This window comes from Nipponia nippon, unplaced genomic scaffold (assembly GCF_047370975.1).
Source record: "Nipponia nippon isolate SJK-2023a ecotype South Korea unplaced genomic scaffold, ASM4737097v1 scaffold_2, whole genome shotgun sequence".
Lineage (NCBI taxonomy): Eukaryota > Metazoa > Chordata > Aves > Pelecaniformes > Threskiornithidae > Nipponia > Nipponia nippon.
Genome location: NW_028262336.1, coordinates 130,302,877 through 130,372,156, shown reverse-complemented (window position 1 = coordinate 130,372,156; position 69,280 = coordinate 130,302,877). Strand labels below are relative to the sequence as shown.

General features: G+C 52.5%; 2 protein-coding genes and 1 non-coding gene across 3 annotated transcripts in view; 1 reads left to right on the top strand and 2 right to left on the bottom strand.

Annotated features, from left to right (window-relative positions):
* The window catches only part of ARRB1 (arrestin beta 1), a 19,631-nt gene extending 10,189 nt beyond the window's left edge, over positions 1 to 9,442 (top strand). The window contains exons 3-16 of the mRNA XM_087757423.1: positions 116 to 176; positions 790 to 834; positions 1,315 to 1,511; positions 2,408 to 2,467; positions 2,575 to 2,642; positions 3,612 to 3,747; positions 3,834 to 3,918; positions 4,008 to 4,080; positions 4,751 to 4,888; positions 5,098 to 5,181; positions 5,600 to 5,623; positions 6,641 to 6,711; positions 7,005 to 7,056; positions 7,860 to 9,442. Coding sequence (XP_087613549.1) covers positions 116 to 176; positions 790 to 834; positions 1,315 to 1,511; positions 2,408 to 2,467; positions 2,575 to 2,642; positions 3,612 to 3,747; positions 3,834 to 3,918; positions 4,008 to 4,080; positions 4,751 to 4,888; positions 5,098 to 5,181; positions 5,600 to 5,623; positions 6,641 to 6,711; positions 7,005 to 7,056; positions 7,860 to 7,971 — 1,206 coding nt within the window. The 3' untranslated portion in view covers positions 7,972 to 9,442. The remainder of the gene's footprint in view (positions 1 to 115; positions 177 to 789; positions 835 to 1,314; positions 1,512 to 2,407; positions 2,468 to 2,574; positions 2,643 to 3,611; positions 3,748 to 3,833; positions 3,919 to 4,007; positions 4,081 to 4,750; positions 4,889 to 5,097; positions 5,182 to 5,599; positions 5,624 to 6,640; positions 6,712 to 7,004; positions 7,057 to 7,859) is intronic.
* Positions 9,443 to 15,245: 5,803 nt separating this feature from the next.
* On the bottom strand, positions 15,246 to 21,567 carry WDR73 (WD repeat domain 73). The gene is made up of 8 exons (XM_087758848.1): positions 21,421 to 21,567; positions 21,259 to 21,326; positions 20,379 to 20,467; positions 19,559 to 19,647; positions 18,575 to 18,642; positions 17,634 to 17,798; positions 16,223 to 16,597; positions 15,246 to 15,652 (listed from the first exon to the last, which is right to left on the bottom strand). The coding sequence occupies exons 1-8, from the start codon at positions 21,483 to 21,485 to the stop codon at positions 15,414 to 15,416; spliced, it is 1,158 nt and encodes a 385-aa protein (XP_087614974.1). The 5' UTR covers positions 21,486 to 21,567; the 3' UTR covers positions 15,246 to 15,413.
* Positions 21,568 to 31,603: 10,036 nt separating this feature from the next.
* On the bottom strand, positions 31,604 to 38,087 carry LOC104022753 (uncharacterized). The gene is made up of 3 exons (XR_015704782.1): positions 36,360 to 38,087; positions 35,031 to 35,108; positions 31,604 to 32,997 (listed from the first exon to the last, which is right to left on the bottom strand). It is a non-coding gene; the product is annotated as an uncharacterized LOC104022753 (transcript).
* Positions 38,088 to 69,280: the final 31,193 nt, after the last annotated feature.

Sequence of the window (69,280 nt, the reverse complement as noted above, 5' to 3'; positions counted from 1 at the left end):
TCGTGGGGACCCTGGGGGTGATGGACCCCAGCGGGTGGTGACCCCAGGACACCCCCGGAGCTCTGCTGGCAGGGATCCGGCCCCAGGAATCCCTGACCCCCGTCCCTCCCCGCAGCTCACCGTCTACCTGGGGAAGAGGGATTTCGTGGATCACATCGACGTGGTGGATCCCGTGGGTACGTGGGGCCGGGAGCTCGGTTTGGGGGGGGGCGCGCCGGGGTGGGCTGGGCTCGCTTGGGCTTGCGTCGGTGGGAGGAAGGGGTTTTGGGGAGCAGGGACCCCCGGGAGATGCCCCGGGGCCGTCCCCATCCGCTGGCTGCGTCCTGAAGGGACAGAGGAGGGAGGCGCCAGAGGAGGCAGAAAACAGCCCATTTGGGATAATATTCACATTTTATTACTCATTTAAGATGCCTGCAGCTTCCGTGGATGAGTTACCCCGGGAGGCAGAGCCCGGATCCCCCCCTCTCTCCTCCTGCAGAGAGGCGGCTTTAAAAATATCCAGAAATTAAAAAATACGTATAAATATCGAGATATATCCATCTCCAGCGGCAGCCGCGTGGCTGGTTGCACGTGCGGAGCTGGGCACCCGGGGTCCCCGGCGCGGCCCCTGCCACGTCTTCGCTTGTCCCCTGTGTGCGGCGGGTGCAGCCTGTCCCCCTCCTGCCACCGTGTCCCCCGCCACCCCTGCTGCCACGTCCCCCTGACCCTGTGGCATGTCCCCCCATCCCTGCTGGCGTGTCCCCCCGTCCCTGCCGGCGTGTCCTCTGACCCTGCGGTGTTCCCTTGCAGACGGAGTGGTGCTGGTGGATCCCGAGTACCTGAAGGAGAGAAAAGGTAACGGCTCCCTGCGGGGTCCCTCGGGCCTGGGGCCGTGGAGGTGGCACCGCCACAAGGGACAGCCAGTGTCCCCGCGTGGCCCTGCCCCAGCATTGGCATCTCTGGGCCCTCGGGTGACGTTTTCCAGCCCCCTTGTCCCCGCGTTGGGTCCCCTGTCCTGCAGAGGATGGGGGTCCTGTGGTGGGCACCCCAAGGCTGGTCCATGGGCTGTGTCCCCATCTCCCCAACCATCGCACCTCCTGGGAGCCACCACCGCTTCCCGGTGCTGGTGAGACTGGGATGAGCCATGATGCCATCATCTCATGATGCCACCACGCCGTGATACCACCATGCCATGATGCAGCCGTGCTGTGATGGCACCATGCCATGATACCATCATGCCATGATACCACCATCCCATGATGTCCCCATGCCGTGATCCCACCACACCATGATGCCACCCTGCCACCAACCTCCACCCCTTGCCACCCTCCCCAGTCTTCGTGACGTTGACCTGCGCCTTCCGCTATGGCCGTGAGGACCTGGACGTGCTGGGGCTGACCTTCCGCAAGGACCTCTTCGTGGCCAACGCCCAGGCCTTCCCCCCGGTCCCCGAGGAGAAGAAGCCCCTGACGCGGCTGCAGGAGCGGCTGATCAAGAAGCTGGGCGAGCACGCCTACCCCTTCACCTTCGAGGTAGGGTGGCAGCGGGTGGCGATGCTCCTGGGTGCTCTTCCCTAGCTGCTGGAGGGGATGGTGTCCCTGCCCGGGGACACTGAGGTCCCCTCTGGCCCCGTAAGGTCGTGCCTGGGGGGGAGATGCTGCCACCCATGGTGAAAACGCAGCTGGATGTTATGGAAAATGCAGTGGGTCTTAAAACTCGGGAGGAAAAGCAGCCACCAGTGGGGAAACTGAGGCACGGGGTGCATGCCGGCACAGGGGGTCCATGCCCTGAGCATGACCAGGGCGGTGACACCGACCTGGGGGGCTCCCTCAAAGCGAAGCAGAGCCGAGGCGGCTCTGTCGGGGAGCGGGGTGGGGGCAGACCCCCCCTTTGTGTCCCCGCACCCCCAATTTCCCCCTCACAGCTTTGGCGATGGCAGCCACCCCCCGCCCCCCCGAGCCACTGGCGACCTGGTGGCGTTTTCCAGGCTTGAGCCCCGCGGGCTCGCAGACGGCCCTGCCCCTCTGTGAAACAATCGTAATTCCTCCAAATCCTCCAGATTAACAAAAAAAACCCCCAAAATCCTGTATTTTTTGTAACCCTTCGGGGTTTGGGTCTGAGGAGGCTGCGCCGCTGCCCAGGACGGGCACAGAGCGGGATTTGGGTTGAAATACAGCCAGGAGGGAAAGGGCAGCGCGCAATTAGGAGACGCAATTAGGGAATCCTTCCTGGCTGGCCCCCGCCGCCGCGGGCACGGGGAAGCGCGGGCAGCGGCGGGAGGAGCGGGGCCGCAGCGGGGGGGAGGCAGTGCCTGGCCCCGCAGCCGAGCGGGCGATGCCGAGCGGGCGATGCCGTGGGTCTCTGGGGCAAAAAGCCGGCTCGGGGACGGGGGTCCCAGCTCCTCTCCTAACCCCGCTTTCCCCTTCAGATCCCCCCCAACCTGCCTTGCTCCGTCACGCTGCAGCCGGGCCCGGAGGACACGGGGAAGGTAAGGTCCCCCCCGTCCTTGTGCCGCCGGCCATTGGTTGGGGTCACCTCTTTGCGGGGTGCAGAGGAGTTTCTCCGCCTCCTTCTCTGCCCCCTCCTGGTTTCCAGGCCTGCGGTGTGGACTATGAAGTCAAAGCTTTCTGTGCGGAGAACCTGGAGGAGAAAATCCACAAGAGGTGAGCAGAGAGGATCCATCCAACCTGGGTGGGAGCAGCATCCTCGGGGTGCTGGCAGGGGCTGCGACCCGGCAGTGGGAAAGGGGCACCCCGGTTTGCTACCCACGGTGGGTGAGATGGGGATGGGATGGAGATGTCCTCCAGGATGGGATTGGGACGGAGGTGGCCCCAGGATGGGGCTGGAATGGAGATGTCCTCCACGATGGGGCTGGGACAGAGATGTTTGCTAGACTGGGGCTGGGGTTGGGATGATGATGTTCTCCAGGATGGAGCTGGGACAGAGATGTCCTCCAGGCTGGGCCTAGGATGGAGATGTCCTGTAGGCTGGGCGTGGGATGGAGATGTCCTCCAGGCTGGGGCTGGGACAGAGATGTTCCCTAGGCTGGGCCTGGGATGGAGATGTCCACCAGGCTGGGCTTGGGACAGAGATGTCCTTCAGGCTGGGTCTGGGATGGAGATGTCCTCTAGACTGGGGCTGGGACAGAGATGTTCCCTGGACTGGGTCTGGGATGGAGATGTCCTCCAAGCTGGGGCTGGGATGAAGATGTTCTCCAGGCTGAGGCTGGGACAGAGATGTCCTCCAGGCTGGGGTTGGGATGGAGATGCTCTCCAGGACAGTGTTCCCCAGGATGGAGCTGGGATGAAGATGCTCTCCAGGGTAGGGACGGGTGAGAGATGATCTAGGGGTTGGGATGGAGACATCTACCACTGCGCTGCAGGCGAGGAGCCCAGCCCTGCCATTATGTGGGGCCACACGGGCAGCTTGGCACGGCCACGGGGCTGCCCCCTCGCAGCCCAGGCGAGCTGGGCATCCAGCCGGGACCTCCCACGACATCCTTCTCCTGACCCAGCAGACCAAAAGAAAAGAGGGATTTGACCCCAAAACGGGCCAAGAAAGAGGGCAGCCTGCGGGCAGAGCGGCCTGCAGGCAGCCGGACGTCTGGGTTCTCCTCTCGCCATCCCCCCCAGGAACTCGGTGCGCTTGGTGATCCGCAAGGTCCAGTACGCGCCGGAGCGACCCGGCCCCCAGCCCATGGCAGAGACCACCCGGCAGTTCCTCATGTCGGACAAACCGCTGCACCTCGAGGCGTCCCTGGACAAGGAGGTGGGCGAGGACTGGGGAGGGGACACCGGCGGGGGGACCCCCGTGAGGACGGGGACATCACCGTCCCCCCAATCTGCTCCCTGCAGATCTACTACCACGGAGAGCCCATCAGCGTCAACGTCCATGTCACCAACAACACCAACAAGACGGTGAAGAAGATCAAAATCTCAGGTGAGGAGTGGGGCTTGCTCCCCCCCGGCCGCCGTCCCCGTCCCCGCGGGGGCCCTCCCTGACCCACGTCTCCCCATCTCTCGCCCCAGTGCGCCAGTACGCCGACATCTGCCTCTTCAACACCGCCCAGTACAAGTGCCCGGTGGCCGTGGAGGACGCCGAGTGAGTACCGGCTGCTCAGGGACATCGCGAGGGGCCCCAGGGACCTCGGAGGAGCCTTGGAGGACTCCTGCCACAGTGCAGCACCTTCAAAGCAGTGGGATGTTGCATTCAGCGAGCAGGTCCTGGTGGGAGGAGCGGGGAGATGGAGACCCTTTTTTTGATGGCACTCTGGGGGGTGTCACCCTCTGCGTCCCCCCAGCTGGAGATGAACTCCAGGCTGGGGCAGGGACAGAGGTGTCTGCTGCATTGGGTCTGGAGTTGGGATGGAGATGTTCAACCATGCTGGGATGGAGAGGTCTGGGCTGGGTGTGGAGCTGGGATGGAGGTGTTCACCATGCTGGGATGGAGATGTTCACCATGCTGGGATGGAGATGTCTGGGCTGGGTGTGGAGCTGGGATGGAGGTGTTCACTAGGCTGGGCTTGAGATGGAGATATCTTCTAGGCTGGGCATGGGACAGAGATGTTCTCCAGGCTGGGGCTGGGATGGAGATGTCTTCTAGGCTGGGTGTGGGATGGAGATGTTCTCCAGGCTTAGCCTGGGACAGAGATGTTGCCTGGGCTGCGGTTGGGATGGGGATGTCCAGGGTGGCCCGTGGGGTTGTTGGAGATGTGGGGGGAGCTGCACAGGGGTGCCACAGGGCTCTGGCTGATGGTGGCTGTTGTCCCCAGCGACATGGTGGCCCCCAGCTCGACGTTCTGCAAAGTCTACACCCTGACCCCCTTCCTCGCCAACAACCGGGAGAAGCGGGGGCTGGCGCTGGACGGCAAGCTCAAGCACGAGGACACCAACCTGGCCTCCAGCACGCTGTGAGCCCCCCCGACCGTCCCCGGGGCTCCTGCTCCCTCCGGCAGCATGGAGGGGCTTGGGGGAGGACCGAGCCCTGGTGGGCATCCAGCTCCTGCACCAGGGGTGATGCTCGGGGTGGAGGAGACCTGGTGGGGGGACCGTCAAGAGAAGGGGGGGGCTGGTCCCCATGGGCATCCCCTCACTGATCCCCACCTGCCCCTTCCGCCAGGTTAAGAGACGGAGCCAACAAGGAGATCCTGGGCATTATCGTCTCCTACAAGGTGAAGGTGAAGCTGGTGGTGTCCCGAGGAGGGTGAGTGTTGGGGGGACCCCCCGTGCTGCACCCCCTCTCTTCCCTTGCTCTGCTCTGGGCTTGGGCCCGGCCTCGGCGCGTCCCCCCCGGCATGCTGCCTGGTTCCCGGGGCGGGGGGGTGGCGAAGCTGCGGCAGAGCCCAGCCCTGGGCAAGGTGGCCCTTTCTGGGGACACCGGCGTGGCCATTGCTGGGGGGGGGGTCATTAGTCCTGACAACAACCCCGCTCCCCCCCTTCTCGGTGCTGCAGCACCTTTTGCAGGATGGGGCCCTGCTTGCAGCCCTCCCGTGCCCCCGATGGGCCCCGTCGCCCCCCAGGCCCCTCCTGGGGCTCGGCAGCATGGGGGGACACGGGGTGGGGGGGGTCACATGTCCCTGGGGAGCGGTGACTAACGTGTTGTCTCCTTTGACCCACGCCAGCCTGCTGGGAGACCTCGCCTCCAGGTAACGCCCGTGCCGCTCCCCCCCCCCCCCGCCCCCAAATTGCCCCCGCGGCACCCCATCGCACCCCCCGGCCCCTCGGTCCCCGGCCCCACGCTCGTCCTCGGGATGCCACCGCCTTTGGGGTCACCTAGCCGGTGAAGGAGGAGGTGAAGGAGGCAGCCCGAAGGAGGCAGCCCGCAGAGACGGGGCCGGGGTGCTGGGGCTGAGGAGTGGTGGGGCTGGGGATGCCAGCAGGGGCCGGGTCCTGCATCCCCCCGTCCCGTGCCAGAGCAGCGGGGCCGGTGCGAGAAGGGCCCGTGGGTGCTGCTGGGGACAGCGAGCAGAGCACGGGGGTGGCTCCTCGGGGCTGAGCATCTCCCGCCCTGGGGAGGAGAGCCTCCGGGGCTTTCCCGGTCTCCATCCTCCCATCGCTCCCCTCCAGCAGGGTCCCACGGCTCCCCGTGCCCGCTGGCCATTCCCGGGGGATGCTGGGGCTGTAGGGGACACACACAACACGCGTTTCCCCCCGCCACGGCACGCTCACGGGTGGGAGAGGCAGAGCTCCGTCCTACCCTGGCCCCGCAGGAGCTCGGGGCCGCGTTCGGGCTGTCCCACCCCGCCATCGCTCTGCCCGCTGAGCGCTGGCAAACTCAGTGCACCGCCTCCATCCCCCCCGCAGCGCCGGGGGCACCCGGACCCTGCTGCCGTTCACACGGTGCTGCCGGCACCTAGCCTAAACCCGGGGGATTTGGCTCCCCAGATGCTGCTAAGCTGCTAAACGGCAGATTTTTGCTGCGCTGATCCCCTCTCTCCAGCCCTCAGGGGGGTTTTGCTGATCCCCAACCATGGGGTCAAGCCCGAGCAGGAGGCGCGATGGCCGCAAAGAGGCTACGCGGAGGATAATACAGGGCTTTGCCTGGCTTTGTGGTCTCCCCGGCAGCTGAAATGTGGGGTGCTGCTCTGCCCCCGCCCCCAATTCGCCCTGTTCTGCCTGCAAAGCGCAGGCAGCCCCGTGCTTTACCCCGGCATCTCTTGCAGCGACGTCGCAGTGGAGCTGCCCTTCACGCTGATGCATCCCAAACCGAAGGAGGAACCGGCACACCGGGACGGTGAGCGGCCGGCCCTGGGGGGGTGGCGGTGGGCAGAGGGGTCAGACCGCTCTCCGCTCCGTGCCGGCGGGGCTGCGCGGTGCCCGATGGAGATGTCGGCTCCCATCGAGCCCACGGTGCCCTGTTTGCTGGGCAGCAAGTCCTGGGGGGCTAAACCATGGGTTTTCCCCCCATCCTCCCGGTGCAGCCAAACCCCGGGGTGGGGGGGGGGTCGCACCCAGCCGGTGGGATGGCGGTGGCCACCCCGGTGTCTGCGGTGACTAACCCTGTGCCATGCTTCCCTCTCTTCCCAGTTCCGGAGAACGAAGCGCCCATAGATACAAACCTGATAGAGCTGGACACAAAGTAAGAGACAAAACGCGGCCCCCGACAGGGTCTGTGTGGGAACACAAAGCGTTGACAGAGTTGCGTTGCACCCCCTAACCCACTGACTCGTGCCATGCTGTGCCGTGCCGTGCCGCGGGGTCGGCGCGCCGTGACTAACCCCGCGCACGTAACCCATAACGCATGCCCTCCCCGTCTCTTCTCTCCTCCCTCGCTATCTCTCTGCATGGCTTTCCAAAAACCAGGAGAAACCGCAGTAAGAAAGCGCCCGCCAGGGTCGGTGTCGGAGGAGGGGGGTCCCCGCGGTGTCCCCGGGGATGGGGGTGCCATGGCCGCGTGGCGCTGATGGGATTAATCGCCAACCCTGTGTTTGTGCTGGAATAGGGGGTTCGGGGAGGTTTTTGCAGTTCTCCACCAACCCAGCCGCTCTCTGCCGGGCTGCGGGCCCCGAGGAGCAGAGCAAACGGTGCGGACAGCCCCGGCGCTGCTGCGGGCTGCCGATGCAGAGCCGCGTCTGCCGCACATCGCTCCTGGGCTGCTCGGCTTGCTCAGCGAGCGCGCACCGGGGCAGCCACCCATTTGGGGGCTCTTTTGGGGGTGCAGAGGGCAAGCATTAATGGTAAAGCTTTGAAAAACGAGGCTGTTTGCTGAAGGATGGGGGTTTCAGAGCCCCCTGAGCTGCTGAAATAGTGCGGTGCAGGTTGGGCATGCGGGAGCAGGCCTGCCTTCGCCGGGACAGCCTTGCGGTGGGTGCCCCCAAAGCCGGGGCTCGCTGCACGCCCCGTCCCCCCCCATAAAGCCCCTCTCCCTTGTCTCCCCGCTAGCGACGACGACATCGTGTTCGAAGACTTCGCCCGCCAGCGACTCAAAGGCATGAAGGACGACAAGGAGGACGAGGAGGAGCGGACAAACTCCCCGCAGCTCAACGACAGATAAGCGAGCCCCCCGCAGCTCGCCGGGCCGGCGTGCGCCAGCAACCCCCGTGCATTAGGCTGCTTCTCTTTTGTATGATGATTAATTTTGTTTTCTACCTGTACCGGGAGCCTATGGATCGCCCGATGGCGACAGCAATTATAACCTTCCAGCTGTGCCGTGTTGTCACTCTTCATCCAGCTGCCAGAGCTGCTGTTTCCCGTGCAGGGCACGGCCGGAGGGGTGCTGGAGGCGGGGGCGCTGCGGGCTGGCAGCACCCCTCGCTGTAGCCCCCTCCTCCCCGTCCAGCCCCTTACCCCTTGCGCTCAGAGCCCTTTCCTATAAGCTGCCTCTTTTATGCATTTTATATAAGTCCAGTCCCAACACCGGTTTGCTACGGGGAGGGGGGGTGCAGCAGAATTTGGGGGGGATCTTTTCTAGGCAGCCTGCTTATGGGAAAGGGCAGCCGCGCACCTCGGACGTCCCCACCTTTCGCCCACCGTCCCCTCCTGTCTGGCCCTGCTGCATGTCTTCCCTCCCCGGGGTGCAGGAGCCTGGCTTTGACCCTCAGCCCCTGCCTGAGCCCCGCTGCTCCCCAGCAAAGGCTCAGCCCGGCACCGGGGTTTGGAGCCAGCGAGATGGGTGGGCATCGCTCTCCTGCTCTCACCCCCAAATCCTCCTAAAGCGGCCAAGCCCGGGGGTTTATTCTTCAGCTGCGTCGGTTTTTACACCGGCGTAGCCTCCCCGGCGGATGCGAGCTCAGAGCTGCCGGGGCCGGGTAAGGCCAGCGGACTCGGAGCCGGCACGCAGGGACGGGGAACGCAGCCCCCGTGGGTCTGTGCCCTCAGCCACGCGACGCTTGCCCTGGGAGAGGCTGCAAACGCCTCTCCTCCGCCACAGCAGGGTCGTGGCCTAACAGCCTTGGGGTGACACCAGGGATGCTCTGGCCCCCCACAAGCTGCAAAGCTCCCCTGGTCGATGTTTTCCCCCCGTCTGTGCCTGCATGGGGTCAAGCACCTATTTGGGGATAGGGGAGAGGAGGGGAACGCAGCATTCGCCACCCTCACCAGTGTTTCACCAGATGCTTGTGCCTCCCGGCTCGGCGGTGCCTGTCCCGGGGCTCCCTTGCTGGGTGCCCGGGGGACCCATCCCTCCCCCCGGACCCCCACCGGGGGCTCGGGTCTCCCGCCACCGACCGAGAGGCCGTCCTCACTATTTATTGTGCCGTTGCGGTCAGCGTTGTCATCGGAGAGCAGCCCGTGGGGACAGCGGTGTCCCCTCTGTCCGGGGCGGTGCAGGGCTGAGCCCCCCGTCATTTTTGGGTAGAGCTGATGGGCAGCGTGGTACTTCTTTTTGTAAAGTGGTTACTTTGTACTGTTCATTGATACCTGCTTCTTTGGTTTCTCCACCATATCTGTGATGTTTCTGTGTTCTGTCAAATAAATTATTCTAGTTTATTAAACTCAGAAAAAAAAACCCAAAAAAAAAACCAGAATCCCAGTGCCTGGACGCTTCTGTTGGCTCAGGATGGGGGAGCTGGCCCGGTCCTGGGGTCTTCTACAAATCATGGTGCTGGGGGGGACGGAGGCTGCAAACTCAGGAGAGCAGCTTTCCTCGTCGCAGCATCTCACGGTCCCGCTGCTCCTGTCCTCAGCTGCGCCTTTCCTCCCGAGCAAATTAATTTATCCGTGCGTTAACATGGAAGTACATCTCCAGCAGCATCCCATCTCCAGCCCCAGTGTTTCCAGCACCCCTGCCTGGTCTCTGGGACTCGATGTCTGCCTCGGCTGCCCCTCCAAAACCCCTTTATCTGGCTGTAGGAGACTTGGGCCAGCGTCTGTCCCTGCTCCCCGCTGTGCCCTGGCTTCCAGGCTCACCCAGACGCAGCGGGTAAATGCCAGCCTGGCTCCTGTCCTCAGCTCGCACCAAATGTCCGCGCGTGTGAACTCTGCAAGCTTCGGGCTATAGGAGAAACTGCACAAATCGGTGCTGAAATGCCACAGGACTCGCACCAAGCTGTCTCTTACACGGGGGGAACACGGGCGAACTGCCTGTCCCGGCACGACCCGCACAGCTCCCACCACCCTCGTCGCTCTCGGCTGCCATCTGAAATCTCGGTCATTTGGGTGAGAAACGACTGACGCAGCTTCAGCCCGCCCTGCCTGGGCTCCCCGCCAGCGGAGACGGGCATCCAGGGCAAGGCATCGCACCAACGTGCCGCTCTCGCGACGGGCTGTACCCTGCCCCCGAATCGCCGGCGTCTCTCCGTCCGCTGGGATGCTGGCTGAGACGACCCAGCGCAGATGGACGCGGCCACCGCGGGGATCCCGCTCCTCCTGCCCCGCTCGCGGCCGCCCCGTCCCTCTCCGTCCCCTCGGTGCAGCACCGACGACAGCCTTCCCCCGGGAGACGCAGGTGTTTCAACAGGATCCGTGCCAAAGAGCCAGGGAGGAGACGAAGGTTTCTGTATCCCGCAGCAGGGACTGGGAATGATTTAGGAAACGAAATGCAAGGCCAGGCGGTGCCCGGCAAACATGGCGTGCTAACAAGATGCGTGTTAACCGAGCGATGTCCAGGCTGCAGCCTGCTGAGGGACCTGCAGCTGACGGTTTAAGAAGTTGTGCCCCAGGCGCTGGCACCGCCGGGCTCGGTACCACAGGAGCTGGTGCCCACCAGCACGAAGGAAGACCGAGCGTCCTAAAGCCCAACCTGCAGCAGCCAGAGAGCCGTAAAAGCTGGGGTCTCGCCCGTGCTGTGCGCTCATACCCGGGGTAGCAGAAGGGAGGAACAACTCCCCGGGACGATGTTGGGAGCTGGGTACCAGGGCTGTGTCGGTCCCCTGTGGGACAGGGCCATTCGGATGGCCCTCGGTGCAGGCGGAGGCGTCCCGGCCTCTTGAGGAGCAGAGGATGCTCCAGCTGCCAGGGGAACGGGCGCACACAGGCCCTGCTAAATCCAGCCCGTGCCGATCTCCCCACAAATACGGCCCAGCAGTTTGAGAAAGCAACGCGAGGTCTCAAAGCAGAAGTCCCCAGTCCTTAAAAAAACCCGGGCACCCTCCAAAAGCTCTGTCGGCAGCAGCGCTGCAAGCATCAGCCCCTTCTCAGCCCTTGGTTTTACACAAAATGGTTGCCTGAAGTTCGCCTCTGCTCTCACACGCTGTTTGGGTGCTCCCGCTCCCGCTGTAGCTCCCCTGGTTGCTGCAGCACACAGCCTCGCGCTGCAGAGCAAAACCCAGGCTGGCACTCGGTTTGAAATTGCGTCTTCCCCGCGGTGAGGCTGAGCCCCCTCGCTTCTCCCCCGAAGGACGCAGCAATGGCTGCCCATCGCCGTCGGTGGTTCAAGTCCGCAGCCCCAGCCCAGCGCTGCGCTGGGTGGGCATCCCAGGAGGGACAGCGAGGAGAATCACAGAGTCACAGAATCGCTTAGGTTGGAAAAGACCCGTAAGATCATCGAGTCCAACCGTTAACCCAGCGCTGCCAAGGCCACCACTAAACCATGTCCCCAAGCACCACATCTCCCCGGCTTTTAAATCCCCCCAGGGACGGGGACTCAGCCCCTGCCCTGGGCAGCCTGGGCCAGGGCCTGACAGCCCTTTGGGGAAGAAGTTTTTCCCAATACCCAACCCAAACCTGCCCTGGCGCAGCTTGAGGCCGTTCCCTCTCGTCCCATCGCTTGTTCCTGGGGAGAAGAGACCGACCCCCCCGGCTCCAGCCTCCTTTCAGGCCGTTGCAGAGAGCGATGAGGGCTCCCCTCAGCCTCCTCTTCTCCAGGCTGAGCCCCCCCAGCTCCCCCAGCCGCTCCTCCCCAGCCTTGGGCTCCAGCCCCTGCCCCAGCCTCGCTGCCCTGCTCTGGCCACGCTCCAGCCCCTCCATGGCCGCCTTGGGGTGAGGGGCCCAGCGCTGAGCACAGCATTCGAGGGGCGGCCTCCCCAGTGCCCAGCACAGGGGGACCATCCCTGCCCTGCTCCTGCTGGCCACACTGTTCCTGATACAAGCCAGGGTGCCACTGGCCCTCTTGGCCACCTGGGCACACTGCTGGCTCATGTTCAGCGGCTGTGGACCAGCACCCCCAGGCCCTTTCCCGCCAGGCAGCTCCTAGCCACTCCTCCCCAAACCAGTCCAGCTGTGCCAATGTCCAACTGGTGCGAATGGGTTCTGGCCAGGGGACCTGGGAGGATTTCTGCCTCAGTGAGGGGCAGCTGGGAGGGCTCCTGGCTTTTCCATCTCTACATCTGCTATTGAGCCTGTTCCTGCCTTTAGATGGGAACACCCACCCAGGCGAGGGTCTGGCCCTGGAGGAGATGGGCTCTGAGGAGGCGAGATGACCACCGCAGCCTTCCCAGCATCCAGGCTTCGTCTTCCTCGCTGTCTCCTTTGCAGGGACGTGGTGGAGGAGCTGGCAAGCAGGAGCAGCAGAGCCAAGCCTGACCCCGTCCCACGTCACGCTGATGCAGGTAGCACGGAGAGGACAGGGAAGCAAATTTGCTTGGCATAAGCAATAGCACAGTTTGTACTCATCTAAACTTCCTTTTTTTGTTTTTCCCAAAATAACTTAAGCCTTCTTGTCCAGCTCGAACCAGATTTGACAGGGGACTGGAGATGTCCAAGATATTAAGTACTTGCAGCTGCCATGGCGAGGGATTATGCGCAGAGGAGGGATCTCCCTTTGAACGTGACGCTGGAGAACTCGCACCGGGTGGTCGGGGCGTTTCTCCCAGAAACGCACCCCTTCAGGCAACGCCCGGACCTCTGATCCGAGTCCGGTTGTGCGACTGTGGGGACCCTGGCTTTGCTGGAGCCAGATTTGCCCTTGGTGGGGAAGGTCGGGATGGCTCCTGCGATGGAGCTGGCTGAAGGACGGTCTCCCCGTCCCCACAGCATCAGCGTGGCAAGGGGCAGCTCGCAGCCGCCTTGGACATGCGCGTGTGCAACCTCTGCTCTCCGTGGGACCACGGAAAGGTCCTCCAGGACCCCTGTCTTCGCTGAGGCAAGCTGGCCACAGAGTTTTCCTCTCTGGTTTAACCCCAGGGCAAGGCATCGCGGCTGGGGAGCTGAGTGGGCTGGACAGGCAGGGCTGGAGAGGTTTCCCAGCAGGGAGCGGATCCAGAATGGTGCTGTGGACGCTGGCCAGAGCAAGCTGTGCTCTGGGTTTCTCCTCCCTTGCCTGGGAGGGGACAAGCCACAGCCCTTCCCCGAGGGGCTGTCCCCCAATTCAGGCCCAGCAATGGGGGGGTTATTTGGCTCACCCCCCCCAGCCCTGGCTCCTCCTGCTCCCGGGGGACGCAGAGCTCACTGCAGCATCAGCTCCCCGCTGCCTGCACACCGCAGCAGGGTGGTCCTGCCCCGGAGCTGCCCTCCGCTGCGCCATGGACACCTCCACCCTCCTCTGTTCAATATCTTCATCGATGATCGGGACGAGGGGATCGAGGGCACCCTCAGCCAGTTTGCAGAGGACACCCAGTCGGGCGGGAGCGTTGATCTGCCGGGGGGCAGGGAGGCTCTGCAGAGGGCCCTGGCCAGGCTGGGTCGATGGGCCCAGGCACTGGGTGAGGGGCAGCAAGGCTCAGGGCCGGGTCCTGCACTGGGGGCACAACAACCCCAGGCACCGCTGCAGGCGTGGGGAGGAGCGGCTGGGAGCTGCCCGGCGGGAAAGGGCCTGGGGGTGCTGGTCGACAGCCGCTGAACACGAGCCAGCAGTGTGCCCAGGTGGCCAAGAGGGCCAGTGGCATCCTGGCTTGTATCAGGAACGGTGTGGCCAGCAGGAGCAGGGCAGGGATGGTCCCCCTGTGCTGGGCACTGGGGAGGCCGCCCCTCGAATGCTGTGCTCAGCGCTGGGCCCCTCACCCCAAGGCGGCCATGGAGGGGCTGGAGCGTGGCCAGAGCAGGGCAGCGAGGCTGGGGCAGGGGCTGGAGCCCAAGGCTGGGGAGGAGCGGCTGGGGGAGCTGGGGGGGCTCAGCCTGGAGAAGAGGAGGCTGAGGGGAGCCCTCATCGCTCTCTGCAACGGCCTGAAAGGAGGCTGGAGCCGGGGGGGTCGGTCTCTTCTCCCCAGGAACAAGCGATGGGACGAGAGGGAACGGCCTCAAGCTGCGCCAGGGCAGGTTTGGGTTGGGTATTGGGAAAAACTTCTTCCCCAAAGGGCTGTCAGGCCCTGGCCCAGGCTGCCCAGGGCAGGGGCTGAGTCCCCATCCCTGGGGGGATTTAAAAGCCGGGGAGATGTGGTGCTTGGGGACATGGTTTAGTGGTGGCCTTGGCAGCGCTGGGTTAACGGTTGGACTCGATCTCAGAGTTCTTTTCCAACCTAAGCAATTCTACAAGGCGAGCAGCACGGAGCTTCCCTGCGTTATCGTTATTGCGTGGACGGGAGCAGGTTTCGGCCTCGGCACCCGCAGGCGAATGGCTGTTGCCATGACAGAGTGCAGCCCGGCGCGCTGCATTCCCAGCACCACGGCTTCCCCAGCCCCCTCCAGCGCCATCCTCCCAAAAGGACAACCCTCCCCCAACTCACCCAGCGCAACACCCCCCTTTCGCCTGTCCTCAACCCCCCTCTCACCCCAGCTTACACCCAGAAAAGCCAGGAGCCCCGGCACAAGCCAGAGCAAGGCAGGGGCCCCCCGCTTTGTTGGTGAGCACCCCCTGTCCCGCTGCCAGCCTCTGCCACGGCTCTCGACTCCCTCCCCAGCTCCTGGGTGGAAAATGCTGGTTTCCATCTTCAGGATAAGGAGCAGACAGTTTCCCCCCCCCACCAAGTAACACCTTGGCAACAGCGTAGGCGTTGCAAGAGTCATCGCCCGGCTTCCTCAGGCCAAGGAAATCACATTAGCTCCATCAAATTTAAACTTCCAGTCAGCGGGAAAAGAGCCAAAAGATACCGAGGCTTTTCCCTAGGCCGGGCGCTCTCCAGTTACGCAGGGGGAGGGCAAAGCTTGCGGCAGGCCGGGGCTGAAAAGGTGGTTCCTGTTTCTTCTGCAGGCGGCGAGGCGGCTGCGTTTGCACTGCGACTTCCTGAGCGGAGGCCGCCGCTTGTGACACGCACTAGGGATGAAACGCAACACCCCGCGGGGTGCGCGTACAGCCGGCCCCCCGCTGCTTCGGGCCTGGGGAGCGGCGGGTTAAATACGCCACGGAACAGCCCGTTTCCTCCAACGGTACTCGCGCTTTTTCGCCTGTTTTCTTCTGAAAAGCACGGTGCAGACGCGATGCGGGTCTACGATAACACGACGGCAGGGCGTTCTCTGCTAGCGGACACGACTACAGGCTACGACACAGCTATCACTTGAAGGCTGGTACGCAAGAGAACAAGTAACAGAATCAAAATTTTTACTCTGTTAAAATAGCACTCTTTACAGTTGGTTCTGTTCACTACAACTGTCTCAAAACAGCCCCTGCGTGCAAACAGATACCTCGCAGCCTACGCAAACCAGAATGCAGACAGGAAACACAGCGCATCTCACCGCAAGTATGACCTACCCACAATTCCCACAAGACTGAACCCAGTCCCAAACGTGGAGGGAACCGTCGCTCGCTGCTGACAGCAAAGTTCTTGGTTTCTGCGGGTGCCACGTGTGCGCTGTGACCAGGGGAGGGTCTCCGCTGCTGCCCGCTCCGCCGAACGCGTGGCCTTTGTGAATAAAAACCGGCTCCGCTTCCCTGCCAGAGCTGTCCCAGCTCCGCGCGTCATACACGTGCACGGTCCCGTCAAAACCTTGAAGAAAAGGAAATCGGAGAGACCGCAGAATTAAATTGCTTGTTCTAGTCCCCTCGGGCTCCCGCTCACCTCCTCGCAGGGCTGCTGAGGCAGAAACGAGGACAAAGGCCCAGGCGGCAAAGCTGTGACAGCAGAGCATCCAAGCCTCCCAGGAGCGTGTCTCAAGCTAACAGCTGCCGGGGAGAACACGGGCCAGATCCAAAAAGCCTGCAAATTCGCTAGCCTGAATTTGCAACGCTCTGGCCAAGAGGCAGCCCTGCAGCCCAGCCGGTCTTATCAGCACAGTAGCCCTGCGGCCAGGCCGTCACTGGCACTATCAGGGCAGCATTTGCTAAGAGCTTGGGGTCTTTGTTCTCCCAGGAGGGAAGCGGGAGTCCCCCAGAACCCATCCAGGCCCCTTCTGTGGTTGCTGGAGAGAGGCAGCTGCAAGGACGATCAGCTCGCATCTCTGCCGGCTCCAGAAGGAGCTCTGAACTACCTGTGTTTAAAGTGGGGCGAGCTGGGCCTCGATAGAAATGCAGATCAAAAAAGCATCCAGAAAAGGAGATCTCTGCCCAAAGCGCTTACCTGAAACGGCAAGGCAGCCTTCCAGAGCCGGAGCCCAGGAGACGCAGAGGAACTCCGCACCTGAGCCAGGAGGGGGAACTCTGCACTTCGCCGAGGCCAAGGACTCGGAGGTTTTTCTTACGTCTGTTAGAGTGAGGAGCCCTCCGCTCGAGAGGCGAGCTACAGGCTGGGAGCTTGAGTCAGAGCCTTGAGGTCCGCGCCCGACTCCCATGCACCACCGCTCGCCACATGGCGCCGAGGGGACGGACGCAGCCTCCAAGGGACTCCGCGGCTGCCGGAGGTCAGCCAGGCACAGCTGCCCCTTGGCACAGCAGAGGAGCAACGTGTTGCAGTCCAGGAACGCCAGGCCGCTGAGCTCCTCGCTGTTTCTGGAGGCTAGAAAAGAGAGGCAGATCTCGGATGCCATGAGGAGCATTTGCATGATTTCCCTGCTGCAATCCTTCCTGAGAAAGCAGATTTCTAGCCTTGTCCCTGGAAGTGGCTGCCAAGCAATGCTAGTTCGTTCTTCAAGAGAGCCAGCGGCAGAGACCGACAGCTTGCTCGGGAATTATTCCTGCACAGGATCCCTCAAAAGGTGGTTAACACCCGTGCAGAGGAGAGGGGCAGGCCCACGGCTAACACCAGCTCCGGTTTTGCTCCTGACACGGACCAGGGCTCTGACAGCAGATGCCTCCAGCGCTACCCTTTGGCAGCGGGAGCCACACCAGTCCCTGTGGCATGGGGACGCAGCGGAGCCCTGCAGTGACAAACGGTTCCCTCCTTTTGCTCAGCACGCTGGGTTACAGCCGCTGGACACACACATTCTCCTCACCAGGGGCTGAGGTGCGTGGGGACGGAGCCTTACTGTGTAGGCGAAGGCAGGTGGGTCTCCAGGACCTCTCCAGGACCCCCGACAAACCAGACCTGGCTTCACCACCTCGAGGTAAGGCAGGGCTGGTTTAACGAGGCTGGCATCATCCCTCCTCTCATCCGCACGGACGGATCACAGAGAAACACAGAGCTCGCTCAGAAGTTGACGCCGATTTCAACAGCCCCAAGCGGTGTGACTCTGGGGCCAGCACCTCCCTCCCTGGGGACAACAGGCACAGCAGCCCTCCGCCAACCCAGCTCTTTGCACTGAAACCCTCTGCGGAGCTCTCGTAGGGCACAGATCTGGGGCAGAACCCTCAGAAATTACTGTCGTGGGAGGAGTGCGAAGCTGGAGCCGGACCAGAGCACAGTAACCTCTCTCCTCAATACAGCATACAAATATCTTTAAAATATCTTTACCAATATCTACCAAATATCTGAATACCCTTTGGCACTTGTCTGAAAGTACCCACCCAGGGAAACGTTTGCCGCTTGAGCAGTTACCCTTGCTTTGACCCAACTCCAGCTTTCCAAAATCGGACGTTAGACTTGGTTTGAATACCTGCCGTGTAGACATTTTTCCTCGATTCGACCTCTGTAACTTGGACGCTGTTGAGCCTTGAGCCGTGAAGGACCCATGGGGCTTTGGCCGAAATGGTTGCAATTTTAGCCCAAGGTTGCCCAGTGCCGTTTTCTGTAGGTATGGCACTTACAGCTTTAATAACATCTATTTGAAAGAGAGGTAAGCAGTTGTAAAACAGAGCAGGAGTCCAGTAATCCACAAGATTAAGCTGTTTCACAAAGATGCCTCGCAAAGCTAGAAGCGACCTACTAAACCGATAAGCAATCTAATTATGACTAACCCCCTCTCCAGAATAAACCCGCTCTTCCTAACACATCCAGCAAGGACTGACAACAAACCATTTAAAATCTAGCAAAATGCATGGAAAGTTGTGAATCAAGATGTTTATTTTCAGTGAAGAAGAAAACTTCTAATAACATTTTGCACTTCCTTTCTGGTGGTTTCAAAGTATTGCACAAGAGCAGACAAAGCAATGGCAATAGTTTTCTAGAAGCAGGCAGACACAGGCTTGGACAACGGAGGGGGTTCATGGTATATACGGAAAGGTGATGTACGGAACTCTTTATTTCTAACCCTAGGAGTTATTAAGGGAACATCATGCCAACGATATGATTAGGGTTTTTGTTTGTATGCCTAAGAGCTCACAAATAAGTGGAAAGCCACTGTGCCAGGGCTAAACCTACGAATTCCCTTAGGTGGTTTGTGCCATCAACTCCATTTCTTTCCAAGCCACCAGAGCTGGTGCAGACGTTTCTGCCCTTCTCTGGCCCCTGCCACACCAAGGCCGTCACTCAGGGCTTCACTGAACGGGACTGGCACCCCTTTCCTCATGCTACGCCCAGGAAGAAGGGGAAGGTAGCGATGCTTGACGCAAGGACTACGTTGAGAAACTACTCGAGCTCAGAAACACATTCCCTTACCAGAGTCCTCTGCTGACACCTGCCAGACCTGGAGGGAGCTGTCTGGTGGTCCACTCGTCACCAGCAAGCTGAGGAAATAAAAATAACCCCACAAAACTCTTCAGGAGCAGAGAACAGCCTTTTTTCCCCGGCCTGGGACAAACTGGTTACGATGAGCACGGCTGTACTCTGCCACTCCTGCTGTGCTCAGGAGCTCCTGCCTCCAGAACTCCTCGTGCCAGGGTGCTCTACGCAGCCCAGGCAAACACAGTCCCAGGCAATGGCATTTAATTAGCACATTTTCCAAAAGCGCTAGACTAGGAACGGTGCAAGGAGCCCCAACGTAGCAACGGGGGCTTGTGTAGGAGGAGGGAGCTGAACGAGTGAAATGAATCAGCAGGAGGGAAACGTGTTTGCCTGGTCTACAATCCACAGCAGGAAAAAACAACCCTGAACCTGCATATGCAGGGACTTAGAGAGCGGTGGCAGCAGCCACTAGTATCCTGCTCTGCCTGCCGAGCACCTCCGCGCAGCGCCAAATGCAGAAGGAAGGGATGGAAAAGGCAGAGCAAGGAAGCCGTACAGCCCCCGCTGCTCACAAGTGGGGCAGGGAGGGATCCCTGGTGAGCCAGCATCAACGTCAGCAGCCCCTGCGGTTCGCTTCTGGAAGAAGCTGAGGATTCAAGTTATCCAGCAGCAGCTTCGGTTTCCCTGCCAGCTGCTCCACAAGACACATCACTGCAGCTTTCGGGACCGCAGCAGCGGGGTGCACCCTGTTTTGCTGAGCAGCCCAACGGATGGCTCCTCTCCAAACACCATGATGGGGTTCTGGGAAGACCACTACGTGTCACTGGCCAGCAAATCCCCACTCCGACTCACGCTGCTCTCAGAGCTGGCAGGATTGCTCAGCTGGGTTGGGAAGCAGGCAAGGAAAAGGAGCTCTCTCTCAGTGGACAAGCCCCCCCTCCATCTCCAATACACCCTGGAAGGACCCTGTGGCCGTACCTGGTGTCCGGCACGTGTTTCAGGCTGTACACCGGGCGGTTTGAAAATCCACCACATTCCACCTTGAAATCTCTCTCTGGACACAGACCCTAGAAATCAGAGGCAAAGTAATTTCTTCACACTTAGTGGTGCAGAACTTGGTGGGGTCAGTTACCATGAACGAAGACAGAGACACGAGACACACTCTCGCTTGGTAAATGCTCCAGTAATGCCTATTCCAACAGGAGCTACAGGATTGAAGGATCCCAAAATAGTTAGAGGGAAAAAAAATATGGAGAAAGCTCCTGCCAAGAGCTCTGTTTGGGTTTGTTGCCATCCGTTCACGTCTGGCTCGGGAGCTTTCTGCTTACCCAGTGACCAAACACCACCTTCGACTCTAGCGTAGAGGTCACCCACCCAAGGGCCAACAGCGCTGGTCAGCAGCGTGGTGCCCCAGGCTCGGCCATCTCAGCCAGTCCCTTCTTCGTTTGCCTTCATGTCCTCATCCGTCCTATTTCCCCATGAAACGCCTTCATTCACGCATCTGGAGATGAAGTTTTCATGGCACAAGCTGCCTAGAGAGCAGCAGGATTACATGACCGGACTGCCAACCTGGTGCCAACCTGGCCAACCTGGACTGCCTACCTCAACCGCACAGCAGCCGGGTGAATGACGTGCTTTACCTTTTGACCAAAGCTGCTCAAAACCTGGCCAGGTCCTTGTCAGAGCAACTGAGACCCGGTGACAGCTTGTGAAGCCCAGGACAGGCCAGCCCGGTCTCTGAAGACACCAGGCCATGGAGGACAGAGCGACCCAGTGCCACCCTGGCTGCAACACCCACCTGGGTCTCCTTCGCCTGCAGTGTTGGCGGTGGGAGCAGCAGCAGGATCTCGTTCCCGCCGGACTGACCGTACCCGGCTACGCAGACACCTTGGAGGTGGGGGATGAAGAACCAGGGACACGGTGAGGGATGTCCCCCCCGTCCCTGAACCAGACCCCTGAGTCTGCTCCATCCTGAACCCTGGACCCAGAGCTGGACCCCTGCGTCTGCTCCGTCCTGAACCCAGACCTAGGCCCAGAGCCAGACCCCTGAGCCTTCTCCGTCCTGAACCCAGACCCAGAGCTGGACCCCTGAGCCTGCTCCGTCCTGAACCCAGACCCAGACCCGGACCCCTGAGCCTGCTCCATCCTGAACCCAGACCCAGGCCCAGAGCTGGACCCTGGCGTCTGCTCTGTCCTGAACCCAGACTCAGACCCAGACCCCCAAGCCTGCTCCATCCTGAACCCAGATCCAGGCCTAGAGCTGGACCCCCACGTCTGCTCCGTCCTGAACCCAGGCCCAGAGCCAGACCCCTGAGCCTGCTCCATCCTGAACCCAGATCCAGACCCGGACCCCTGAGCCTGCTCCGTCCTGAACCCAGACCCAGGCCCAGAGCCGGACCCCCGCGTCTGCTCCGCCCTGAACCCAGACGCAGGCCCAGAGCCAGACCCCCGAGCCTGCTCCGTCCTGAACCCACAGCCCCGGCTCACCCCCAGCCCCTAGGCCCCGCGCTCCCGGGATCGCGGCCCCGCACCTTGGCCTCCCCTCCGGCCCCCTGGCCCGGCCCGACCCCGTGGCCTCCCCTCTCCCCGCCATTCCCTGGCCCCGGCCCCGCCATTTTCCCTACCCCCGTGGCCCCAGCCCCTCTCCTCCCCTCAGCGCCATCCGCCCCGGTACTCACGGTTCCCCCGGGCCCATTCGATGAGGCGGGTGGGCGCCTGGAGCTCGAAGGCGTGCAGGTCCGTGTACCTGCGGGGAGAGGGAGGGAAGGGAGGTTGGGGGGGCCGGGGGACCGAGGCCGAGGCCGAGGCCGAGGCCGGGGCCGGGGCCGGGGCTCCCTCACAGGCACAGGGACTGCAGGAGCCATTCGTCCGCCGCCTCCTCCTCCTCAGCGCCCACCGCCTCCATGGCAACACCCGCCCTCCCCGGCGCGCCTGTGACGTCACGCGGCGTCACTCAGCAGTGACGTAGCCCGGCGGGGCGGGGAGGCTCAAAACCGGTCGCGGCCGGTTGAAGGTAGCGGCTGTGAGGGAGAGCGCGGGCCACGGTCGCCTCTCTGAGGGAAAGGAGCCGAGGAGCGTGGGGTGCAGGGGGGAACCGCGTTGTTCCCGCGGGAATGAGGCCGGCGTGGGCTCCCGGCCGCCGGTGCTCCGTGGGCAGCGCGTTACCCTGCTGAGGTCCAGCCTGGCCTTGAAGGTTCCAGGGATGGGGCATCTCCCACCTCTCGGGGCAACCTGGGCCAGTGTCTCACTGCCCTCAGTGTGAAACATTTCTTCCTTCCATCCAGTCTGTGTAATAATGTGGTGCAGCTCTGTGCATCTGCTCAGGTAGCGATGGGACGAGAGGGAACGGCCTCAAGCTGCGCCAGGGCAGGTTTGGGTTGGGTATTGGGAAAAACTTCTTCCCCAAAGGGCTGTCAGGCCCTGGCCCAGGCTGCCCAGGGCAGGGGCTGAGTCCCCATCCCTGGGGGGATTTAAAAGCCGGGGAGATGTGGTGCTTGAGGACATGGTTTAGTGGTGGCCTTGGCAGCGCTGGGCTAACGGTTGGACTCGATGATCTTAAGGGCCTTTTCCGACCTTAATGATTCTATCATTCTGTAAATATACAGAAATATCGGTGTGCAGGTGCGGCAATACATCCAGAAGCTTCCCAAATCTTTGTAAAAGCCAGCCTACCCTCTGCCCTTCATACCAGTGCCTCTGTAACATGGTGGTTACATGCTGGTTCCATCATACAAGCTTTGCTTTCTCATTTTTGACAATTAAATATGTTGTTCTCAGGTACTTTCCTATTTTCCTGACAAGTGCTGCATATCATCACATCGACTCCGGTCCCCGCTGCCAAGAGGATGCTGCTCGAACTGAGGTTGCAGGGCTGGGCCTCGCCGTGAGCCCATGTTTGCAGAAGATGAGCGCTTGTTCAGCAATGCGTTCCTCTCCGTTTCTCTCCAGCGTAGGCTCAGAGCAGGTGCTGAGGGATCGGTGCAGCTAACTTGCTTCTAGCTGCGGGCTTGCTGCCTGTTACCAGTGGCGCTTCAGGATCAGTGATGATAACTGGGAGTTTATTACAGATTATTGTGCTTTTTCTGTCTTCTGGCTGGGTTTTAGCTGGCATGCACAGTGTTGGGAGGCAAACTGTGTCTATTTTCTGTAACACTGCAAGGTGGCAGCCTACAGCTTCTGAGGTGGCTCTGGAGTAATTAGAAAAATGACTTGTTTTTACAGAAATACATCTGAGTATGAATCTTTTGGTCTGTGCAGTGTCTGCTATGTTATTCAACATCCTGTACTGTTTATTTTTCCCTCACTTTTAAGCGTGCTGTCAGTGTCAGTCCTGCAGAAGTGGTCAGAGAGGAATGGAGATGCTTTGGGCGGTTTTGTAGGGCAGCTTCCTGGGCACCTGCAGTGCTTGGAGAGGCGGTAGGGCATTCCGGGTGACGTGATGGGTTCAGACTGGGGCTGTGCTGTCTTGAACTCTGTGCTTGGGGCTAAGTCAGGGCTGTCAGTACAGAAGCGAGTGAGAAAGAAGCAAGGGCAAAGGCAGGTACAGAGGCAGAAGTGCTGTGAAAACAAGAATGCAAAGCCAGATCCCTTCCTTCAGCCAAGAGGCTGCGCGCTGCTCTGGAAGAAGTAACTGGAGCTGATTGATGTGAGAAGCACTTATCACCAGTGGTTACTTTCCTGACATCCTCCACTTTGCCACTTCAGGATATGTTGGTATCTGGTTCAGAGAAAGGATGGCACAAATTCTCATGAAGAGGTATTTCATTGACGTTATTTTTGTACAATAGCTCAACAGTCTGAAATTCACTGAAAGCCTTGTCTCAGCAGTTCTTTCTACATGCTATGATTCAAGAAGAAAGTGTTGAGTAAACAGCTTGTGAAGAATCTGAAACAAACTGACTGCAGGTCATTTTTTAAATGCAAACAGCGTGATTGTTTTAATACCTTTGGTTGTTAGAAGCCTGTGAGGGATGTTGGAGTGAGGCGGGAGGTAAAGCCATGACAGTACCGGCTGTATGTGAGAATGCAGCGGTGTGGCACTCCATGAGCTCAGAGCTATGTCAGCCTTTTGTCTGCTTTCTCCCGTTAACTCTTTTCTCATCTGCGTGCATTAAGTGCAGGACACGAGCTTAGCCTGAGGCAGACAAGTGGCCAAGTCAGCGCAAGGTGCTGCTCCAGCGAGGCGTGAGAACAGAGAGAAGGAGGAATATCAAAGGAAGGGCTGGGAGCCAGACGCGCAGCTGCGGTGCAGCCTTGCTCTCATACTGCCCTGCATCACTTCTAATCTGCAAAGGAACAGGTTGTGTCTCCCCGGAACTCCAGAGGCTGGTTTAGGGGGTGGTAATAACTGTTTGGAAATTATCTCCTGGAGCATGAGGCAGAATAGTGCGGGGAGTGGCTGGATGCTGTGGATCCCAGGTGGGCAGAAAAGAGCCCAAAAACGGTTTTCTCTGCACGTTCTTGCCTTTTATTTTATCTTCTTTTTATCTTTCCAGCGTACTGAGGGAGCAGAATGGGTAAGTGGGGGAACAGAGAAAAAGCCTTCCAGTACTGCAGATAACACGGGGTGTTTTTGAAGTACCAAGGCCTGAATCAAGATAACAACTGAAACGACCACTTAAGTTGAAACAAAATAAACATTTTAAGGCTTTTTCAAAATCTCTCCAGAAAAGAAATATTTTAATCTCAAAATGTTGAAGAGGAAGGAGTGAAAAATGGGAACATTTGTTGCAAAGTTAGAATAACAGGAACGGGCTAAGCTGTTTCGTTATGCCTCAGCATGTGACTTTGCCATACGTATTTTAAGAAAATACAAAACGCTGCTGTTTTTTTCGGCAGGTTCTGTGCGTGCAGAGAGCCTGGCAAAGCGAAGGAGACTCAGAGTACTACAGCCTTAGTTGGTTCTCTCTGCCTGCTGGCTTTGCGCTGTATCTGTTTTTGGGCAGCCTTGGAGACGTGTGTTGGGAAAGGAAACTGTGAAGGAGCTAGGAATGGAAATCGTCACTCTGAGAACTGATAGGCTCTTTAAAAGAGATGAAATGGTGCTTGCCTGCTCCATTCCTGAGCAGTCTTCAGTCTGAATATTACATGGTAGTTACTCACAAAGATGAAAATAATATTTCCAGTCGCTAATTCTGTAGCTGAGCCACCCTCAAAAGCTTGGAAGGAGGCTCAGGACGTTATTTGGACTTCCTTGACTGTAGCTTTTCTGCACAAACTGAAATCTGACCCCATATGAAGTGGATGTATGCGTGCGTGCAGCCCCACACAGACCGATGTTATTGCTGTACCCTAGAAGTTACTCAAATAACCATGGGCGGCACTCCTCAGAAAACTTGGTTGTCGCACGGTGAGTTACCCTTTCGTCTGTTAGAGAAGCGTGGGCCTGTTGTCTTCCAGCTTTGGTGGCACTGAAGCAGTGACTCTGCAGGTAGGAACGCTGGCAGTGCCACCTGAAAACTTCGAGTCTGCAGTGCTAATCTGTGTATCGCCTCTTCCTCCGAAGTGGAATAGCAAGGGATCATCAGCTCTCACAGCTAGGAAGGAACACTACCAAAGTAAAACAAGCAGGTCTACCTGTTTGTGGGAAAACTCTTCCAGAGTTCAAGAGAGCCTGAGTCTGAAAAATCCTCACAACAGTTTAAGAAGAGTTCCCTGAGGATCTCTGCTGTCATGTACAGGCGGCACCTGTGGGCAGACGCTCCATTTTATCACACTGAAAGTGCGTACGGATGAAGTTTGGCAAACCGTAATACACATGCTGGATGCCAGCTGTCCTTGAAGGCCGAGGTGGACCAGCTCCACTGCTGGGAGCGTGAACCTGGCTGCTGAGACAGCCTGTTCTTGAGCCTGTCCTGAAGCGCCAAGTCCTTGTTTTTGTGAAATCTGGCCCTGCTCTTTTTCAGCTCTCTTTTCTGAACTCACGAGAGAAATAACCTCCTTTGTGATCTTTAATTGTCATGTAGGGAGAATCTGTAAGATCTGGCAGAGCCCTTTGGCTGCTGTCACAGTTTTTCTTCAGTTAATCAGTTATTGAGGTATGGGCATATTGCAGTCTTCAGGGATGAGTGACTATCACTGCTGAAAGCTTGCTGAAAGCTTAGAGCTGATGGAAGACTAGAGGAAAGACTGTATTCATCAAAGAAATTTTACTAGGTGGATTTTCAGAGACTTTGTATGAAGGGTGAGCTTATCCATGAAAATGTACTGCTCAGCCCCGAAGGTCGAAGAATGAAATTAGTGAAGGCTATCATTCCTCGTTCATGGCTGAAGGCACTTATCTGTTCATTTAGCCCCTGTGTGGCAACAGTCCATTTGCTCTGTATAAAGACGACATTTGTATTTTTCCAAGGCGCAGAAGTGCATCTTTTTTTTATTCTATGATAATTTGTCGCCACAGAATCTCTGCAAGCATGTGGAGAAGGAGAATGGGAAGTGAGAAGGTTTTGAGGCAGCCTGGCATACCTCACAGAGATGGTGTCTGAGACAAAATGATCTGAGGAGCTTTTACGAAGGCTTCTGGGATGAGATGTGTGACTCCTCTGAATGTAGATGAAGGTACCTAGTATTTGCTTTTTTGAAGACACCCTTGTTTTACCAGCTCCAATGCCTTATAGTAAGAGAAAACTGATTTTTTTGGATGCTGATAAAATTTATCAAACACTTAAAGAATTTTCGCCTGTGCAGGTATCTTAAGAACATCCATTATTTGATGAAGAAGTTCCTGAGTGCGTTATTGTCTTGGGCACAGCAGAGGTGATGGTCAGTACTCCTTCTCTGAGGGGTATGATGAAGTATGTGCTGAAATGAGCTGTTCCTCAGGCTGCAGATATTCAGCATTCTTTCATGTTCCTGTGGGCTGCATACCAAGAGCGATCACCCCTTGTATGTTTATAGTGAACTTCGAGGTGGTGTAGATGAATTCTTGGAAAGTTTGGTAGACCTGCCTTTCTTGCAGGCTAGTTGTCCTGAAGAGCCTACCTTTTGGACCAAGTTGAGTCAAGAGTCACTCTGGCCAAGGCAGTGCCAGTCACTCTGATGTGTTGACGAAAATCAGGGAGAAGGTGGTGGACAGTGGTGTTTTCAGGACCTCCCTGCAAGCAAAATGTGATTTTTGGGACTATTGCATTTCCCTTGTAGTCATTGCTTATCTTCAGGTAGAGGTGGGAAGGCCGTTTCTTCAAGACTGTGCCTTGGAGTTAGCTGTTTTGAGCCACAGGGATCTCCTGTGCTCTTTGGGGGAAGATCAGCTGAAAGTTAGAACAGGAATGGCCACCAAGAATTGGTGTCAGATCATTTGTGGCAAACACACCGATAGGATATTTTTTCCCGTTCTTTGTTCTCATTGAGTTTTTGAACGCAGCAGACTTTGTGGACGTTTCTATGGCCACAGAGCCCATCCAGCCCCATCCTCTGCTGTGACTCTGAAATCCAGACCCATACAAGGCAACCGCGTGGCTCAGTATGTTCAGGGATGAGTATTTTGACTGGAAATGGAATTTTTTTTTTTTCCTATTATGTCTGAGAAGTCAAATGAATGGTGTGGCAGCTCTTTGGTCTACCAAGCAGGCAGTAGGGAACTGGGAGGTGGACTTTCCATCAGCCAGTCTGAAAAAGGAGGCTGAGGAATCCTAAGGACTCTGAAGCACTCATCCTGCAATCCGTGCGTCCTTTCAGGTACACACCGGCTCGTAGTGTTGAGCTTGCCCTGACCTGAAGGTCTGCGTTTTTAGGGTTGTGTGTTCGTAGTCAGTTACTCTGGACTCACAAATCAAAAGACTCCGCCTAAAAATTTCAAAATGTCGAAATACAGCCTGCCACGTGCCTGCCTGCAGGGTTTACAAGACCTGTGAAGTGATGACCCGGACTGCTGCCACAGCAGACGTAAAATGCCTAGGAAGCAGAGGTGGAAACCCATGGAGGAGCGTGGAGTCCAGCTTCCTCCTAGATAACGAGATATTTGCTGTAAACAGAAATAGGAAGAAAACCTGTTTATTTCCGTGAAGGTAACATTGCTATTTAAAGCTGAACAAAACCAAAACTAATGCGACAGCTTTGGGAAGCGTGGCTTCCTGCAGTTCCTGCAGAGCCAGTGATGCGTGAGGCTGCTCTCAGAGCCCTGCGTAGGCTATTTTCAGCCCTCTGGGGTCTTGTGTCCTGCAAAGAGGCACTGCTCTGGCTTAATCCTTAGAAGGACTTTTCCTCTTCCTCTGCTGGGTTCTCCTGAAAAATAAAATGTTAAGATTAGTACAGCATATTCTACTTAAATGGAAGTTATTTTGTTAGCATGCTGGTGGTACAGAGTCCAGTGTTTAAAATTTTAAGGAATGTATACTGGAACAGTGGAACTGTTTGGAAGGATGTGCTTCCAGGGGGTGAAGACTTTTTTTTTTTTTGTTTGTTTGTGAAATTCACAGTCCCAGGATCCTGGGGAGGCAGTAGGATAAGTAGGTTCAGAGGGATTAGATGCATTTGTGGAGGGTGAGTCCAAGAGGACCTTTAAATACGGCGGTCTGGATGCAGGCTGTGGCCATCAGCAGAACTTCAGGAGACAGGAATCAGCTCGCTCTGTCCTGGTAATGGTGCTTTCCCCAGGCTGTTGCTGCGTGCTGGAGATGAGATGCTGCTTTGGATGGGTCTTGATCTGGGCCAGTTTGTGTTCTGTTTATAACTCCTTTAGTTGTCATGGTATATTCTGTTTCTAGGCATATTACCTGCAAATGCAGCCAGGGCACCTCCTCTCTTTGCCCCTGTTCCCTGGGCTGGAGTTTCCAACCTCTGCCCTGGTGTCTCGGTGCTTCCTTGGTATTCTGAATTAACATATGTTTTCTGTCTTCAATGGCTTTTCTCATTTATAATGTTTGCAAAATTGTAGTGAAATTCTTAAATTGCATTGCCTCAGCGGAATTAATTTACACGTGTTTTATCAAATCTGTCATTTCTAGACTCCTGTGGCGTTTAGAGACCACATGTGATGTATTAACAACAAAGATGGCAGGCTTAGCTTACCTTTCCTAGACTACCTCTTCTGCTTTCCTCTTACTTATTTTGTGGGTTATGCTAATAGTCTGTTAACATTTTGATTAATCTCGTTATCTCTCCATGTGACTCATCTGCTTTGCATTATGCTCAGTGCTTCATTTCATCAGCATCTTGTGACAATGACTGCCATACTTTAATTAACTATTGACAGAAAAAAGTCATTTTCCCCATCTGTCTTTTTAGGTTCGCTTGTTCTGTGAGATGTGGTGGGCCTCCCCAGTGCTATATAAGAATCACAGCATTTTTTCACTTCTTCCTAGCCAAAATCTCTTGTGTTGCAGTAAACCTAAGAAGCAAGGTCTGAATTGTGGTTACCTTGAATGTATTTGAAGTCACTTCTTCAAATTGTACAACCCATGTCTTCCCATTTTTCCCTGAAGACCATGAGTTTCTGACCCCAGGGCTCTTCTCTGGGCCTCCTGGATGTGATCCCTGCGCACATGGTGTGAGGTGAGACCTTAGCTGCTCTTCTTTCTTACTGTATTTTCTGTTTTCTCGTTCCTTATCGTTTTCCTCTGCTTTTCTGACTAGAAGAGGCAGGCTTTTTTTTTTTTTTTCTCTCCAGGGAGCTTTTCCTTGGAAAAGTTGATCTGATAAAACTGCATCAGCTTTGACGTAGTTTAGATTAGCCAAATTCCTGGAGGATGGAGCAGCCTTGCTGAATAGCGACAGGCACCACAGAAAAGCCCCATGGCCAGGACCAGAGCCGAGGCTTGAACTTGACCTTTTCTGCCTGGCAGCTCCCTGCCAGGACACTATGATGTCTGCCGCCTCGTGTTGATCATTTGGGAGAGATCTCATATTTGTCCCAGTATAGACAAAGTTCTTATTTTCTGACAAGGACTAATATTTTGTTTGTGGTTTCTTCAGCTGTGTTGTCACGCTAATGCCAGCTCTTGAAGCAGTCAGTCTGAATGCACTTCTGTTTATAGGAACTTGATATTTTTACTCTAAACTGTCTTTTGTCATAAACCAAAACAATTTTCTGCAGGTACGCTGCACACGCTCTTCGGTTGTGTCCTCACTGGCAGCTTTCGACTTGCACTGAAAGAACTGGGGGAGCAAGAATTACTGAGAAAGAAAAAAGATGTTTGGAAAGTACTGAGAAGTTACCGTTTTCCAAACCCCTTTGAGAATGGCGTTTTTAAACTGGGGATGGGAGAACACACTTACTTCTTGAGGAGGAGGAGGAGTGGTATTATGTTTTTTTTCCTGTCTTCTGAGTCGCCACCTGTAACATAAAGCACTCGGTGAACATGGACTTTGGACAGGGATTTCATGCAGATTAAGGTGCTCTAGCTTATGGACAAGTGCCTTAGGAGAAATGCTGGCTGCTTTTTTGAAATCGTGTTCTCTGACATGGCTATGTAAAATGACAGGAAAATAGAACTATGAAGCGAGTTAAAACCTGTTTCTTACCTGAGATCCAGAGATACCACAGGTGGTAAGGGGAAAGCATTTATTATATCTGTTGTGGAGACTTGGGGTAGAGATACCTAAATTGGTAGTACACGAGGTAGCTCGGTACTAGGCAGCCTTGCTGCAAAGAGCAGAACAAACCTCTGTGTGGTTTTTTCCTATTTCTTGGCAGAACAAATTAGCCCGGCAAATCTGAAGCATGTGGATGTGCAGAGATCATCGAGGGGAATGTCATTGTTCCTTTTCTGCTTTGGGATTTTGAACATTCTCCCTGTCTGCAGTCACATTCCCATATTCTTTCAGTTAAGCTTATAAACACATTTGACCTGGGAAAAATGTGCAAAACAGTAAGAGGATAAGAGAGTGTTTATCCTCCGCATGCTATTTTAAAATCTTTCTTTATTCAACTTCCATTTGCATTTTTCAGTGAATGAAAAAAGTGAAAATCAAAAGGTAAAAAAAAAAAAAGGGGATTAAACATTTCAAAAGAGAAAAAAGGAAGAGCCATTTAGAAAAAGCTGAACTTTATGAAAAATTATCCTGAAGTTAGACAACAATTTTCATCTCAAAATTTCTATGGACAACTTTCAAAAAGTGCCAGAAGGGATTAAAAACTGTTAAGCTCTAGCTGCCATTTCTGGTTACGAGGCAATTGTGACAAAGCTCAGTTCACAGATCAGAGCACATTTGGTTGCATTACTCTGCAGGTTGTCTTTGAAGCAAGAGGAGCTCGGTGGCCAGCATTGCACCATGAACTCAGAGTAAGGCTCTTCGTGGAAAGGGGTGCTCTTGGTTAGAAATTGTTAAATGTGCCTCCGTTTTGCCAGGTGATGTGAAGATCAGTGGAGCTTTACCTACCTTCGGATCCACTGAGCCATGGCAACCCAAATCAGGAAGAGTAAAAGAAGTGTTCCAGCAGCTTTTCCCATATTCCTTGCGGCTCTCAACACTTGGAATGGAAGAGAGGGAGAACATCACTCTTTGTGCACATCAGACATTTCTGGCACAACAGAACGCTAGTAGACATCAGTTTGTCATCTATGTTGAGATAGTCATGAGCGCACACACTCAACCCCAAGCAAGCAGATGCTCGCTGGCATGCTCCCGCCCTTCTGCTCTTGGGCTGGGTCTCCAAGGCACCTGCACCACTCCCTACGTAGGACCTACCAGCGTTCTTATCTTTCTGAGAAACAATAAAAAGCCTGGAGTTATTATTAAGTATTGCTGTATAGGCCTGGCAACGAGGAGTCTTTGGGACCGCATGGTAAGGAGTTTGAGGACATAAGGAATGAGCAGGAAGGCTTCCCAGGTAGTTCCCTGGTAAGGACACGCAGGTGAAGAAATATCCAAATATAGCACTGAAGAATAAGTAACGTGAGCTGAACACCTACTTCGGCTAATCATAGAGTCACAGAATCGTCAAGGTTGGAAAAGACCCTTAAGATCATTGAGTCCAACCGTTAACCCAGCACTGCCAAGTCCATCTATACCATGTCTTAAAGCACCATATCTGTCCGTTCTTTAAATACCTCCAGGGATGGAGACTCAACCATTTCCCTGGGCAGCCTGTTCCAATGCTTGACCACCCTCTCGGTGAAGAAGTTTTTCCTAATGTCTAACCTAAACCTGCCCTGGCGCAGCTTGAGGCCATTTCCTCTCGTCCTATCACTTGTTACTGGGGAGAAGAGGCCGACCCCCACCTCGCTACAGCCTCCTTTCAGGTAGTTGTAGAGAGCAATAAGGTCTCCCCTCAGCCTCCTCTTCTCCAGGCTGAGCACCCCCAGCCGCTCCTCGTAAGACTTGTGCTCCAGACCCTTCACCAACTTCGTTGCCCTCCTCTGGACACACTCCAGCCTGGCTGAGGCTCCAGTGTGTAGTTAGTGTATGGATAAATAAGTATGAGAGGTTTTTCATACTGGAAGCGTAAAAGGGTTGACGACTCCTAGCACACCTAAGCAACCACTAAGGAGACCGTAGCAGAAGCCTAAAACTTGGCATCGGCTTTTCTCCGTGAATTGAGAGGAGCAGAACGTTGCCACTTGGGTACCTTCCCTTCCACGCAGGCAGGTGAAATATCGCAGTGGGTTGATATTTGAAGAACAGCTGGTTTGACATACAAACCGTTACCTGCTCCAAAGAGCTTCATTTCTGCAGTGCCAGTGGGCCTGTTACTGCCTGAGCAACTCGCCATTTGCCTGGTCAAATAAACAGCGGGAAGATCTAAGAGCTCTTCCTCAGCAGCAGAACTAATGAGGAAAGAGGGCTGGGGAAGAGCTTGAAGGCTACCAGCTGTCGGGTTCTGATGGGTTTGTGGAGTACTGCTGCGTGACCCTGTGGTATTTCTTAATCAGCAAGTTAGGACGCCTGATGTGTAGGAAGGCAAAAGTATAACTCTCAGAGGTACATGCCAGGATCGGATTTATTTATGTCCTGTCCTCTCAGGATTGGAGCTCTGCTGGAGATCTCTGTTAAGAGGAGAGGAAGATTCTTCTAAGAGGGTTTTGATGAGCTCAGAGCGACGCCCCTCGTAAACAGTCTTAATGAAGTGTGTGCTGGCTGCGTGGCCCCTGTGCTTAATGGAATCGATCTGCAGTTTGTGCGGGTGCCCTGGGAATAGTTTGATAGAGTCAGGCAAGGCAAGCACGACTGGAGTGATAATAAAGAAGGCGAGATGAGAGGAAAAAAAATAATCTGACATGGCTAAATAGCAAGGGACAAAGAGATGCCTGAACAAAGTCTGAAGTGATCTGAAAGTATAGATGGAGAGCTGCTGAGCTTGTTGAATTAAAAATAAAGCTACGGCAGGCAGTGCGATGCGCAGAGCGGCCCCACCCCACGTGCTTACTGTTGAAAGAAGGAGGTGGTCCGCTGTCAACACTGCCTCCAAGTCCTTTCACCTTGCAGTCCGGAGGGGCCCATCCAAAATCGCAGTGACAATTTTTCTTATTGTTGCACACCTAAAAGAAACCAAATATTTTATGGCATGAAAAATAAAGAAACCGTGAGGTGGCCCTGCATTTCTCCGGGGAACAGGCTGCTAGCACAGCTTATTGGCAGGCAGACCAGAGACAGGCTGGATGAAATCTGTGTCCTGAGATAAATTTGTTACTCTGCTTTAGCTGCCGCTGTGGAAATGTTCAGTCTGTTTTGTGCAGAGGTGATAGACTGGTGCCCCGGTCACAGGCTGTCGTGGGCTGTGTGGCTCGTACCGACCATTAGGTGTCTGCTACCCTGGCGAAGTGAGGGCAGTGGGAGTTCCCAGCCCATCGCTGAGGTGATGCTCCTGTTGGAAGAAGTGCTACAAACACAGCAGGGAAGAGATGACAGCATACGGAAGGTGAAAGATGGTTATATTTTGCCTTTTTCCAACTTAGTAGGAGTGCTTTTTGTGTTTGTCAAGCCATTTTTAATCTCAAAGTTGGAAAGCGTTCTTGCAGTCTTTTTTTTTAATTGCAGAGCTACCCTGCGCTTGTGAGTGCTTTGACTGTTTCTGTCATGACAACGTATTTCACAAATACGTCCAAAATGAATTTGTCACCTTTATGTGATTCAAAAATTACAGGTTTTCCTACAAGATAGGACCGTGACTCCCTTGGTTGCACATTTATTTGTCCTGTCCAGGCTGGATTACTCGCCTCCTGTGTTTCTCAGTTCTCACTCACGGTCTGTAACAGCTGAACGCCTGATGGGGTGCAGCGAGGGCTGCCCAACAGTGTGAGTATCCTCACGGTGGGCCAGGAGCAGAGGGGAGAGCTCCCCTGGGACTGCCACCCTGATTTTGGGTCATGCCGTGGTGTGGGTCTGTGGTCTGCCCGTGTCATTGCACGCACTGCGGTGGTGCAGAAGTGAGCCTCTCTAACCCTCTTCAGATGCTCGTCGGCTGATTTCCTATTGTATGTTATTGGTCTAGGTTTGTGTTATTGTTTGGTCGTATGGACCCATAGCTCTGCTTCCCCACATCTCAAATTTGCATGCCCGTGTAGGGAGTGACAGTCTCCCACCCAAACATAAGCGCCTCTGCTTCGTGTAACGTTTCTCTCTCCTCTTCTGGGGAGACAAGGTTGAGGCTAGCTTTCCTCGCTCATTTGTGCAGCCCAAACCATATAGAGCAATAATTCTCCATTTCAAGGATGTGTGGTTAGTTTGGAGAACTGCTTCCCAAGAAAAAAGCGTGCATTTTTGGGGTTATAACCTTTCTCTCTGGAGACAGCAAAAAGACATGATTATTCCAGCTACTTTGAGAACACTTCTGCCAAGAACGTAACTTCTGATGGACTCAGCCACCCACCGCTGGTGACAGAGCAGAAGAAAAGCAGACCTCAGACCCTTCCAATTATAGATTGACAGATTGCCAGTAACTTTTCTTACTGGTCCTCAGCAATATTACAGATAAAGGACAGATGATGGCAATCTTCCCAATATTCTCCCTTAACATCCCCACTAACACCCAGACAGATCTTCTGCTCATCTACAATAATAATCTGTCTGGAAACGGGCAGGTACCTTGGAAATGATGTCATAAAAAAAATCCACATGTGAAATAATTCTGCCAGTGTTAATGTCTGAAATGTAGGTTTTATGTAAGACTAAGTGTTGTACAAAATGTGCTGTTTCTGTGGTATTTGTAAGGAAAGCGAAGTTACAGAACCGAGCATGCATTTTTTTAGAAGATCTCTCCATCTCCACCTAATTTAAATTCAGTAGCACTGACAGACGCAATGAAGAATGAAGTGCTCTGATGTGGAAGTTGGTTTTCACAGTATTCGAGGGAACAAAGAAGAAAAATGGTAAAAGTAACCAACAAACACTGCTGTGAAGAGCTGCGGATGGCCAGAGCAGGATCTGGGAGGACAGTCATGGCTGAAAACCAAAATAATCTCTGTGCTGCTGGGCCAGGAATGATTCTGGACATCTCATACTGCTTTTGAGAGACAAATTTACACTTCCTATACTCTACTATTCAGAGGATACTTAGGTGTTTTCTACTTACCCCTCTGCAATTGCATTTTTTCTCCCTGCAATCGTTGTTGAGAAAAGCTGCACTGACACATGTCCTGTTCATACATATCTGCAGAAAGAGGAACATTTATATTAGTGAAACGATAACGTGATGGATACTAGGAATGGGCACTGGCTGGTCAATAGGGATAAAATTGGTGAAAACCAGCCTTGCAAGTCTTTTCATTCATTTAATTTCATTCAAGGCTTTTCTTTCCCTCTCTCCAGACAAGCGCTAGGGGAGCATAGAATGAAGATCTTGAGTTCCGGATTCAAGACGAACCAAAGGGGAGGCTGAACAAACCCACTGAAGGTTACAAAATGCACAGAAACCACTTCTACCTCAGGAACTGAGTAACTAAGAGCTGAAAATAATTGAAGGTAGTGCCAGTATTAGTAGGAAGTACCATATGTGCCTGCTCTCTTCATACCCTTCCCTCGGTCCTGCCCGAGACTGGTGGAGGATGCTGGGCTGGATGGGCTCTTGGACTGACCCCGCACAATCATCCTGATCTTTGTACATCCACGCAACACTGTGTCCCCAGCATGCTCTCCAGCTCCCGGCAGTTCGTGGCTCGGGAACTCCGGTCTTGTCCTGTCCAGTCCACGACGTGAACAAGACCTTGGAACTACAGAAGATGCTTTGTTTGCTCAGTGAATAACTTGGGGCATCTTCCTAGCTCTAAGAGACACAAACGCATCTCCTCTGTGCAGAAGGAGAATGAAGGAGATATATTTTCAACTTTTTGCCTTGCAAATTAGTTATTTTTGGAATTAATGTGTGTATTTGGTGCTGTGAAACCCATGTCTCCTGAAAGGGGAACTCTACTGAAGCCAGCACTGAACAGCTGCTTCCCTTTCTGTGGAACTCAGCACCTCTGTTTTCCTCTGAAATATTTTTGCTGACATATAATAGCAAGAAACTCATCCTTTAGTATGTCACCAGCTTGACAGGAATTGTGTCTTCTGCATGTGTCAAGGGAAGAAGTGAGTCCTGTTCTTGGAACAACACTTCCAGTTCTTTTGCATGTACAACAAATGAACTTTGACTTCGGTTAGTAGCTTCAAAAGACGGGTACGATCTATTGCTTTTCCCTTCTAATGGAACAAAATAGCAGCTATTGTGTTAGCCACTCAGCCTGAGGGAAAAAAACCCACAAAATACAAGATGTTGCTAGTTTTCAGCTGCTAAAGGAGGCTTTAACAGAAGGCACTATGCAGCTTATATCAGAGATCAAGAGCATCTCCTTTAGGAACAAAATCCTTCCATTTAATCTCCATCCTGTACTATTCGTATCTCCTCCTAGCTTTCTAAGGGTACCTTGTTATTACCGCACGATGTGCCGTCTTTCACTGATCCCTCGTCAGGAATGTCTGAAGCCAGGTGAAACTCAAGTCCCCAGCAGAGCTGATCGTTCACGGTCGTCTGAACCACGGTCTCGCCGTCTTGCCTGACTGGTACTTTTTTAATGTTAACACACTGCACTCTTCCACACAGGACATTCCTGGGATAGACAAAGAGACTGCTGCAAGGTCTGTAGAGACATCTGACGACATGGTGATCCATGGTGCTGGTACACAACTGTGCCGTCAGCTATTTGAGCAACCTGGTACAAATTTGGCTCGTTCCAGCTCACGGGCTCGGAGCAACCCTGGGCACGGTCAGAGGCTCCAGCTCTCCAGGACCAACCCTTTTAGGCAGTTTGCATCCCAACCACCCCCTTTCTGAGGTTCAGACATTTAGCTGGTATCGACTCTTTTATGCCAGTCGGTGTCAGTGCCGTGGGCGCATAGGCCCAGCCCTTTGGTGTATCTCTCCAGAAGCTGCAGAGACACTTCCATTTGACTTTTTGACCCTCACTTTTCATGTTTTTTGCCCATTTTATATACTGTATGAGAAATACTGCTGTTTATGCCAGGAAGAATTGGCTGTAGTTATTCAGTTATTCGTCTCTGTGCCCAGAGGTGGCAACAGTGAAGCTCAGGTGCTGCCTCTGTAGTGCTCAGTAGGAAAATAGGACATAAGCTCAAATTCTGAATTTGCATCCTAGTGTCTCCCCTGGTGGCAGCAATGTCCCTCTCCTTGGTAAACTGTCAAAGCGCTAGCGTGAAGAAAGGTTGGGTACTAGCAACTGCGTATTTTTGAGTGAATGTTAACGTGCATAGGGACGGCAAATCTCCAAGGTTCTGGTAAACCATCTCCTTCCTTTTGAATGATTGTCCACAGTCAGATGTGGCTCATTCTCAGCAGGTCCTGCTCTCAGGACAGGACCACAGAGGAGGGCTTGGAGAGTTATGAGTTCAAAGGTTGAGGGACCGCACTCCATGGCAATGTCCTGCCTAGAGATGTCTTTCAAGATGTGCTGAGTGATGACTGCTGCTTGTGGCAGCAATGTGAAAAGAATTAATGCTGTAGGAGAGAAAGGGTTAGAGAACCCGTTATCAAACGGAACCCATTATCAAAGCCCTCGCCCAGTGATGGGATGACCCCTTACTGCAGGGAAGCTGGAAAGTATCATGTGCTGAACCTCCATTAATGCTGGGAGATAAGATTTAAGGCTGTTCTGGGCAAGCAAAGAAGAAAAATCTGTAAGTTGCTGTAAAAAAAGAAAACCGTCCTCAGTTAACTTTCTGGGTTGAAAGTAAAACGCAAGAAGAACCCAACCTGAAGAAATGCTGCAAATTCCTCCTCTTGCCATGCGCTTTTTTTCACCTACTTTGGCCGTTACACATGTAGGCTCTCAGCAATGCTTGTGTATCACTCCTTCATCTATGAAAACCAACCAGAAAAGCCTAGCGGAGCCTCCAAGTTGTATAAAAACCTGCACTCCTTTTCCTGATACCATTTTTGCTTTTGCCTCTCTTATTGTGCTTAATCCCAACAAAAAAAAAAAATCAAGTTGAAAAACTTTTAGAAACAGTGTTCTGTTTGTATGCCTTGTACAGCAGTGCACGAGTGGTGTCACAGTCCTACCTTTGCAGGTGACACCAAGCTGAGCGGTGCGGGTGCCAGGCCTGAGGGATGGGATGGCATCCAGAGGGACCTGGAGAAGCTCGAGAAGTGGGCCCCCGTGAACCTCGTGAGGTTCAACAAGGCCAAGTGCAAGGTCCTGCACCTGGGTGGGGGCAACCCCCGGTGTCCGTACAGGCTGGGGGACGGAGGGATGGAGAGCAGCCCTGAGGAGAAGGACTTGGGGGTGCTGGGGGATGAAAAGCTGGCCATGAGCCGGCGATGTGCGCTGGCAGCCCAGAAAGCCAAGCGTCTCCTGGGCTGCATCCCCCGCAGCGTGGGCAGCGGGGCGAGGGGGGGGATTCTGCCCCTCTGCCCCGCTCTGGGGAGACCCCCCTGGAGCCCCGCGTCCAGCTCGGGGGTCCTCAGCACGGGAAGGACATGGAGCTGTTGGAGCGGGGCCAGGGGAGGCCACAGCAATGGTGCGAGGGTGGCACAGCTCTGCTGGGAGGAGAGGCTGAGAGCTGGGGGGGTTCAGCCTGGAGAGGAGGAGGCTGCGGGCAGACCTGATTGCGGCCTTGCCGTGCTTAACGGGGGCTTGTGAGAAAGGTGGGGACAGGCTTTTTAGCAGGGCCTGCTGCGACAGGACAAGGGGGGATGGTTTTAAACTGAAAGAGGGGAGATTCAGACTGGATGGAAGGATGTTTCACGCTGAGCGTGGTGAGACACCGGCCCAGGTTGCCCCGAGAGGTGGTGGATGCCCCATCCCTGGAAACATCCAAGGCCAGGCTGGACGGGGCTGTGAGCACCCTGATCTGGTTGGAGATGTCCCTGCCCATGGCAGGGGTGGGACTGGATGGGCTTTAAAGGTCCCTTCCCACCCAAACCCTTCTGTGATTCTATGATTCTACTTGGCTACTGGCAGGACTGGGACACCAGTAACCACCAGTCACCAGCACTTACTCTTCCAGGCATTTAGCGTAGCGTGTCCCATTCCAGCCGCAGTTCCCGCAGCGGTCGCCTCGAACGTTCACTTCCCTGAAGCAGCTCAGCGGGGCGCGGTGGGCGGCTGCAGAGCAAGAGAGCAAAGGCAGGCGCTCACGGAGCGGCAGGGGCTGTACGCGCCCCCCGTCATCCCTCCAGGTGATTTCTGTGATTTTTTTCTGAAAAAAAGTTCTGGTCAACCACAGCTTGTGTTTGACTTGCTGTGTTTTATGGGCAATTTTTCTTTTTTTTTTTCACCTATTCTTTTTGTTCTGGTCCTCTTTTGGACCAGAATAACCAGTGTGAGAATGAGGTGGCTAAATGAATGGGTTTGCCACCAAGAGATCGACCAATGATCAGAATAGACCGCGGTCATTTATACAGGACAACATGGAGCATAAAATGAGATTAAAGCTTAAAACCTTTCCCAAGCCTATATTTTTTTCTTTAATTCTAACTTGCTGTGTGACGCAGGTCAATATATCTTAGATTTACCCTGCAACCAGAATCACCGCCGTTATATTCAGCGTTAGCAATGCTAATTCCTGTTAGATGTCAGAAACTGCTCCCAGATCTGGATTTCAGTAAGGCAGAACCATTTCTAACCCAGGGACTCCCCGTTTTTTCAGAACATCTTTATCTTCACCAAGTGTTGTATCAGAGCAGAGAGCACTGAGGGAAGAGATGGAGAGCCTGTGGTCAACGCAGGACTCCCACCAGGCGTTTTTGCAAGTTTTCAAGCATCCAAAATGTTTTGAAGCATCCAGCCGACCGCCGGGCTTCCCAGCCCTCCTGCAGAAGTGCCCGAGATCACTGTTGCCCACATTAGCACCGCGTAAATGTTCGTGTGACAGTGTCCCGTGTCAAAAAGATGACAAAAATATTTTGCCTTATCGAAATATTCTGCCTTATCAATATCCTTGCCTTCCCCAGCAATGCCTTTCATGAGAAATGCTACTGTCTTCATGTGCGGGGACTTCTTCCCAGGGACTCCAGACTTCTCATAAATGTGGTAGATCACAGAGGAGCGGTGGTTGTACTCGCAGAAGACTTTCGTATGAAAGACACCTAGGACTGAGATCACGATGGGCATCACTGCTATCGCTATCGAGGGAGCGCAGAGTAGATCTGCTCAGCCGCAGCTTCGGGACACGTGCTCTGAGGAAGTTTGGTTGCTTCCTCCAGAACTGAAATAATCTGAAAGAGGATGTGGGCAGGTATTCACAGAAATCGCATGCGTGCTTCAGGTTTGAACTGGGGCAAACTGAGATGCACGAATTACAGGGCGTGGTTGCTTTCAGAGGCATGAAAGTGGTCTCCAGGGCTGTCTCCAGCACATCTTTGTTCCTGGGACCTGGCAAATGGATGAGGGTGGCCACATCTGCTGTTCCTCTTGCACACTGGGCATGGGATGTTCCTAAACAGTGCTGCAACAACTGCTGCCCGAGAAAACCCCTTTTCTGTTACCCTGACTGTTGTAAATATATAGAATCACAGAATCATTTAGCTTGGAAAAGACCCTTAAGATCATGGAGTCCAATACTATATTTTATATACACTTTTATATATATAGTTATATAGCTATTGTTATGAAATCATAGGGTATTTTAAAAGTATCCTGTAGTATTTTTTATACAAGTACTTATATTCTTAAGTAGCTGGCCCATCTATCTAAGCCTGCCTGCCTTATAAAGAATAAACAGTGAGTCTTCATGGGCCCAGGCCACTGGGTGAGGGTCAGCAGGGCTCAGGGCCGGGTCCTGCACTGGGGGCACAACAACCCCAGGCACCGCTGCAGGCGTGGGGAGGAGCGGCTGGGAGCTGCCCGGCGGGAAAGGGCCTGGGGGTGCTGGTCCACAGCCGCTGAACACGAGCCAGCAGTGTGCCCAGGTGGCCAAGAGGGCCAGTGGCACCCTGGCTTGTATCAGGACTGGTGTGGCCAGCAGGAGCAGGGCAGGGATGGTCCCCCTGTGCTGGGCACTGGGGAGGCCGCCCCTCGAATGCTGTGCTCAGCGCTGGGCCCCTCACCCCAAGGCGGCCATGGAGGGGCTGGAGCGTGGCCAGAGCAGGGCAGCGAGGCTGGGGCAGGGGCTGGAGCCCAAGGCTGGGGAGGAGCGGCTGGGGGAGCTGGGGGTGCTCAGCCTGGAGAAGAGGAGGCTGAGGGGAGCCCTCATCGCTCTCTGCAACGGCCTGAAAGGAGGCTGGAGCCGGGGGGGTCGGTCTCTGCTCCCCAGGAACAAGCGATGGGACGAGAGGGAACGGCCTCAAGCTGCGCCAGGGCAGGTTTGGGTTGGGAATTGGGAAAAACTTCTTCCCCAAAGGGCTGTCAGGCCCTGGCCCAGGCTGCCCAGGGCAGGGGCTGAGTCCCCATCCCTGGGGGGATTTAAAAGCCGGGGAGATGTGGTGCTTGGGGACATGGTTTAGTGGTGGCCTTGGCAGCGCTGGGTTAACGGTTGGACTCGATGATCTTTAAGGTCTTTTGCAACCTAAACAACTCTGTGATTGTATGATTCAGTGACTGCGGAAAAACCAGACTTTTTAAAGCAGAGGGCAGGGAAAGGGGAGGAGACACGAGATGAGGTGTTACCTGAAGGTGAGGGCTAGTTCCATATGAGATGATCTGGCAGTTCCTCGGACGAGATCTCTTACCTCTGCCAAATAAAGCTTTGCATTGTGCCTCATGGCTGTGGCAGTGCCCGTCGTAGCAGCGGTCGTTGTCACCACATGGGGTTCCGTCTTGCTTAAATACATCGATGGGGCAGGTCCCTGAAGAGCCGTTGCAGTACTCGGGAAGATCACATATGCTCCTGTCTTTTCTGCAGATTTTTCCTGCTGGCTGAAACTGTAAAGAAAAGCCCACAAAATGAATTTTGAATGGAACATTTTTACTGGAGCGGCTGGCCCAAATTACTGAAACCCATGTGGCAAAATCTTAGGGAACACCCCAAAAGTGTAAGATGAAGAACAGCAACTTGAATTTGCAAAAAGTCAGGCAGCATAAGGCCTGGAGGAGGGGATAAGGCACTGAAGTCCTTGCTGTCCTATGGAGACTGAGACATTGCAAATGGTGATTGCTGATATTCCCGCACGGAAACCCGTGGTTTTATTTGTGCATTTCAGGTTAAATCTGAAATGCCTCTACAAATACAGTGTTGCGGGATTTTCCCTAAAAGCTCAAAATCATCAGGAATGTAAATAAGGTTTAAAAAATCTCTTTCCTTTCATCCAGACTTGTGATTGTTGGATGTTTGGTCCAGGACACCAATGCTTGTGCTGGGTTAGTCGGTTCTGTCCTTACACCCTCGCTTTGCCGCTCCTGCTGATGGTTTTTGTCTGACATAACGGCAGTGTTTCTAAACTATTTGTTTTCCACCTAAGCACGAGCAGTTTCCAGTCAAGTTTACGCATATTTTCTGACCAGATATACTGAGAAATGCAGGAAATAAACATTATAGCACCTAACAGCTTTGAAAAAGAATTAAATCATTCGTTTACCCTATATTACAAAGCCAATGGCAGTTGTTGCTGTTATAACTCACCTGACATTTGTGGCAGCATTCGCCTCTGTAACAAGAAGCCCCCGGTGCGAGCAAGCAGCTGGAGGAGAAGCAGCATCCTTCTTGGAGGCATGCCTGGAAGTAAATAGTGCCATACCATCTCGGTATGGGGGTTTCTTATTTGGATCGCCTTCTCTAGCTGAAGAGCCACAGAATTAAAGGAGGTTAAAGGAAAACAGCTGTTTTCTGCTGCTCTTCAGACTCTGGCCACTCTGGAGTTCTACGTCGAGGGGAATGATGCCTCGTGTAGATGCTTTTCAAACAGTTTGCATTTTTCTCTCAACGCTAATGCTTCCATCTCATCTCCTCTGTTAATCAGCCAACCTACCTGCTTCACAGGGGTGCTCTAAGAATAGGTTCATTAAGGTTTCCAAAGTACTTGGAAACTCCTGAGCACAACGGGAGAGATCAGTCTCCTTTGCTGGAATTTTTTTCCTTCTTTCATACTTTCCTTCCTTCCCTTTTACAACTCTTTCAGCAATGATCCACCATATCCTCAAAAGTTCCAGTTCCCAATCCCAAATCATTCAAGGTGCTAGAGCTGATGGACTCTGAACTTTGTCATGTAAACAAAATTAGGTCCTCAAATTCTAAGGATACCTGGGATGTAAGGGTATCGGCTTTGTAAGGAGAGCTGGTTAATGGCTTTTTAGCATAAAAACAAGGAGACAGGAACAGTACTGAAGGGATCACACAACGATGACGAAGAGGAGGTAATGGGGGCATTAGCAAAGACCAGAGCTCTCAGGTCACTGATGGAAAATGAGATTTAGGAGATTTTAGGACGATTTAGGAGATTTTTTAAATGAGATTTTAGGACGAGAGGGAATGGCCTCAAGCTGCACCAGGGGAAGTTTAGGTTGGATATTAGGAAAAACTTCTTCCCCAAAGGGCTGTCAGGCCCTGGCCCAGGCTGCCCAGGGCAGGGGCTGAGTCCCCATCCCTGGGGGGATTTAAAAGCCGTGTAGATGTGGTGCTTGGGGACATGGTTTAGTGGTGGCCTTGGCAGCGCTGGGTTAATGGTTGGACTCGATGATCTTAAAGGTCCTTTCCAACCTAAACGGTTCTGTGATTCTATGATTTTCTTGTGTCTCCTGAAAAGACCAAACTTATAATGTGGTATTTGAGAGGGAATGTAGGGTTGTGTAAAACCTATTGTGGGATGTTTTAAGGCAAATGTGGGGATGTGCAAAGCTTTGTGTGGGATAGTTAGGGGAAGGAGCAAAGGCAGGGAGAGATTAAGGTGGACTGGGGAGGAAGAATTGTGGGAAAGTGGAAAAGAGCGGGGATAAAAGGGGCTGATAAAAAGGGCCTTCTGGTCAGGGCACTTATATGGCTGAGCCCCGCGTCTGATTGAGGAGAAGAGGTCTGGGACCAGTTGCTGGAGAGACCGGGGGTCTGGGGGCTGTAGGTGGTAGGGTTTAGTTTTTCCTAACGTAATTTCTTAAAGCAGGTGAATCCTCTTTATCAGCAAGGTGCAGGATGTTCAACCTAAGCCTGAATATCAGACACGTGCAAATCGCTCTACGGGGGAAATGTCAGTGCACAGGCTGAGTTTTGACAAAGCTGCAGAAGCTTTGTACAAATAACGATTGCACAAAACACAAACAAGAGTTTCCACTGGAAAACTCAGACTTTCCGAAGTGTCGCAACTGCATGGATCCTGGAACTACAGCTGCGCGATACCAACATGCAAGCCCTTCTTTCACTGACTTCAAAGTAAATATAACGGAAAAAAGAACAGAAATAGAAAAACTCTCGTTTTCCGTAAGTGCTCATAACTTGCTTGATATAGAGCGGCTTGGAGGCAGACATGTCTTCTGCAGAGTTTCCCACTCTGACTGCAGCACTGATCAGATACTTTTCTTTTCATCAGACCCCTCATTCTTACGAACATTAGTACAGCCAGAAGGAAAACACTTTTCCTTGTGGAGGAGGTATGGAGAGGTCTCATCTCCGTCCCAGAGGCGTGACTCCTCATCAGACTTGCAAACAGAGTCCACCCTTAGATCTGCACAGACTCTGCCACCAAAGGTCCCTCCGTAGCCATGGAAGAAAAACTGAATTTACTTCTAGATATGCTCTGCATGCGTTTACACATATCATGCATATTTTGCCCACAAATAAAGCCATATTTGGGAAAATCCCCACTTTGAGGGAATTGGCAGAAGTGGAAGCCAGTGGGCTCGTTTGAATGTGTAACACTTCAAAGATCATTTCTTCCCATGAGTCAGGGAGCTTTTATGGTTACAAAACCACCACAGTTTTACTACCACTACTCTAACAAGTAGATTGCAGTGAAATATTTAGTTGCTAACCTCGTCACTGCCACAATCACATTCTTCCTCTTTTTCCAAGACACCATTGCCGCAGAGTTCAAGAAGAAACGGCTTTAAAGATGGTATGTTGAGTAGACAAGGTAGATTTTTTCTTATTACTTCATTGTAATATTCTCCCATAGTGCAGTTACTGAATGCCAAGCAAGATCTGTAAGAAAAAAATACCATATATAACCACACCATATACATAAAGTATGGTGGACTCAAAGAAGAGATAGATTAACTAGCGAAGAGGAATATGGGCAGTTTTAGGGGGAATAGGCCTTTTTTCTCACCTTTTTTCATGTAGGAAGACATGGGAGACAGGAATGCCTGGATGAGAAAAGTGGAAGACCACAAAGCAGGTTTGAAAGTGTTTTGGTTGTTGTGGAAAGCTGAAGGCGGAGGACAGGACACGCCGCAGACAAGGGGAGATCAGGTACGATTCATGACAATGTACAGTGTGAGAGCAGGTCACCGGGTGTGAGAGAGGGATGGATCTACTTGCTTTCGTGTGAACGCTATGGAAACTACCTGGAACTTGCAAAGTAACCAGGAGAGAAACAGGGTGGCTTCATGCCTAGCTGCTCACATCGGTGACAGCTGCTCACGAACCAGGCAGGAGCGTGGGCATGAGAATTTCCAGCTGTGAAGTTAAGTTATCTCTTATTGAGGATTTTAAAAGAGAAACTGAATGCAGTTTGTAATCACACGAATTAAGAAGAAAGCTGAAGTAAGACGGTAACATAGTGAGCATGATGCAGATATCAAACTGAGCATGGTGCAGACAGCAAAGAAAATGTCGACGTGGCCCAAAACAAAATGAGAGCGAGCTCGCCGTCAGCTTTGCTAAGCATGGTGTCAGGCAGCAGCGATGGGACAACAGAGCACTTCAAATGAGGAACAAGGCTGTGCAGACATCCCTTAAAGTGCTGAGGGCTTACATACCCCTAGGGTGACACACGGACAGGACTGATGAGGAATAAAGATTGACATCATGGCATAGGTGAGAAGCAGCAGCAGATGGAAGGATGGATGAGTCAGAGAGTTGCTGGTGTTGTGCATAACTATGGGCACGGAAATTACTGCAGCCGAAATGGAAGCAGCTTGACTGACTGTGTCAATGTAGGAATTCTGGAAGAACTATTGCCTCAAGGAAGAAGTTTGGAAACATACATTTAATGAGTACGTTAGGATAACACGGTTACTATGTGAATGGATGGCAGCAAAAGCTGAAGGATCAGAGGCCTATGAAACACAGTGCTCTGACTTGCTAAGGTTTTCACCCCAGCAGTTGTGCGCTGGGTCCTCTGTCACGTTGAGGGCACCGAGGAGGTGACTTCCAGGTGGACGGGATGGGAGGGACCATCACGGGGTGAAGCAGGGCTGCTGGTGACTGCACTGAAAGGGCTGTTTCAACGCTGATGTTATTGAAAGTACAGACAAATCTGCTAGGAGACTTCAGTTTCTCAAATCTTTAATGTCTTCAGAAAGGCTTAGTTGGTCTCTGGTGAAGATAAGGGTCTAATATTATGCATGGAGCCTGTGTCCTTCTCATTGAAGGGCAACGAAGCTGGGGCAGGGTCTGGAGCACAAGTCTTATGAGGAGCAGCTGGGGGAGCTGGGGTTGTTTAGTCTGGAGAGGAGGAGGCTGAGGGGAGACCTTATTGCTCTCTGCAACTGCCTGAAAGGAGGTTGTAGCGAGGTGGGGGTCGGCCTCTTCTCCCTAGTAACGAGTGACAGGACGAGAGGAAATGGCCTCAAGCTGCAGCAGGGCAGGTTTAGGTTGGATATTAGGAAAAACTTCTTCACCGAGAGGGTGGTCAGGCATTGGAACAGCCTGCCCAGGGAAGTGGTTGAGTCCCCATCCCTGGAGGTGTTTAAAAGACGGGTAGATGTGGTGCTGGAGGACATGGTATAGGTGGACTTGGCAGTGATAGGTTGACGGTTCTACTCGATGATCTTAAGGGTCTTTTCCAACCTTAACGATTCTGTGATTCTATGATTACTGCAGTATGTGCGTTGCAGAGAATGAAACAGAGATAGGGACTTCTTCACACTAAGAAAAGGATCTTAAGATTTGGAAGCAAACAAATCTGCAAAGAAGCAACCTTCACTGCCTGCTGAAGTTCACTGTGTGTTGGGCGGACCGCTAGAGCTAAGAGGAATGAGTAATTTTTAAAGACACTGTGTTATCAGCAGTACTTGGAGCTGACCACAGGGATGTTGAAAGAAATATCATATGGTTTCTTCGATGCTGAAACAACAGAAGCTGACATCTACCAAATATTCGTCACAGGAGACATTAATTAATTAGTAGAATTATTTTTCTTCATGATGGTCGTGTATCGAGAGAGCAGGTATGAGGAGCAGCTCCTTGTACACGAGGCACCTTTTCTGGAAGATACATTGTCATGGGTAGCAATTGTAAATAAACGGTGCAAGAGCAGGGGATGCCGTAACCCATCCATCTGCGGGGAGCATCAAAACACAGCTATGAAGAAGCCAAAAGCAAGCATCACTTGGAGAAAGCAGAGGAAAATAAATGAACGGTTACACTGTGACCAGTGGAGCCAAAGCAGCCAACTTTTCTGGGAGAACTGGTATCTCTTGTTTTAACTAGATAACTATTTTCACTTGGTAAAGCACCGTAGAGTAATTTAGGTTGGAAGGGACCTCTGGAAGTCCCTGGTCCAACCACCTGCACAAAGCAGGGGCAACTTAGACTCCTCTGCTAAGTGGAGCTGGAAGATTAAAAGATGCTGTAGAGGAATGGTTGTACGCACCCCCCTACAGAAACACAGCGGTTGCTCCAAGGTGGAGAGCTGAAGGCAACGACCCAAGTCTCACCCTCAGTGATGTAGGGAACACCAAGCTTTACTTACCCCGGGGATGTTCGCATGATGCATCCTCTGCGGCTGCAGCTGCAATCACAGAATTTGTCATGAAATTGTTTCGCGTCGTCGTGGCTGAAGCCTAAACTGTGGCCTATCTCATGGGCGAGCGTCATCACGTCGCTGATGGTGTCGTGGCCAGGGAACTGCAGGTGGGAAGAAAAACCACAGGTCCACGTTTTCTCAAGTCAGCGTATGTCGATGTGGAGAAAGATCTAGTTTTCCAATGTTTTGCTCAGTAATTGTGAAATTTGTGCTGGCTGGGGACTTGCACTGGCAAACAACCAATTAAGGAAACCAAAGGACCCCTAAAGAGTTGGTCTGGGGAGGCATTGCAGAATTGTTCTTTCACCATCTCATCTTCTTCAAGAAATGGCAAAAACAAGACCAGTATCACCTCCTTTAGATGCCCAATTTAGGTGTTACCTGCTAATCGGTAAACGCCTGAGCCCAGGAGTTATGTAGAATTAACTCCCAAGGTTTACTGCGAGTATGAAAGGTTTCTTTTTCCTTTCAGGCAGTGCAAACCCGCGAGGTCTCCCCTTACCGAGACGACACCCATGGAGTTCATCTGGCACATTGTCCCTTTCCAGGCAAATCCCCGTTCCTTGTAGTGCTGGCCGCTGCAGCGGGAAAGTTTGAACATTAAAGAAATGCAGAATGACTTTGTCTCAAGGATCATAGAATCACAGAATGGTTTGGGTTGGAAGGGACCTTAAAGACCATGTAGTTCCAACCCCCCTGCCATGGGCAGGGACACTTTCCACCAGACCAGGTTGCTCAAAGTCCCATCCGACCTGCCCTTCAACACTTCCAGGGATGGGGCATCCACAGCTTCTCTGGGCAACCTGTGCCAGTGCCTCACCACCCTCAGAGTGAAGAATTTCTTCCTTATATCTGATGTAAACCTACCCTCTTTCTGTTTAAAGCCATCACCCCTTGTCCTGTCACTACGTGCCCTTGGAAAAAGTCCCTCTCCAGCTTTCCTGTAGGCCTCCTTCAGGCACTGGAAGGCTGCTGTAAGGTCTCCCCGCAGCCTTCTCTTCTCCAGGCTGGACACCCCCAACTCTCTCAGCCTGTCCTCATAGGAGAGGTGCTCCAGCCCTCGGACCATCTGACGGGATGCATCGCCTGAATTACAGCTGGAGAATAATGGGTTTGGATAACAAGGAGCTCCTTTCTTGAAGAAAAGCCCAACATCCTATGGGAGCCTCGTATGCAGCCGGGCTGGTACCCACAGACCAGGTGTGCAAGCACCAGCGATGCATCGTGCTAAGGAGGCAGAGCCACGGTTTATAAACTCATTGGCCTCCTCCCTACCTTAAAGGGTATTTCAATAAAATATAATTATTCAAAACTATTTTAAAAAGATTTGGCAATATAAGATGTTGAATTTGAAAAAAGAAATATTCAATACATTTTGAGATATATATTTTACTGTGCAGAAGGTTTCTTTCCCCCCAAATAAAGGAAAAAGGAACGGACAAAACAGAAACAAGGTGCTAGATCTAAAAAGCGAATGAGTGAAAGAAGTGATTAAACATCTTGCAGTTTGAAATCTAACTCCCTTGTCCTAGCAAAGAGGTTTTATTGAAATATTGAGTTGTAAACCACATAACAATGAATTATTATATCTAAAAAGTAAGTGGCTTGCATATATAAAAACGAGTAAAAACTAAAAATGAGATTAAAATAATTCAGTTACAGAGAATTGTATCAAAATTGGAAATAAGCTGTACACTATGTGTGTACATGTGTGGAAAAATATAAAAGAGGACAGTGAAAGGGAAAAGCGAATTCTTGTATCAATTTACATGACAAATATGTGCTGATTAGTACATGGACTGATTAAGCTGTTACATTTTTTTCCATGAGATACCAGCAGGACAAAAAACTTATCAGCATATATATGTAAAAATTAGAAGAAGAAAGAGGTGAAAGTATTCTTTCTCCCTGCTTATCTCCCCACAGCCGGTATGTGAGCTGGGCGATTAAAACGCAGGACTCTTACAGCAGTAGCTGGATATGGTCGTAATTAATGCGACCGACAGCATCCCTCTGACACCACGTGGCAAAAACCTGCAGCATCCGGGCCAGGCTGTGGGTGGTCGTCACCTGGTCCGTCCTGGTCCACATCTCCACCGCGCTGATGATGATCTGCAGCTTCATGCACTTGTAGACCTGGAGAACGGCAAGAACTTGCATCCCCTGCGGCCCATGGGGCACGCGGCGACCCTGGGCACCGCGCTTGTCTCCGCGTTATTCGTGCAAGAACCGTTTTCTTGCTAAAGCTGAAAGAGCCGAGCATTTATGTTCAGGCATTATATTAATTTAATGGAGCTTTCGGTGTAGCTTGGTTTTGAGTGCCTTGTGGCTGATGCACCGGTGCCTTGTCGGTGTATTCACACAGAAGCAGCAGCAGATGAACTCATGCCCTGCTTTGGAGGACTCAGAGCAAGGAGAGGATGAAGAGAAAGGGAGGTTGTAATGAGCTACCAGAAAGCATTTAGTAACGATAATGCATATTCCAAATCAACTGTTTTATAGGGATGATTTCAAAATTATTTTTAAACTGAGGTGGGGGTCGGTCTCTTCTCCCCAGGAACAAGCGATGGGACGAGAGGGAACGGCCTCAAGCTGCGCCAGGGCAGGTTTGGGTTGGGTATTAGGAAAAACTTCTTCACGGAGAGAGCGGTCAGGCCCTGGCCCAGGCTGCCCAGGGCAGGGGTGCAATCACAGTCCCTGGAAGTGTTCAGAGAACGTGTGGATGTGGTGTTTAGGGACGTGGTTTAGAGGTGGACCTGGCAGTTAGGTAACGGTTGGACTCCATGATCTCAGAGGTCCTTTCCAACCTTAGCGATTCTGTGATTCTCTGATATTTGAAGCAATTTTTTAACAGTTGAAGTGGGCTTTATAGCATTGAGGAACACATTGGTTCCTGCTAGAGCAGCTGCGGTCAGGCGCAGATCGTTCATCTCTTTCCCAGGGTAGTGGGTCAGACAGACAACCAACGGAGCAAAACGACAGTCGTAATTACCACGTCATTAAAACTCACCGTGTTCAGGAGGTTGCTTATGGAAATGAAGAGGTGTAGCATCAGGGTTTCGTTGTAGTTGTTAACTTTAAACTGAACGGGGAGAAGGGCTACATTACAATGCTGAACGCCAAGGACTGCCTCCAATATAACACAACAACCATAGCATGGTGATAACTTCTGATGCTTACCAGCTCTTTGTTTGTGACCAGAGCCAGCTCCAAGTATCTGGTGGGCACGGGCAGTCTCTGAAGACCGGGAACCTCCTGGAAGCGAACAAATTACCCTGCAGTTATTGAGGTATGTTCAGGAGCTTTAAAGCTTACGCCGCATTGCAAAAACCAAGGTGGTGTTACTTAAACTAATCCAGAATTTCCCTTAAGTACAAGAACAAAGAGCAATTATGCATTAGAGAAGGATTAATGAGCGTAACGAGTAATCAGGGCGCGAGCAGATAGATTGAGAGGCAGAACACAGCTGTAGGTGGGGTTTTCTTGGTAGCAGGGGGATTACCTGGCATTGCTCACGTTAAATCAGCTCACTGTGGGCTGCAGGCTTTTGCACGTGCTCAGACCATTTTTTAATCACAAAATTTGGCACCACAAAAACGGCGTCAAAGGGAGAATTGAGTGGGGTTGACACGAGCTGACTGCACGGAGCAGCTCAATGCTAGAAACCAGGAGGGTAAACAGATAACTGCAGATAAAAACTGGTCCTGAACTGAAATTTTTCAAGCCGTATGAAAGCCACTAAAATAACTTAGTTTTGCTTCATTTTGCCCAGCCCACCTACGTAATACAGCAAATGGGAGCGTGCCCACCGATAGCCCCAGCCAGTGAGAGGCACCATGTACTGCGCCTGGGATCCAGCAGCCTCTGGCAATCAGGTTTTTAGTATTTCTTGCTTGTGCCCCTTGCACATTTACCTGTGCGTGGGCAGCTCCACAGTTAAAATCTGCTCTAAGTGCGACGTGCTCCGTCTTGGGCTGGGTAGAGCTCGTTGACTTCTACATTTCGTACATCCAGCACATTAATTGCTGGTAGCAATTGGTTAATGGGTAATCTGGGGGGGTTATTCTTCTCCTCTGAGCGTGGCATTGCTCAGTGGCAGCGTCGTCCCGTCTCTGAAGGGGTGAGTGCACAGTCAGGCTGCGCAGGGCATTCAAGATCTGCAGATTTGCTCAGGTAACGAGGAGAAAAAGAAGGCGACCCTGCAAAAATCTGGGCGGTAGCTTTGGCACTGGCTGAGGTGGGAATGAGGAAGCCATGTTAGCATTTCTCTTGAGTAGTTCCCAGGTGTTTTGGTGGTAGAAGAGAGGAGGAGGAGCTGCTCTCTCTCAGAAAGACAACTTTCTAAATGGTTTGGCTGTTGCACAATTATGCAGTGCTAAAAAAATGCTATTGCTTAAGTCGATTTAAGCATGGGGACTCATCTCTCTTCTCTGCTGAACGAATACTACTTTATTATTATTATAAATTATCCTCTTTCCCTGGCAGGTTCTCAGTAAATTCAGGGAAATTGTAGCAATTTATAAAACTATATTTCTGCCATGGGAGCTGATAAGTAATTCTTTCATCTAAATGCTTCATATTATTATCAGGAGGCAGCATCTCTGAATGTCACTCTTTATTTCTTTCACCGAATGCAATCACAGTACACTGGCATAGGCCAGACTGTCGCTATAAATAATCCACACTCATAGGTACAAAAATAACACTTTATCTCAGCTCTTTTGAAAGCAGGAACAGCAATGACAAAAGTCCTCGCAAGCTCTAAAAGCATTCACAAATCAAAGCAAATAAACTGTTTTTCTAACCCAGGTGTTTCTGAAAACAACTGCATCAGTAATATCTGATATCAAGTGATGTCAGAACAAACTAATTTCCTTTGATAACATGGAAGCTGTGTTTCTGAACAGAAGAGAACCAGCAGATGTGTGCATTTTGACATCGCTAAGGCTTTTTTTCATGTAATTTAAGCAAACCAGGGCAGTAGAGTGCAGATTTGCTTACTATAAGGTGGATACTAACTAGAGACACAGAGGAAGCAGTTGCTGATCTTTATTGCCGAGATGTAAAGAGGCATTAAATGAAGTCCTAGGGGAGTCAGACCCAGAGCAGAAACTGTTCAACATCTATCCCAGCAGCCTGCGGTTACCACAGCACGCTCGCGGATTTGTGAACGACTCCATCAGAGAAGTACGATGAACCCTGATGAGACTTGAAGTTATTCTGCTATTCAATGAGGGAAAAGAAAAGCAAACAAATAGGATGTAGGAGCAGGAGTGGCATCAGGAAAGGCAGGAGACATAACCTCCCTTCTTACTCAGCGCTCACAAAACTTCAGCAAAAGTGGCTGCTGGGAGAGAGGCCCCCAGCCGTGTCCCCAAAGACTTGCACCTCCAGGTCCCTCTGGAGGTAAGGGAAAGGCAGCATGGACAGAGCGCTGGAAGGTGTTCAGAGGTTTCTCTAGAAAAGGGGAGTTACATCCTCAGAGCATCTATTTCTGACACACTAATAAGGAAGATTCAAGCACTGCAGGAGGTTGCCCGGAGGGGTTGTGCAGTCTCCGTCCTCGGAGTTGTTCAAGATCCGACTGGATAAAGCCCTGACCAACCTGGTTTGACCTCAGAGCTGACCTTGCGTGGAGGAGGAGGCTGAACTTGAGACCTCCTGAGGTCCCTTCCAACCTGGATCATCCTATGATCCTATGAGATGGAGCTCAAGACTGTTGTCAGAGGGGCTGATAGCACCCACTTCCCAGGAGCAGATCCCACCCGCCAAGCTGTGTCCTTCCCAGGCTCTTCGGCTGGGCAGCCCTACAAGAAGAGGGTCTGGAGGGAAGAGCTCTGGGTGCAGACCCCTGGTCCCCAAGTCTACACTTTCCTTTCTGGAGTCAGGCAGTAAAATACTCAATTGTCAATAGATTTTCTATAACAGAAAGTCAGTAACGACCGAAATCACTGCTTCTATAGCTTCTGATCACAGCTTATTTAGAAACATTATCTTTCTTTAATTAATCATTTCACATTTGTTTAGTGAAACCTTCAGCTGCTTTTACCTCTGGAGCTGACAGAGATGTCAACTCCCCTCTTTATCGCTGTCTTAAAAAAATTCTTGTTTGCTACTTCCACTTTCATTTCAACCACCGTTTTTAAGACCTGAATATTTTTTTCAGGGTTTGTGAGATGAACTGGCAAGTGGGAAGGGATCTCAAGACAGAAGCAAACCCAGGGCAGGATGATTTGCACCTGACAAAGTGCTACCTCACACTCCTCCAGAAACAAAACGAGGTCTTCAGTTGGCAGTGTGACACTTAGGCATGGCTGCAGGTATGGTTTCCATACCATGTGAGGGTGCTTCGCTCATCATCACTATGCAGAAATCCCGTTTGCTTCCAGACCTGCTGATGCTTTACAGTGTGAAATCCCTGTCATGCTCTCACGAGCGCAACGGGAATTTCCCCTACGGTTGGGCTACTCCCAGCATTTAACATCACCCGTATGTATACACACGAGTGTGCAACATCAACCCGAGCAGATGGGGAGTCCTTACTTCGATAACAAGGATTTTACGACTCGCGTTCGCAAGTTCTTCGGGCAGATGGTCCTTGCGCTCTTCGGGCACTTGGCACAGACGATGTGAGCCGCCTTCCAACGCCCTTCGGTAAATGAGGTGTTGAAACGTCGAGGAGTTCTCCACGGGCTCGATTTCGTACCTCACATCTCCAATTTGCAAAACTCCACTGCGAATTTTCAAACAGAGAAGTCAGTAAAAGATGTGAACTAAATGAATTCTTAAATTATTTAGTAAATACAGAAATAAAGAAGGTGCAGGGTGCTCATCATAGCGTGGCTGGAGGTGTGGGGCAGCCCTGTGCATCTCACCAACAGGTAGAAGCTCCAGGAGCCGCCCCTGGCATTCAGGGCTATTGGGATCAGCCCATGTTTTATGGTTTTTTTTTTAAAGGGGAGATATGGAAAGATTTAGCTCTCTCATACCACTGCTTCTGTGGGCGGGGATCCCATGAGAAGATACAAGGAGCTCACCTAAAAGATCTTTTATGGAAAAAAAGTGTCACGCACAAGGTTTAGGATTCATAAGACAGCCTTGAGAGAGCAATCGTGCAGCTTTGGGAAAAAGTAAAGAAGCTGCAGATGAATGCTGTATATTAAATGAAAGTGAGAAGGCAATAACAGCTCTGCGCTATGGCTCTTCCGAGGAGCATCCGTCTTTAAGATCTGCTTATCCCTGCGTAGACGCTGCAGCGCAATAGGCTGCATCTGCTAATAAGTTTGCATCCTAAAAAAACTCACTTAATTCAGAGATGTTTTGGGGTGCTTGTTTGAGAAAGAAGGCGCAGGTAGGTCTACGAAATCTCAGTCTCATGCCTGGTCTTATAAGAGAAGCTCAATGGGTCTTAGTTTTGCCAGCGTTTGAGTTATTTAGTCCTAAAATGTTCATAATTACTGGTTTGTGTATCACAACAGGGAAACATCGCCTCATCAAACACCGAGCTGGAAACTCAGAAGACTGTTCAGGCAGTTGTGGTAGTGCATTTACCAAGAAGGTCTTTAATGGGAAAAAAATTGCCAGTTTCCCACCCTGCAAGGCCCCTGCATGCAGGCTGTGAAGGAAGCTAAGACTTGCTCTGGGGAGTCCGGCACTGGGGCAGAGCGTGGGCATTTCTGCTGGATGCGGTAAGTTCTGGAAGGCTGGATAACTTCCTTCCACCAAAGCCAGTGAAAGTAATGCAAAATAAAATTAAACGTTTTCAAAGGACAACTTCTTTAAAAAAAAAAAAAGCAGCTGCTGCTCTCCAGGGCTGCTGTTTCTGGAGAAGATGGAAGGTTTGGGTTTGATAGCGTTGCAGAGGTATAATGTAAGAAGAGGATGGCTGAGCTATGCACGGTTCGTTTAAATATCCCCTTCATCTTCAGAGGAGAGGTTACGCTGGTATTCCTTTTTGTTTGACTGATATTATAAAGAGAGTAAGTGCTGCAGGAAGGACTTCAAGAGGGATGTTGGTGATGGTTGTGGGTGGCCACCCATATTTTGGGAAGTCTGATTTGCAGGAGACTGGTATGCCCATACAGATACGCTTTCTGTCTCATGTTCAGAGCTTGCACTATCAGAAATGAATATATCCCAGATCTGGAGTGTGCCTGAAGAGGGAAGTTTCTCGAGAAGTGCTTGTTTAGTTTACTGTCTTTTAAAGTAAGTCTTGGAGCTGTCTTGGCATGTCAAACCTGCTACCTGCTTAGAGGCTATATAAAGCACATTCTTTGGCCAAAAATGTCATTTAAAACTGTTTTTCTATGAAATATCTGCCTTTAAAATCTATACTGGTGATGCTGTAAATGGTAAAAAAAAAAAAATCTCAGCCATGTTTGAAGATTTGAATTTTAAGTAGCGGGATGCAGGAGGAAGCATCGCATGCAGAAGTGGGGGCACCTGCTTTAAACAGGGAGATCAATGCCCAGCCCAGTTAATTTGATGCTGAACCCCTCGTTCTCCCCTGGGAAGAGCCCTACCTGATCCCGAAGCATGTGCTGAGGGAGACGATGGATCCTGGGGAGCCTTCCACAAACCCCTCATAGTAGCAGTCGTCCTGCAAGGTGCAAACGTGGCTTCAGGCTGGGGGAAACGCTCCCATGCCCGGGTCAAAAAACCCTGCGTCAGTAAAGGGACGCATAAAACCTCCCCAAATCCGCCTTTAACCATTTTGGAAGGGGTATTTCATGTGCAAAAAAAAGTGAAGGCATAAAAGGTAAGCAGGGAAAAAGCAGGAGCCTGAGAGCTCATCATTGGATAATGATGAATTTTCAGGGGGTATTTCTTGATTTCTCAGATTTTCTTTTGATGGAGTAAAATTATTTTAAAAACTCTAAAAATTTGAAAGGGAAATCAAGTGTGCTGATCAATCTGAAATTGTTTTTCCGGTTTTTATCAGTCTTGATACAATTTCCTTGCTTTGTTTAAACAAATGGTGTAAATAATGGATTTTTTCAGAAACAGAAAGCCATCCCTTGCTGAGATCCACTGGTGTAGTTCTGGCTGTCGATGCATCCTTGACAGACGTCTAAACCCACCTGAATATATGGAAACTCGGTTATCAGGTGTCCCTCCGGGCTGTACGTGAAAACTGCGATGTCCTTGGTTATCAAATTTCTGAAAAGCAAAGCAGAAATCCTCGGTGCCGGTTAATTAATTCCCCGTAATGGCCCTGTGCAAAAAATAGCAGGGGAAGGAAAACTGGGGAAGAGCCTTACTTTGCCTGGGTCAGATGGACGACGTGGTGGTTTCCTTCTGCCGTTATTAAATAGGACGTGTCCCCCTGGAACGGCCAAGGCACTGATTAATTTCAGAAATTAATCCAACAGTGGAAACACTATTTCCAGGCTGATTTTGGCTGCGAAGCCGGAGCCATCTCCTCGCCCTGCTCTCCCTTTGGCACCCACCCATGGCCCCTGCAGAGGCCATGGTTTAGACCCATGGTCTAAAAAGTGTTTCCTAAAAAGCAAATGACCTCTCTGAAGGTCCCATCCTTTGCCTCCAGCCGCCTGGGCACCGTTACTTCCGAGTAGACGATTCTCGATGCTTCAGTAAAACCTGAAAGAGATTCTGCATTTAGGGAAAAGGGGCATTAATCACACCAGGCAATGAAGAATTTCCCACCCCTGCAGTGCAGAAGGAGGATTTTAAGTGGAAGTTTGAAAAATTTGGCGTGTTTAAATTGTGCGAGTCCATCTGTCATCAATGAGAGGTATAAAGGAGGTAGTTGAGCAGCTCTTTGCTGTTAATGCTGGCTTCTAATGAAGCTTAAGATACAAAAATAACCCAGAGGACATTTTTTAAAAAAGGGAAAAATGAGATGACTTCTGTAATTACAAGATGCTGAGCCCAGCATGCATCCCCCAGCCTGTGACCTGCCTTCCCCTGACCAAGGTCCCCCAGCCCACATCCCCATCCCACATCCCTCCACCTGCTGTCCCCCATGTCCCTCCACACATGTCCCGTGCCTGCATCCCCCAGTGCATGTCCCCGCATGCATGTCCCCCATCCCACGTCCCCCCATGCATGTTCCCCATCCCATGTCCCCCCATGCATGCCCCCCGTCCCATGTCACCCCATGCATGCCCCTCTACATCCCCCTGCCTGCTTCCCATCCACCCACATCCCCCCCGTGTCCCTCCACCTTGCCCTTTGGGGTACCCCGGCCCTGCTCCATCCTCCCGTCTCCCTGTCCCTTACCTGGGCAGAGGAGCAGGATCACTGCCGTGACCCACACGTCCCTTGGGGGTGGGCAGCGCCCCGTCCCCATTCCTGTGTCCCTCCAGGCCAGGCCAGCCCTGTGGGGATACTCCATCAGCACGGCCCCCACCCCAACCTCTGCTGGCCTCAGCTCGCCCCGGGGACGTTGTCACCCTGTTTCCGTCCCCACCACTTTGCTTGGCTGTCGCCCCATCCCACCCCTCCCAACAGCCGCCCAGCCCCACTCCCTGTCTCCCTCAGCCCCTTGTTGGGTCCCCCCAGCTGCCACCAGCCCTGAGTTGCGCCCAAGCCCCTGCTCTTCTCCTCATCCAGCTCCACTCCTGCACTGCCAGTTGGCACTGGGGCCTCCATGTCCTGTCCCCACCTGGACCCGTCCTGCCCCCACCCCAACCCCTCACCCCGCTGCCACCCAGCCCTGCCCTGCCATCTTCCAACCGCCGCCCGGGCTCCATCTGCCACCTCCCACCGTCCCAACCTCCTTCTACCTGATGTCCCTCCCTTCCCTTTCCCTCCCTTCTCCAACTGCCACCCATCTCATGCCATGCCGTTCCATGCCATGCCATCCCACTCCACCCCTTCTCCAACTGCCACCCATCCTTTCCCACCCATCTAATCCCATCCCCATGCCATGCTATCCCCATGCCATGCCATCCCCATCCCATCCCCATCCCCATCCCACCTCCAGCTGCCACCCAGGCCTGTTCCGCCACCTTCCAGCACTCCAATCCCACTTCCAACTGCCACCATCGCTCCTCCACCTGCCACCCATTCTGTCCCATCCTGTCCTGTCCCACCTCCACCTACTTCCTGGGCCCTCTCCTCTGTCCTCCCACTGGCATCCAGCCCCCTCCGTGCCTTTTCCAGCAGCACATAACTGAATTCCAGAAATCAGGGGTCCGTTAATGCTGAAACGGTCAGTCTTCCCGTCAGAGCATTTAAACGGAAAATGCTGCCTCACACGTGCTTGCTGTCTTTCCTTCCCCCCTAGGGGCAAGGCGCTGGGCAAGGGGGTCACGGCCAACTCAGCCCATCATCTCCGGCCCATGGCACGAGGCCCTTCTCCTGGACGTGCCACCCAGGCACGGGGTGGCTTCCCCTGGGATGGAAGCTCTCAGCTACCTGGGTCGCCTGTGACTCCTCAGCTAAGGGCTGGCAGGTCCTTAAAGAAACGCTGTGGAGGGCATGGATGCAAAGCAGAGGCAACGTACTGAAATGTAGAAGGAAGACAAAAAATGCAGGAAGAGATCATTCCTTTGGGAGCCCTCCCTGCAGAGGAGACGAAGCACGATGAACACGGCGTGAGACTGCAGGAGCAAAATTGGAGCAACGCACAAAGGGTCAGAGCCAGCCTGGGCTGGAGCAAAACATCGGCGGGTGTTTGTGGCAGGAGAAGCACCCAATAATCCATTTTGAGGTGGATGAGGAGATAAAACCGTTGGGTGCAGTATCTGAGGATTCAGGACACCGTGTGGGATAATGATGCTTTGTGCAAGGGGCTGCTTGTCTCTGAGTGTTTCTGAACATCTTAAAGGTAGAAGTCAGCCAGCAAAGCCCAAGAATCCTCTGGGGATGTGCTGCTCCTGCCTTGCTCCAGCCCAGCAGCAGCAAGAGGCAGGAGGGTCCTGTTCCCGTGTTGCTGATGTTGCTGGAAAAGCAGTGATGTTTGCTTGTTGCTGTGTGCCATCCCTCCTGCTGCCTGGGCTTGCAGGGGACGAGGCTGGCTGAGCCCTGGCCAGCCCACCCCAGTGCACCGCAGGGGCTGGAGAGGGCTGGCAGGAGGGAAGGAGGCATCAGAGGTACTGGGGAACTGGTGAGGATGGGGAAACTGGGTGCCCAGTCTCAGTTGCTCGAATCCCTCTTGGGTATGAACATCCGTAGATTCCCATTCAAACCAGAAGCAGACTGGTGCACGCGATGTGGACCTTTCCTTGCTCTCCTCTGCGCTGCAGGAGGAGCCAGAGCAGCCGTTTCCAGTTTGTACGGATGACCCACCGTCAGCAAGTCCAATGGTTTGCATGCCAAGGGCTTCACCGCTTTCCCTAGATGTTCTTTTAAATTCACCTTCATCCTCCTTCCTTAGCAATGAAGTCGATAAACGTTAGCAAATATAATTTACGTATAAGTTGGGCAGCTACTCCTAAAACCATAAATGATAAAACCATGTTTCACCAACACACAGTGTCCTTGCATTTCTACCTCTCCAGCCTGTGACCGAAGGCAATATTGCATTTTAGCCCATAAAGCAGATTACAAAGCCAAACCGGCACGAGCGCATCTCTCAAGCAGAGGAACGACACCACCGGCACATTTTAAGTACACCCAAGCACAAAGTACCACGGAGACTCACCAGATTCAGGTTTGACCAGGAATCCCTACTTCCACGTACCTGTGCACACGGGTTGGGAAGACCAGGAGCTTCCTGGAGGCAAATGGATAAATGACTGCTATGGACAGCGAATCCAAGGGCTAAGAAGCACACAAAGTGCACAAAGGCAGTACAAGCCCGTATCTTGCTCACGGCTCGAACCCCCCCAGGGAATTAGGATTCACATAGTTTTGCAGAGCAGTAATTCCCTGGCGTGGACACTGGTGTGCAGTGGGATTGCAGCCACACCAAGTATCTCCCCCAGCAGCTACAGAATCAGAATCAGTCTGGTTGGGGTGCGAAGGGACCTCTGGAGGTCATCTGGTCCAACCCCTGCTCAAGCAGGGCCACCTAGAGCCACAGGCTCTTGACCACGTCAAGATGAGTCTTGAATATCTCCAAGGATGGAGACTCCACAACGTCTCTGGACAACCTGTGCCAGTGCTCAGTCTCCTGATGTTCAGAGGGACCCGCCTGTGTTTCAGTTTGTGCCCAAGGCCTCTGGTCCTGGCACTGGGCACCACTGGAAAGAGCCTGGCTCCATCCAATTGGCACCCTCCCATCAGGTATTTATAGACTTTGATAAGATCCCCCCCGAGCTTTCTCTTCTCCAGTCTGAGCAGTCCCAGCTCTCAGCCTTGCCTCATAGCAGAGAGGCTCCAGTCCCTTCAGCATCTTCATGGTCCTTCACTGGGCTCTCCCCAGTATGTCCATGTTTCTCTTGTACAGGGGAGCCCAGCACTGGACACAACCCTCCTTCGACCTGCTGGCAGCGCTCCTCCTAATGCAGCCCAGGACACCATTCACCTTCTTTGCTGCACAGACAGAAGGATGCTACTCATTTTCTTGTCTAGAAGACTCGTAGAAAGATGTGTGGGGCCAAACAGGATCCTTGCAATGACCTCCCCAAGCCCCGTCCTTTCTAATAGCAAGAGCTGGAGGATTTGGTTCATGGTGAGACACTGCCCATCTGCCTCTCCTTCGCCCTGTCCTGGGGCTGTGCAGGGCTCAGCTCACCCCTATTGCAAAGAACAAGCTTCACATGGGAAAAGCATCTTCCAGGGCATGGTGTTTCCCTTGCTCCCACCAGCCTGGTGCAGAGGGACCGAGGAGAAGGCTCTCAGCAGCAGGAGCAGGGAAGAGGATCCCTCTTGATCCCTCCTTGCCTGGTCGGGTGAAAGAGGAGCCATCTCATCTCAGACACAGCAACATCCCTGCTCTGAAAGGGCAGCTCACCAACCTAGGACATGGGATAGGAGACACCTCAAAGCAGAGGCATGCAGGGAAGACCCAGGGTTTCATAACCACTGGAAGACACACAAAGATGCCGGGCTCCTGGTGGGGTTTGCAGCTGTGCAGATTTCCAAGGAAGAAATGGTGAAGGAAGCCATTAAGCAGGGAAGCTGCAGTAGAGCGTGGCTTGGGAGAGGCTTCCCAGCTGTTCCCCGGGCTCCCTGGGGTTTGGGCCATAAGGCTTTTCTTCTTCTCTGGACAAAAACACCCCCCCCCCCCCCCCCCCCCCCCGACTATTTTCAGACTCTTCCAGCATGACAAATACGCAGCAAACGTCATGTCGCTCTCCAGGAGTGAAGGGATGCAGTCGAAAGCAGAAAAACCTATGCAAAATGCAGAGGGGAAAAACCAGGTCTCTGCGCTCCTGAGTGCTGCACTGCTGGTGCAAACTATGAAAAATGGTGTTAAGGCACCAAGGAAATGATGAGTTCGTTCTCCAGATTCAGGGACTTCTGCCACGACGTGTGGAGAAGCGGCGTGACTGGGGCTCTGCCTGCAGGGGTGCCCGCCTCAACCTGCAGTGTTACTTTTATTCTATTAAAACCAGTTAATCAAAATGTGTATCGTGCTACTGCAGATGTTGTGACATTTCAACCCAGATTTGTCTGGCTCTTAAATCTATAAACAGCACTGGAAACCTCACGGCTTTGTATTTCCCTGCTGCGATGCTGCAGCAAGATCCCTTGTGAGCTGACCAGAACTGGTCTGCTTTAATGAGAGAAGAAGCGTCCTGCCCAATCACCCTGGTGACTGCCAACATTTCCAGGTGCAGACCATCCCTCATGGAGAAACGCAAGGGGCAAGATGACTTCCCCCCTCTGGATGAAGGGATCGAGGGCACCCTCAGCCAGTTTGCAGAGGACACCCAGTCGGGCGGGAGCGTTGATCTGCCGGGGGGCAGGGAGGCTCTGCAGAGGGCCCTGGCCAGGCTGGGTCGATGGGCCAGGGCCAACTGTATGAGGGTCAGCAAGGCTCAGGGCCGGGTCCTGCACTGGGGGCACAACAACCCCAGGCACCGCTGCAGGCGTGGGGAGGAGCGGCTGGGAGCTGCCCGGCGGGAAAGGGCCTGGGGGTGCTGGTCGACAGCCGCTGAACATGAGCCAGCAGTGTGCCCAGGTGGCCAAGAGGGCCAACGGCACCCTGGCTTGTATCAGGAACGGTGTGGCCAGCAGGAGCAGGGCAGGGATGGTCCCCCTGTGCTGGGCACTGGGGAGGCCGCCCCTCGAATGCTGTGCTCAGCGCTGGGCCCCTCACCCCAAGGCGGCCATGGAGGGGCTGGAGCGTGGCCAGAGCAGGGCAGCGAGGCTGGGGCAGGGGCTGGAGCCCAAGGCTGGGGAGGAGCGGCTGAGGGAGCTGGGGTTGTTTAGCCTGGAGAAGAGGAGGCTGAGGGGAGACCTTATTGCTCTCTACAACTGCCTGAAAGGAGGCTGTAGCGAGGTGGGGGTCGGTCTCTTCTCCCCAGTAACGAGTGATAGGACAAGAGGAAACAGCCTCAAGCTGCAGCAGGGCAGGTTTGGGTTGGATATTAGGAAAAACTTCTTCACCGAGAGGGTGGTCAAGCATTGGAACAGCCTGCCCAGGGCAGGGGCTGAGTCCCCATCCCTGGAGGGATTTAAAAAACGGATAGATGTGGTGCTCGAGGACATGGTATAGTGATGGACTTGGCAGTGATAAGTTGACAGTTGGACTCGATGATCTTAAGGGTCTTTTCCAACCTTAACGATTCTGTGATTCTGTGATTCTATGTCTCTTTTTTTCCTTGTTGGCTGTGGAGGAGCTCAGCTGGAGAGCTTGGCCCTGAGGGATGAGAAGGGGGGACGCCAGCTGGGGGGGACGGGGTGTTGCTCGCAGCACTCAGGGGTTTCTTTGGGGGCTTTTGAGTGACCCCAGTGATCATTGTGCTTTTGTTGGGGGGAAGGAGGTGGGTGGGGGTACCCTTGGGTGCCTTCTCCGTGGGGCACTGCGGTGGGTGAGGCTTTCACTTCACGCCGTGTAAAAACAAACAAAACCAAACAAAACCCAATGAAAACAAATGTATTTTGAAGCTCTTGAGTTCGATGGTGAGCGTAAAGGAACCATGGAAAAAGGAGATCTGCTTTTACAAGAACTTTATGTAGAAGAATTCTGATTGCAAAATGGATTACATAAACTCGTATATCATTTTAAGCTATTATTATAATGGCACTTGAAACAATCTGGCCTTTGCTTTGCATCCATGTGTACATAATTTGCACAACGTAGAAGCTCATGACCCACTTGGGAAGGGCATCTCAGGCATGAAGAAGCAGCAGCAAGTCAAGGGGGAGAGGGCTCTCACGATGGAGGGGGGGACCAGCAGATGAAAGTGGGCACTGATCAACTCCTTGGGGTGCATATATTTTCATACGGATGCAAAACCTGACATCTTTTGATTTGATTTTCTGGTTTTCTTTCAGTTTGAAATGAGAAAGAAAAATGAAATCATGGTTTTCCTGCAAGATTTCTGTTGAGCCAGGAGCGCGGTCTGAGCTGCTGGGATGTGGAGGGGCTGGAGAAGGGGGGCTGACGTCCCCGAAGGCGAGGTGGAGAGCACTGGAGTAATTTAAGGACAGTAATGAGTATTAGGTGAGAAAATTTGCTGTTTGGATGGAGAATAAAGTATTACGCAGTGTTGTTCTGGCTGACATACAAATGGGGTATGGGAAGGATTTGGGGGTTCATGTTCACAACCAGACTGCACCTCATGGCTCAGAAATACCCAGCTGCAGCTGGAAACCTGGTGCTCAGAGTCTGCAGATGATTCTGCTCGATGTAATTCTTATTTATTTTTGGTTTCATATAAAACTGAGATGAAGTTTTGGAGCAGAAAATGCATTATGTGAATGCAATGTCTTGTAAAAGGCAGCTGCCTGACCCTCTGGATATTAGTATAATGCTGTTGCTGCAGATAACAAATAATATTAGCTGGAAATGGTTTCTAGCTGTTAGGCAAAATTATTATATTGTCAAATGTGATGAATGAGGGAAGCGGAGAAGGCTTTAGCATCCTATCTGGGTAGTTATTTTCTGTAATGTTATCTGAATGCTGGTTGCAAGCCTCTCTACCCTGCCTGCTCTAACCTTGCCCTTGGATGCAGGTGTTAAGAGCCAGCTGAGGTCTTTGCTTCCCTCTTGAGCAGCCAACAGCATCAGGCTTTACCCAGGTAAGAAAAAAAAGTCCAATTCCTCAAAGTCGATGAACAGCTCACATTGTACAAGGGGAAAACTCTATTTAAAAACTATGTAAAATCTTTTGGGTGGGTTTCCTTCTTTTATAGAGTCATGCCGGCAATCAGGTGCAGCACTGGGGCTCTTCCTTTTGTTGCAGGCTCTGCTCCTTCTCAGGAGGTCCTAGAAAGGTCCCCTCCTCCTCGAGGTGAAGTCCCAGCAATGCTGCAACGTGCAAGGAGAGACAGAAGTCCAAGCAATGGCTTTATATTGATAATTTCCTGAGATAAGGGTGCATGTGCTGGAATGATGCCTCCTGGGTGCAGCTCCTGTAGACAGCTCCTGGGAAGGACACAGAGGGGACACCTGCGGCTTGGGGAAGGTTTATACCCTTCTAATGAAACAAGCTTCTAAGAAGTGACAGGTGATGTTCATTTTTTGTTCATTTTTGGGGCTTTTTCACCCCAGTTTGCCCATGGGTGTTGGAAGGAGGGGAGCGGTGCTGCTGGTGAGTCTCAGCATCTCGCCCCTGTGGCTGCGGTGGCGGATTTCCCCCTGGGGTTCGTGGTTACGAGCCATCACCCAAGACCACCATGGGATTTCTATGGCAGCTGGAAACATCCTACCTGCTGGCGCTGGGGGAAACCCGAATGCATCTTTTCTCCACGACTTAATTTTTCTTTTTCCTGATAACTAGCCGAGGGGAGAGCACAGCACTCCCATTTCCTCATAGACCATGCTCCCTCTTCCTCCGGATTGCAGTGCATTTTTAATCCCTTTCCAGCATCCCGTCCCAGGGCTTTGGGAGGAGTTTCCAAGCCGTGGATGAAAAAGGCATGCAAACCCTGATGGGCTGGGGGATACCCCTCTGGGCTAAGCACCTCCACGATGCTGGGCTCTGTACAGCTCCCTGCTCGATGTGCTGGCTGCTTCCCATTCTCAGGGCACTTGGAAAAATCCATTCAATCAAAATAGTAGCTAACATTTGTATGTTTAGGGCTTTTTTTCTCAGGAACACTTGTCTCTGCAATGACTTGTTGAGAGGAGTAAACCAATCCTATATATATCAGTGGGGGAATGCTGGCAGTACTGGGTAGTGATAATCTCTTGTCTGATGATGGCGCAGCCAATACAGCATTATTATATCGAGTTTTTATGATTATCCTTCAAGAAGAATGTTAAAACATAAAGGAAGTTGGGAGAAAAATCATGAGACTAGTTAAAAGTTTGGAAAATACGTATTACAGTGAGAGCCTCTGGGCACTCATTTCCTAAGGAAGAGTTTGATCATCTACATGAATTTACATGGGCAACAGGGATCTGGTGTCAGACAAAAAATGAAACAAGATCTTAATGGCGGGAAATGAGTAACATCAAAGTGGAAATAAGGCTTAGGTATTTAACTGTGCGAGTAATTGAAAAAAGAACATTTTACTAGTCATTATGAGTGGTTCCTTGTCGCTAAACACTTAGTTAGGAGGGGATTTCAACTGAAAACTCCACTCTAGTCGACCTAGAAGTGATGGAGCTTTGTGCTACCAGGAGACGTCAGCTTTCCCAGACCCAAGGGCCACAGTCTGCAAAAGTTGGGACCAAGGAAAAATTAATGCTCCATTGCGCCCACTCTCTGACACAGTCTAATCCTGGAAGTCCCCAAAGCTCATCAGAGACCTCCTGCTCCCACGAAAGCTCTTCAGGCATCTGAACTTGGTGTACTTGTTATTGTGTCTGGAAGATCCCCGGTGGAAACCTCTTTCTCAACACGTGTGCAGCTTTCCTCTCTTGTGAACAGGGGGTCAGTGCTGAGATTTCAGGGTATGTCCCCATTCTGGTGGGGGAATCTCTGCGCTCCAGCCTTTCCACATCGGTGGGATGCATGCAAACGAAGGCTAAAGACCCGCAGAGGGACCACAACGTCTGGAAGGTCACTCACATCTGAGAGGAAGACCTACTGCTATTTTTTTCCAGGATTTACTTCATTACTGCAGCTGTCACGTGCATATGTATGTGTATGCCCATGTACGTGTGCCCATGTGCTAACGAACACACGGGCATCTTTTGTTCCTTGTATGAATCCCGTGGTGCCTCCTCATTTGGAATAAGAACCTGTGCCCGAGCGCGGTGGCCACTCTTAGGCAACCAAGATGATGCCATGCAAATGCCTTCAGTGACTTACTCACAAGCTTCCAGCTCCTGCTCACACGCTTGTGATAGAGAAGATGCTCTGCACGTTAGGGAGTCAGTGTAGTGGGAAACACTAAATGTTTAAGAAACATTTAAAAAAATAATGTATTCTACCAAAATTGGCTGCTATGTTTAAATGAACTCTTTCTTAACTCTCTTTCAATTAATCCCCAATCTACATGGACATGTTTGGTGGTGGACAGTGCAGGAGAGCGGCCGTTGTCACCTCCTCGCCCGCCTGGCAGGGTCTCCACCTCTCCAGCCCTCCTTGGCTGGAGGTCCTCTGCTCAGAGGCAGCCAAGAGCATGAAAGGTTGGTCACGGGAGGGTAAAGATGTTTGTACACTGGAAACGGAGACCCTTCTAATCTTACATGGGCTATCAAAGCAACGGGTTGAATCTGGGTTGAATCAGTGTCTCAAGTTAAAAATGTTAGTGGCAGAAGGAGTGAGGAGAGAGCCCAAGCCTTCCCCCAAATCTCTGTTGCAGACCCCAACGCCTTTAATGAGCTTTGAAAGGCTCCGTTAACCAGACGCCATAGGAAAGACATATATTTCAGTAAGTTAATCACAGAGAAAAGCAGGCATGTCTCAAAGAGTCAGAGAAGCTCATTTGCACCCAACTCTCTGTGTGCTCTGGAGAAAAAAATGAATTAAATAAGGTCCAGATAAGCAATCACACTTTCTGATGCTTGATAGCATCTCTGTCTAAAATTTAAGGTTCATGGTGTTTTATTGACTGTTGCTTGACATCGGCTTGACATATTGTACACGGGAACCATTTCATCCAGCTGTACAAGCTGCATTTTTAATTTATATTTAACTTTTCCCACTGTTCTGCAGTCTTGTAAAGTGATTTTGTATTTTCCTCACCCAGGAGTAACAGTCTAGGGTCACCTCTGTCATTTGTAGGGAAAATAACTGCTACCGCCCCTGAAACTCTTAAATGGAGGAATTAAAATAATGCATCCTCCACGGTGCAGTGTGGAGGGGAAAGTGTAAAGAAATGTGGTACCGCTCTAGTTCAGCTTTATTTAGTGCCTTTTCACCGTTCTTTAGTGCATTTTCAGCTTTGTTTAGTGCATCTGTGATTTAGTCACTGAAGGATAGAAACCAAACTAGAAAATTACAAATATTACAGCAAGTCTACTGAAAACTTTGCAGAAATAGGCTGAAATACATGAACATGGGATATACCGCAGTTCAGAGGAACCAAGCGGAACTCCGAAGGCGATGATGTCTTAATTAACCAGAGGACTGAAACAAGAAATAGCATGAGGCTTCTGCACTGCTGTAAATATTACCCAAATAAATTAAATTTTTTAGAAAAGGGAAAGATTTTCAGAAGAATAGACTTTTTAACCGCAGATTTTACTTCCTTGTTCCGTAAAGTGTAAATGATGGGGTTTAACAAGGGAGTTAAAATAGAGAAGACAACATTGCTCATGACATGGACATCAACGGGGATGTCCGCTCTGTAGGACATGTAAGCCACAGCGATGGAGGAGTAGTAAGTGCCTACCACAAGCAGATGGGAAGTACACGTAGAAAAAGCTTTCACGCGTCCTTCTTTGGAGTTGATCTTTAGTACGGAGAGGATGATGTGGACGTACGAGAGGGTGACGAGCAACAGAGGGATGACCGACACTGTCATAGCGATGCAGAACCCCAAGAAGGTCTGGAAATTGGCACGGAAGTCCGAGCACGCGGCTTGTACCACTGCCAGGTGGTCACAAAAGCAGTGGTGAACCGTGGTTGTGTCCCCGTAAGCTAGCTGAGAAGTCTGCATGATGACGGGCACGGGTATTAGCAGCGCAGTGATCCAGGCGCTCGCTGCCAGCTGGATGTTCACTCTTCTTGTCATCTTGGCCGGGTAATGGAGGGGGTTGCAGATGGCTTCGTAGCGGTCATAAGCCATGACCACCAGGAGAAGCGCCTCGGTTACCGTCAACCCGTGAAAACTGTACATCTGCAGAAAACAGCCCCGAAACGAGATGGTTTTAGCGTTGGCCAGGAACATTGCCAGCATTTTGGGGATGGTGGTGGTTGTGAATAGCACATCTAACACAGAGAGGTTAATCAGGAAAAAGTACATGGGTTTGTGGAGCGTACGGTCGACCACAACCACGGTGATGATAACAGCGTTACCAACCAGGATCAGCAGGTAGAATAGCAAGAACACAACAAAGAGGGGGGTCTGGAAAT

Coding starts and splice junctions, on each gene's coding strand:
- WDR73 (XM_087758848.1), bottom strand. CDS start 21,485: ATGGAGGCGGTGGGCGCTGAGGAGGAGGAGGCGGCGGACGAATGGCTC. Junction 18,643..19,558: donor AAACACGTGCCGGACACCAG/GTACGGCCACAG, acceptor TTATTTCCTCAG/CTTGCTGGTGACGAGTGGAC. Junction 15,653..16,222: donor AGGCTGCCTTGCCGTTTCAG/GTAAGCGCTTTG, acceptor CTTTTCTTCAAG/GTTTTGACGGGACCGTGCAC.